The sequence below is a fragment of the Nicotiana tabacum genome, chromosome 21 (genome assembly GCF_000715075.1).
Source record: "Nicotiana tabacum cultivar K326 chromosome 21, ASM71507v2, whole genome shotgun sequence".
In the NCBI taxonomy this organism is placed as follows: Eukaryota; Viridiplantae; Streptophyta; class Magnoliopsida; order Solanales; family Solanaceae; genus Nicotiana; species Nicotiana tabacum.
This window is the reverse complement of record NC_134100.1, coordinates 1543601-1615689: the sequence shown is the minus strand read 5'-3', so window position 1 is coordinate 1615689 and position 72089 is coordinate 1543601. Positions and strand designations below refer to the sequence as shown.

The 72089-nt window shown below is 36.8% G+C and overlaps 2 protein-coding genes across 2 annotated transcripts; one reads left to right on the top strand and one right to left on the bottom strand.

Annotated features, from left to right (window-relative positions):
• Positions 1-37737: 37737 nt before the first annotated feature.
• LOC107807886 (3-ketoacyl-CoA synthase 20-like) lies at positions 37738-40805 on the top strand. Its single transcript, XM_016632338.2, has 2 exons — positions 37738-38691; positions 39891-40805. The coding sequence occupies exons 1-2, from the start codon at positions 37900-37902 to the stop codon at positions 40668-40670; spliced, it is 1572 nt and encodes a 523-aa protein (XP_016487824.1). The 5' UTR covers positions 37738-37899; the 3' UTR covers positions 40671-40805.
• A 5880-nt stretch (positions 40806-46685) lies between these two features.
• LOC107761671 (armadillo repeat-containing protein LFR) lies at positions 46686-55739 on the bottom strand. The gene is made up of 8 exons (XM_016579917.2): positions 55461-55739; positions 49869-50038; positions 49623-49765; positions 49218-49471; positions 48079-48184; positions 47831-47969; positions 47608-47735; positions 46686-47521 (listed from the first exon to the last, which is right to left on the bottom strand). The coding sequence occupies exons 1-8, from the start codon at positions 55648-55650 to the stop codon at positions 47266-47268; spliced, it is 1386 nt and encodes a 461-aa protein (XP_016435403.1). The 5' UTR covers positions 55651-55739; the 3' UTR covers positions 46686-47265.
• Positions 55740-72089: the final 16350 nt, after the last annotated feature.

Genomic DNA, 72089 nt, shown 5'->3' with positions numbered 1-72089 from the left:
CACCGAGCGGGTACTTCGCCAGTTTGTCAAGCCGCAGCTCATACCGCAGAGCCCACTTGGGAGGCCACACATTACCAGCGGGATGATCGTACCAAAGTGGACGACGCATATTTAGCATGGCTACAGGATTAGATATTTACTTGGGACCGGAGATTAGAGTTGATTCTGCCCCCTCCCCTCCACCGACTCGAAAGGATATTGAGCATTATTATATGCCCTGGTACCGCAGTGTTACCCAACTTTCGTCAGGAACCCCATTCACCGAGCTGGCGCTCGGTACGTTCCATACACCGGGAGGCACGAGTATGTTTTTTAGTATTCTTACTTATAACTTTGATATAGCATTTTTTAATTTATATTTTACATATTGTGCAGGCTATTGGTCTACATTTAGTCCACCAGTTGGGACTGCAGATGCAGCAGCATGCCGACGATCATATGGTCGCTTTGCAGGAGTATGGTGGTAGTTTACAGAGCTGGCTGTCCAGACACTGCAGTGAGCCATAGAGGACCAGCTCTTACAGCACGTCCCTGCTTATGTGGCGCCAGAGAACTACCAACGGGGTAGGCATGTCCCACGCGCGAGGGGACGGTCACGAGGAAGGTCTATCCCACTAGAGGTACCCCACGGGGTCGTGGGGGCCGGCGAGGAGGTGGTCCCCAGCAAAGGGGCATTAAGGTACCTATTGAGCCACCTGATGAGGATGTTGGAGCTGATCTGACGGGTTACCTCCCTCAGCTAGACGAGCATCCCAGCATCATGCCATCGTACAGCCTCCAGCTGGCAGCTGCCAGCATCTCAGGTGACCCTGTCAGATCCATTGTTGATCACGAGCACGAGTATTACCGGATATTGGGAGCAGTTCTTTTCAGGCCCATCGACCACTGCTGAGGATCGACTAACCCGAGATGTGGATGGTGGGCGCAGACTGAGTTTTGGCTCATCGTCGACGGGTAATGTGGATCTTTCATAGGCGCATGTATGTTTGTACTACTATTAAATTTAAATTTGTTTTTATCTCATTGATTCGCCATAAATAACTTTATAAATTTCTTATTAAGGCTTCATCGCAGCCCGTCATGGAGGCCACTTTGTGCGATGCTGAGGACCCCACAGATGCTTATATTCAGGAGCCCGACGAAACCATGGCAAGAAATTTTTTTTGACTTAACACGTACATTACTAATATATATTTTCATATACTGAGCTGACCTATTGTTTTGTAGGTTGCTGATGGACCAACGACCCCTTCTACCGATCCTGCTGGCATTACTGAGGATCATGCTGCAGCGCATCCTCATATAAAAAGGTGACGTGATGAGGATGGTCCTGATAGCGTATCCGGGCGGGAAGGGATGCGCCTCAGGTCAGCAGCTGCATTGAAGCACACAGGCTGTGGGACATATTGATTTTCTTTTTTTGTCTTTCTTATGTACACTATGTAAATATTATTTTATGTAAATAATAACAATAATTTTTTATGCTTACATAATAAGCGCATTATATTTTAATTTCCCTGTTTCTTCTTTATTTTAACACTACAACACAAACACAAACATAAAAACTTAACATAATTTAAATGTAGTACAACTAATGAAAACACATGACACGGGAAACATAAAGATAAAGTACTACACTTAACATATACATGTCATACATTAGTCACCACCGTCTAGTATTCTCTGCTCCAATCACTTAAATTTTTCTTCCAGCTTATTTTTTTTCTTCCACCTCTTTGAGCTTCTCCTTCAACTCCGCAACTTCTCGTTTGTATTCTCGTTCATATTCCCATTATTTTTTGGTCAAATCATGAAGAAACTGCAGAGATTGTTTGTAGCATTCCTAGTGATAGGGTTCATCAATCCATACCTCAAAATTGCAAAAAGGTTTGCCAGGAACCCCATAAAACTTGTTCTCACACATCCAGTAGTGGCGTCCAACTTCACCATCATCCCAACAGTCTTTCATGAAGCATTTTTGCCGCACTCGCACCTTGGTACATAAAGGCGTTCAGATATTTGATAAAGCGTAAAAAAAAACCTTGCTTTTACGGAAAGTTTTACTATTGGTTATTGTTAAGCGCAAAAAATAACTAGAATGCGCCCGTTATATATAGGCAAGGCAACACACAAAACGTAGTATTTAACCGCGCTATATATATTCACGCAAAATATATTATTTAACTGCGCTATGCTTGGCATGTTAAAGATTCTTTCTGAAATAAAACAGCTTTTTCGCAGTCGTGCAGCTTTTCAGAACGATTAGACAACACACAAAACATAGTATTTAACCGCGCTATATATATTCACACAAACGTAATATTTAACCGTGCTATGCTTGGCGTGTTAAAGATTCTTTCTAATACAAAACAACCTTTTCGCAGTCGTGCAGCTTTTCAGAACGACAAGACAACACGCAAAACGTAGTATTCAACAGCGCTATATATATTCACACAAAACGTAGTATTTAACTACGCTATGCTATGGCGTGTTAAATATTTTTTCTAAAACAAAACAACTTTTTCACAGTCGGGCAGCTTTTCAGATTGACAAGACAACACACAAAACGTAGTAGTTAACCGCGCTATATATATACACATAACGTAGTATTTAACCGCGCTAGGCTATGCGTGTCTCTATATATGTAGTCACATACTCAAAACATAAAACATACTCACATACTCAAACCCTAAAGACATACAACGCACTCACACACTCAAACCCTAAACTATGCATGTCTCTTCCTCTACCAAACGAGCCCTATCTTACTCTTCTACTATCAGTGATGCCCTATCTTACTCTTCTACTAGTAGTGATAATGAAAAAGAGAATCCTCCAATATTTGAAGTGGTTATGATTGATTCATACATCGACGACAACGATTTTTATTATGTCCATTAAACTTTATTTCTTTAACATAAAATACTTTTGTTTCTTATACCTTAACTTCAGAAAATATATATACATCAGTATTGTATATCTTTATTCAGTTTCATATTTTCCGAAACTTAATAGTAATGCTTTTTGTTTAAAAGTATATTCCAAGAAAAATATACAAGCATCTTCCTCCAACATTAGAACACGCATTTCTTCACTATCGTGGCAAAGAGTGGTATGTAAATGTGAGCGTTGGTGATCAAAGAAGGTTCAAGGTAGGCTGGAGACTTTTTGTGTTGGAGAATTTTATCAGGCGAGGTTTCGTCGTCAAATTTACGTTGGTTGATGTTTCATCACTGAGTGCTATCTTCAATGATATTCAAGTGAAGGGAGATGGATATCCTGTTTGTACTAATCCATTTTTAACTTTCTACTAGGATGTGTTTGTATTGATTTATCTTTTTATTATCTTTTAGTTTCATGTATGTTGCTTTAGTTATGGTTATTGTGCTTTTTTCTCTTGAAGTATTATGTTATGAAATTTCAATCTTCCTATTGGTCTTCTTTACTAACACCAATAAGTTAAATGTTGGAACTATCATATCATCATCCTAATTCAAAATGTCATGTTCCAATCTGTTCAAATCATACTTAACAAACATAATTTTATTTGATACATCTTGCAATATAAACAAAACAGCTACTTACTACAACATATTATATTGTTTGATAGTTGGGTACATTAGACGAACTTGCGCTAGGAGCTAGATTACCACCACCACCCAAATCAGCTGAAGGACATTTACGACGGTCGTGTCCTATTTGCGAGCATATGCCACATTTACCGACATAAACGGTATCACCAATATCCAGTTGGTTCTGTATACGTGTTCTCTTTTGCACTTTCATCTTGCACAAATAGTCCTTGTTACATAGCATTTTAAATGGTTCTAGCGGCCAATAATGCTCAGCACCCACTGGTTGCAACTGCCCTTTATATATTTTTACGTATGCAGCAACACTGTATAGCTTATCAACATAGTTGGTTTCCCCTAAACCAACTTGTTGAAAGCACTTCATGGTATGTGAGCACGGCATGTGGTATATGGTCCATTTCCCACATGAACACAACCTGCTAGCTTTATTTACGGTGTGTAGATTATTCCCCCAATGTTGATGGATAACGGTACGAACTTCAAAAATACCTCGGTCGTGATCATACTATAAATATGAATGTCAATATGCTCGCCTCTTGTATTTCTCAAATCTTCTCATCAGTATTGGCATAAATTCAACACCCATGTATATCAATTTCGATGCACCTCTATGACTTTCAACAAACCTCTTCACCATTTGTTTGAATGTCATCCGGACCATGGCAGTGACAGGCAATCCACGTGCAAACTTCAATAACCCGTTGAATGATTCTGACACATTTGTAGTCAGGGCTCCCCATAGTCTTCCACCATTAGCATGCAATGTCCACTTGTAAAGCTCATGTCGCATCAACCAATTATAGGTTTTTTTGTCTAACTGTTGGATCGATTCCATGTGCCTCCTGAATTTGCATTGTTGGTGATCAGTTGCAGCCATCCACATTAAATCATGCAAGTCCTTGTTGGGATATTTCTTCTGGAAATTGGCCTTCAGGTGCCTCACACAGTAACGATGGTCTGCATAGGGTTCCTGCCATTCAGGAAATGCTGTACAGAACTTAAAATACCACCATGTCGATCAGATATTAGACAAATACCTGAACGTTGTTTGACAACGTGTTGCATCAAGTGGTTCAAAAATAGCGTCCACGTCTCTTCGCTTTCATTGGAACAAATCGCAAAAGCTAGTGGAAATATCGGTCCATTGGCATCTACTGCAATGGCGATTAACATCTTAATATCATACTTTCCATAGACATGAGTACTGTATATGGAAATTACAGGACATCAATGCACAAAACCATTAATTGCTGGTTTAAATGCCCAGAATATGTATTTGAATATATATTTTGGTATTCCTGGACTCCGCTCATGCTTCCATTCAACAACAGTCCCGGGGTTAAATTGTTTTAGTGCATCCATGTACCGGGATAGATATGAAAATGACTTATCCCAGTCACCATAAATAATTTCAAATGCACGTTTGCGCCTGAGATATGCCTTTCTTTTGGTAATAGTACACCCATATTCCTGGTGGACGGATGTAATACACTATTTGATCTTGTACCGAATGGATGAACGAGGCCAACCCTGCAATACTATTGAGTAGCAAGAGAGGTCGAAGCAGTTTTTACCTGATGAGGTCGGGATCGATTTCCACGGGGAGCTAGATATTGGAGTTGAGTGTCTATCTAAAGTGGAGTTGTGTATTTGTTCCAAATTATACTTCTAAACATTTTGGGTTTTGATTTTACTTCTAATTGTATAATACTACGATGCTAAATTATGTTAAATAAAGCTAAGATTATACTATTGAGAATTGATCAAATAGATAAAAGGCACTAGGGTAGTGACTTTCTCCTAGGTGGTTAATTAATGGATTCTTGAGTCTAAGGTTAGATTGTCATATTTGGGGAGTATGATATAACCATTGCACAATTCTACTCACTCTACACCTCTCGGTGGTTCAAGTGATTTTGTCCTAATTGACATTTCTCAAGTCCAATTGGGTATGCAAATTTGTGCAAGCAATTGAGGTTCAAGTCGGGTATTACTATCTCTAGGTTTAACCCTTTAATTGGGGCTATCAATCTCTTGAGTACGCCCCAATTCCTTGTTGGACCAATTTCAGAAACTTAGGCTCCCTTTCTCAAGAAGAGCCAAAGTCAACTAAACAATAACTAGTGTTTGCAACCACTAATTCAACAATTAAACATGAAATTAGTCCAAATATTAAACACTCATAGTCAATCAAGCCCTAAAACACAAGATCCATCAATTACCCACACTAGGGTTGAACCACAACTCTAGCTTATGGGTCTAGCTACTTATAATTAGAGAAGAAAACAAGGCAATAGATGAAGAAAAGCTCATAGTAATTAATTGCTAAATTAAACTTGAAGATTCAATGTTGAAATAAGCTAAAATTACTAAAAATAGGTAAAATAAATGAAGTCACGAGCGCAGCTCTGAGTACAAAACTCTCTGATGACCTAAAAATGGGAAAAGAAGCTATTTATACAAAGCTGAAAATTCTGGACAAAAATACCCATGCGGGGCTAGTGCGTACCGCACAAAATCGAGTGCGGCCGCACTAAGGCTCTAGGCTCCAATAATCTTCTCTCTGAACTTTGGCAATGCGGACCACACAAAATCGAGTGCGGTCGTGGTGGCTTCTAGTGCGGTCCGCATGAAATGGATCGCGGACAACATTGGGCTTCATCCTCCAAAATGCCACCTCTCTGAACCTTGGCTCTGCGGGCCACACGAAATCGAGTGCGGCCGCGGTGAACCTAATGCGGACCGCACAAAACCCTTTGCAGCCGCATTGCCTTATGGCCTAAAAAGCAACCTCTCTAAACTTCACTTTTGCGGACCGCACAAAATGGTGTGCGACTGCACTGGCCCTGTTTTGACTGAGCTTTGTCTTGTCTTGGTACTTGTGCAAGTTTCACTCCTTTTTGATCTGGTTTTTGACACCTTGTCACCTTGTTGATCTAACCTGCAATCAAGCATAACTTGTGAGCCTTTGGGACTATTTTGTACACATTTCTAATCAAAACTTAAGCAAGAAGGAGTGTAAAATGCATCGTAATCCCTAGTTATCAATGGATACTTCCAAGTGTGGAATCAAGACAAGAGAAATCAAGTCAACATCCAAGTTGAAGTGATTCTCATTGAATGTGTCCATTTCACAAACGTGGGTGCTAATATATTTACCCACTTTTCACAACCATGTTTCCTTCTTGCTCGCACGCAACATCTAGTTACAACCCATAAAGTATCTACGGCATACGACCTTGTATACCTCCGGAGTTGACTCCCATATTGTCATCTCATGGCACTCTCTTACGCTGTACATTTTACAAGCCCTGGATAGGCGAGCTTTATCGGGAAAATATATGCCCTTTGCCAGCACCATTGGTCTAGACTCATCCCACATTGGTGATCGAATTTCGTCAATATCCCTTGTGAGGGCATCCATATCCGGCATACTTGGAAAATTATCAAGGTAGGGAATATGCCTTGAATGAAATGGCACGTGGTACTCGTACACCCTTGGTCTAACAGGAGGTGGAGGAGCATGCTCCCTCGTCAACTCAGGTTTGACATCCACTTCCTCCTCATCATCACCCTCGTCAGGGAAGGGTTTGTCACCTCCAGACTCATCGGCATTGTTGTCATAATCACTATTATCTTCTTGACTCTACGCATCTACCAAATCCCAAGTAAATACATCGTCTACCGGCAACTGAGTGAGGTCAGGACCATCAAGTTGCTTGTTTTCACTACACAAACAACAAAATGATAATCTAGTCAAATTGATAAATACTTTACATATAGCTATATCACTTCACTTACAAGGCATACTGTGTTGACATTCTATGATGGACATTTTTCTGTTGGTGATGACTCCCGGATGGACCACCATGATCCAACACGCCAAAACTACTCATATTCCAACTGGACGTGGGGTCATAACTTGTAAAATTTATATCCGGACGGTACCCCCTGTAGAATATATGAATGTTAATACAAATTCAATTCAACAAAAAATAAACATCGTAACACAAAGGAAAATTGAAGTTTACCAGTCGTCTTGTGTATTATGTAAAATATGAGAGAAATTATTTTTTCGCTCCTCGTTCGCCTGCAAAGATAAGTTTAGATCCGGCCAAACCCTTTCAGCCGGAAGCTATTGGGCTAAAACTACTCCAGAATAACCACCCGATGATTGAAGGTTATCCCTACTTTTCGCAACCTCATTATTGCGAGCGTCTTCAGCCTTGACGTACATTTTCAATAATTTTATCACAACAAAATTTTTTGTATTCATCCGGAGTCCCCAAAAAGTCTCTCAGAGTTTCATCATCTTCGATGTTAAACTCAGCATAACAAGCAAACCCTTGCGGAGTCACATAATAAATATATCTTCTGGTTATTCTAAGATTCACCGAACGTTTGCTCAATCTCATTTTATTGCATAACAACCATACCAGTCTGTCGTACTCCACTGTAAGTGGCAACTTAATATGACTTTGTGGAGATAAACTATAGCTCACTAAGTTATTCGTCACCACAATCTCACCCCCCCTCCCCCCAGTATAATGAAACCCTTACTTTTCGCTCTTCAGACATTATGAAAAAAGGTTGAGAATTTAAAAACAAAAAAAATTATCATGAAGTTGGAGTATTTCTGAATGATAATTCTCAAAACCCTTAACACCTTTATATAAGGCAATGCCCAATCCGGAGGGTCAAATTTTTGGAAGTAAAACGCGGTTTAAAAGGGCGTTTTACATATTCGAATTATTGTTATGTCAGTTAAGCGCAGAAGCGTTATTGGTGGGCCCACAAAACATGTAAAACACGGTTCATTATCGCATTTTATATAAAGTGCAGTAATGGACCGCGTTTTATATAGCAGTCTTATCAGCTACTATATAAAATACGGTCTGTTAGAGCGTTTTATATAAAACGCGGTTATGAACTACGTTTTACCTTAACGGTCCAAGCGGACGTTAAGGTAAAGCGCGATTCATAACCGCGTTTTATATAGAAATGTAATTTGTTTTACACTTAAAAAAGTATTTTGAGTCCAAAAGAATCACATTTAGGTTCCGGACGCAGACCTTACCCCTACCCCGAAGGGGTAAAGAGACTGTTTCCTTCAAAAAAAAAAAACTACTCGTGGATTTTAATTTTAAGCAAGTCGCAGTTCTTCTAGGCGACCTACTCTTAATTAAGTTTTGTCGAGGCCTAACTCTTGGACGGGGTCGGAAATCGCTATTAGTGCAATCTATGAATATCGTCCCAATTTAGTCTTGTTCTGCACTTAGGCAACTGCCCATTCTTGAAAGCCTATTAAAAGGAAAGAAATTTGTATACAGTTAAAATCGGGCTTGCTCGATTTTTCTATTAAATCGAGATCAGGGGATCACGTCGAGGATCAGCCTCGCAATGGATCGGCCTATAGCACGAAGACAAGGTGTCAGGTTCAAGAGTTGAGGTGTCCGTCGAGACTGAGGTCAGCAGCAATCGAGACTAAGTATAACTGATCTCGAGTGAAGTGCAATAACGGAAAGGCGAGATATCCGTCACTGGTCGAAGATCGCGGCGAAAATCCCGGAATAGATCAAATCAAGGGCGGTTATTCGTACTAATCATGGGATTCACTTCCTTAATTAGAATTGTATCATAATTAGGATTCCTCCAGTAAATAAAGGAGAGTCCCCGTCATTTGTAAGGACTACATTCATACAGATCAAGGCAATATAATATTCCTCTCTTTTATCATTTTGGTGTTCTTTAATTGTTCTTATTTTATTAAGCTCGAAGGGTTCATCAGCTCGAGGGCACTGTCCAAGCATTGGTTTGCTTTATATCATTGTCAATTTGCATCATTTATCTTTATATTTGTCAATTGATATTAGGTGAAATTACATATCCTTAAAACCACATTATAAATTTAACTGTTATCCGAATTAAGGGTAAACAGAACCACAATTTTGGAAATCGATCCTAGCAATCACCAGAATTTTCTTTAATAGATAGTTATAATGATCATCAGGAATTTCAGCCACAACGCTGCAAAATTTAGGTAATTCGTCGGGCTTTTTTGTAAATTTTGGTGATCGTCATATGAAAATTCTAATGATTGTCAGATTTTTTGCAAATGCTGATGATCACCATATGAAATAATGTGGCGATTACCAGAAATACTCTCCAAAATTCTAGCTGAATGTTGTTTCCTTTCTTAATGTGATCAAACTTAAAACGGGATCCTATTTGTACAAATCACCCTTTGCTCGTCCTGTTCGGTTCGATCTCTTTTGTTTATTGTTCGAAGGAATCTTTACACAAATAGTTGGTCATATTTATTATTTATTTTTCTATTCATATATATTATTTATATATCAATTATATACATATAATACATAAATTATACGTATATTATACCTTCACAGATTATTTTTAGTTTAAGTGATTCAGTGGGCGGCTATTTGGGTTAATTCTTCTTGTTCCTTCGAAAGATAGCTAAACTCAATAGTAGACCCACCTATTGGGCCTTTTACCATCAGACACAATTCACGAGCCCAAAATTATTGAGAGGCAGAAACAACAAGGCCTAACTAAAATTGATAAGTGTTTTGAAAAATATTTACAAAACTGAAAACGAATGGTATAATTTCTTTTTGAGGAAGTTTCAGAAACCACTGTTGTTGAGTAGTTATTAATTTTCTATAGCTACCATATATATAATTACTTCCTATAGTTAATATTCAGTTGTTACGGTAATGTATTCGATGTATTCGCGTTAATACAGCAGCAAAAAGTGCCTAAAAATCAGGGTAGTCCAGCTGTATGTGCATGTATTCACATGTATTAGAGCCATGTATTCATGAATACAACAGTAAAAAATGCATAAAATCAGGGCAGTCCAGCTGTACGCGCATGTATTCACATATATTCACTCTGCTGTATTCATGAATACAGCAGTAAAAAGCGCCTAAAATCATGGCAGTCCAGTTGTATGTGCATGTATTCACATGTATCCGCGCCATGTATTCATGAATACAGTAATGGCAATCACCTTAAAAATATGTATATCCAGCTGTCTAAGAGAGAAAAAAAACATAAATAGCGTATTTCATGCTTCAATGGTAGTATATCCCATAAATACTTATTTTGCTATAAAATATAAAAGGTAGCTATAAAAAATAATATTTTAAAAGGATTTTGATTTATAATAAATAGGGTGTATACCTTTTCTACAGTAGGTAAAATTTCCTTTCTATTTCTTGAAAAACTATGATGTATGGGTCCATTTGCACATACTTCAATTATTCCATTAGGTGTCTATAATCTCTTACCAGTGTAGACACTAGTTAACTATGCTCACTGAGCCATAAGCATATGAGAAGTAATATATATAACATGTATGATCATCCAGCCAACTGCTTAAACTAAAAATAGTCAGCAGATGTATAATTATTATGCATAATTTACGACTATCGGCCAAGAAAAGTAAATAATAGAATCTATCAGGCTATTTGTGTAAAGATCCTTATATATTTTTTGTATCACGAAAGGTTCAAAGCATCTTAAAGAAAGTTCTGCACTAAAAATGGTCATATTTGTCGGTCATGCATGATCATAGTTAGAGATGAAATTCTAGAATCTAAATAGCTTAGTTGAGAGCTTCGTGACTGGTTCGTTTAAATTCTATATACTGATAGTGTAAAATATTTACACAATCAACTCAATTATTAGATAATAACAGGTAAAAATTTCACAAAAAATAATTGATTTCTGGTAAAAATAATAGCAACTAATATGCTATCAGATGTTAAAATTTACACGATCAATGCATATAACCAAACTCTTTAATTTACGTAGCTTTTGTTGTTTTTTCGTCTAGCTTTTGGAAATATTTGAGGTTCATTCTTCTCTGAAATCTCCTTCTCAGCTCTGGACTTGGACATTTCCATCTTCACTTCTAAATATAGAAAGATTTTTTTTCTTTTGGTTTCTTACCCGGTGTATCTGTATTGGGGTCCGACTAATTAAATCTGAATCGCACCGGAAAGTCCCACATTGGGGGTAAAGCACTCCCTAACAAAGGCGACTCTATACTCAGGACTCGAACTCGAGACCTCTGATTAAGGATAAAGGATTACTTATCACTCCACTACAACCCTTGTTGGTCAATAATATAGAAAGTTTTAGATTATTTCTGTAGGTTTTTATCACCAAAAATGCATGTTCTAGAATAAGTTGTGAGAAATAAGCATATGTGAACAGAAAAGAAAGAGCTCATATTGGGACAAAGTGACAAACATGAGTTATTATCAAATCAAGCTTTATCACGTCAAATTATGAGCAATTTAGTTTATTTAAGGAAAATATTAAAGAAATTCCTTATTTCCAAGAGAATCGCCCATTATTTCACAGATTTAAGTATATATATAAACAATATAATTAATAAATAAGTTGCTTAAAAGTACGAATGACCAGAAGATCAAATTTCAAGCGTCGAATTATGACGCCTTACTTGTCACGTGAGTACTTTGCCACTCTATAAATTCCATATCAACATGTCTCACTCGCTTTTAAAAAATACAGTCAAACAACTTTATAATAGCATTGTTTGTCCCGATATTTTTTGAATTTTATAGTGAATGATTGTTATATACCTATAAGAACATTTGGCGTTTAAATATAGTTTGACTATTATAAACAAAAATTATCCAAAAATTAAATTTTTAAATGTTACATATATAAAATAAGAAAATTATTCAAATTTAATATTTAAAAGAAATATAAATTTTACTAATTAAATATTAAAAAAAGTTAACACATTATTAATAAATTCCTAACTAAATGTATAAAGATTTAAAATCTAAAGTATATATTTTAAAGCTACTAGAAGATTAAATTATTTCAAGATTGATGCAAAAACTTCATAATTATAGCTTGTTCTGTAGATTCTAGTCTCTTACTAGCAATATAACGCTTGAATTAACGAAAATTTATGTCCGAACTTTCAGCAAAAGGATATCTAGTAGCTTTCCCTTGAAGACAAATTAAGAGGTTAACAGTTGAACCTTCTATCTTAGTTTAAGTAGCAGTAGGTTGAGGTCAAAATCTTTAAACTTATTATTGGTGATCTTATTAGAGATTCTACATGAATGTTATAGAGGTCGGGGTAATTTTACAAAGATTAACCAAAAAAGATAATTTTACAAAGAGTGTTCATCTATAGAGATGGATGTTGTTTTTATAGATAAAATATAACATAAAAAATTCGTTCCGAAAAAAACTTAACTTTTATAGTAAATAACTATTATCTGAGAATGTTGTTATAGAGAAGTGTGACGCCTGTCCGAATATAGAGGTAATATTGGGGTTAAATGGATAAGAATAGAGTAAAATATGAAATTAAAGAGGGAGAGGAGGCAGATTTCTTGTGGATTTAAATTCTTGGCTACCTCTCCAAACAAACCAAAAAAAGGTCTAAAAAACAAGTCTATCTATTTTGGCAAAGGTCGGCCACCTAAGTTCACCAAAATTAATAATTTTGCCATATATCCATCTTCTCCATAGTCCCAACTACAATTATCGTAAGCAATTCAACATATATTGTCATGGGCTTAAAATGAAGTGTCAAAATATGAAGTGAAATGAGCCAAAATTTGATTGCCAGTTGGGTGGTGATTGTTGTCTAAATCTCATTACTTTTTCACTAAACGATTCATCAATGTTCATTATACCTCCAAAATCCTTGTTAACTATTTCAATTGTCTAAAGGTTAACCATAGGCAGGCGGAGCTAGAATTTCAAGCTAATGGGTTCGAGATTCTAGCCCTTCTAAGTAAATTACTGGGTTCTAAATTAATAATGTATGCATATTCAATGAATTTTTAAAGACAAATATAAAGTTTGGACCAAAACTACTGGGTTCGGCCGAACCCGCGTCCGAAACTAGCTCCACCCCTGCATACTGTGTCCAAAACCTACTTACTTGACTAATTCGGCCAGGCGCGAATGTAATGTATATTTTATGAGTTTATATGAATTAAGTATCCTTAATTCATATAAACTCCTCTTTGAGCCGAGGGTCTCCTCGAAACAGCCTCTTTGCCCCTCGGGTAGAGGTAAGGTCTGCGTACATATTACCCTCCCCAGACCCCACTTGTGAGATTACATTGGGTTGTTGTTGTTGTTGTTGATATGAATTAAGTATCCTTGCTTCAGTCTTAAGACACTGTATATATCTCGATCTCATTAAATCAATTGAGCTGTTGTAGAGTATCGAACTCGACTCTATAAAGTTTAAATGCTGAATCTGTCTCTGAATTCGATGCTCCCTACTTTTGAACCAAAAACAAAAAAAATAGACAAAGAAATGCAGTTGACTTTCCTTGCATTTGATGTGGGGGTTAACAGAAGAAGAATTAGATATAAAATGCTTGTTGGTCAAAGACTGCTGACAACAAGTTCTTCATTTCATACGTATCTTTTGAGGTTGGGTTCTTTAATTCATTTATGGGCGTTCTACAGATATATTTTATAATAATTGGATTCACAATATAAATTTTATAATTTTTTAATAAATTTCTTTATATATATATATATATATATATATACACTAGAGGAGGTAAAGCCCGTGTTGCGCACGGGCCCAATATTAAAAATCTAAAATTGTTTTGAGGTGTTCGAACATTTTTAAATAATCTTTTAAAGTATTTTAGGGAAAATTTATAAAATATTTAAGTATTTAACTGATTAAAATATGTATATTGGTCGAAGAATAAATAAATAAAATATATATTGCATGGATTAGTAATAGAAATTGTTCCAAGTGCATACAAGCACTGAACTTCACAAATAAAAGTATAGATGGCATTCATACTTAAAGAAACTCAATAATCATTATTCGGATGTATTCACCAATAACTTCAAATAGCTTCTGAATATTAAAATGCCTAATAGCCAAGTTAATATACATAAAGTAAGATATGTAAGGTTCCAAAATAGGTTGTGCATTGATTAATTTTTCATGTATCAATTATTATTAGCTCGCTAATAAATTAACAAAAAACTGCCCAATTTATTTCATCCTTATGAATAACCAAGGAGGTTGAATTTTTCTTCGTTGACATTTGATTAGTTAATAATATTAAATAAAATGATATTTCTTTTTTTTTTTAACAAAAGGAAAAATAATCATAAAATGGAAATGATAAAGATATTAACCTTTGGACAGTACCATGAGTTCTAATTGGATCCCATGATATTAACCTTAATTTCTCTTGCCAAAAGAAATGCAAAATTCACAGAAGATATAAAAGCATAATTAATTTACCACTAATATTTAAACTAAATTGGAGCTAGTGTTTTTTTTCTAAATGGGATGGTGCAATATCATTTAAGAATTTAGCCTTATGTAAATAATTTGTGGCTTGGTTATAATAGTTAATATTCTCCTTGTTCTTATTTTAAAATCGAAAAAGAAATTAAGAGAAAAATTGTTTACACACTTCTAAAAATATTAAAACAAAAAATTGATTACAAACTTTTAAACATTATTGTTAGTTTGTATGGGTCCACCAAACCGTAGAGTACCTGGTCCTCTACAAGATTTTGCTGAGAGTGCTAATAAAACAGTATGTAAATAAGGCAGGGGATTTTTACGTGGAAAAATCCCACACAAGGAGATCAAAAAACCACGACCTACACCTGTAGGCTTTTAACTTTACTAACTTGCAATATACCTATTACAAGCCACTTTGCAACGATTCCTATTGCAAAGGATTTACTCAACTAACTTGTGGTACTCTTACCACAAGCCACTTTGTGACTTCCTAGTTACAAAGGCTTTTTCTAACTTGTGATGCTCTCACCACAAGCCACTTTGTAATTCTACAATTACAAAGACTTTTCCTTATGACTAAATTTGGTCACAACATAAACTCAAGGAGTTTACGGATTTACAACAGGATTCCTAATCAAATGCTTCTAGGTAAGCAGTTTAGGAGATACAATAAGTACAATAACAAGGTTACAACTCAACTAGGACAACAACAGACTATCTTTTAGGAACTAGTCCGTAGTTGCGTTCAACCTTGTTCTTCAAGCTTGTAAGGATTGATTTCTCTGTTTTTGCATGAGGCTTGAATGAGAAACAGAAACCTTCTAGTGATGTTTTGTATAAAGCTCATTGTGGGTAGATCTTGATCACATCACTTGAAATGATGTGAGCACTTTGTTTGGTTAGAGAATGAGTGGGTGGACAGTGCAGTGCGGCAGAAACAGTGTCGTCAGTCACTTCATTTCCAGCTGTGTCCAATTGACTCTGTATTGCTATGAGGAAACCACAAGAGCATTAGGTCCTTGTGTGGGTTCCTATCTCCTGAAGCTGTAGTAGTTCACCTAGCTGGAATCCGTTAAAGCTTGCAGCAGTCCAAGTAGGTCAGGTTCCCTATCTGGTTCTTAACAGTAAGTTTGTTAGATCATCAAAACATAAGGCAAGATTATTTAAAGTCTATCAATTATATATTTAGAAAAATATAGAGCTTTTATTTAATGTAAATTGTTGGATTATTTAATTTTTGTAAAAATCTTAGTAGCTTTAGTTTTCTCTACCATTTTATTTGATATTTTATTTTTTATATTTTGAAATATCTTATAATACATCTTGCGATGTAATTAAATACAAAGCTCCTCTCATCCCCAAATAAAATTTGATTGATAAAAAATATATAGTAACAAATAAATGATATTATCAAAGTACATAAATAGTCAAAAGTTACATAAAATAAAACTATAAAATATAACTTGTAAGAGCTGAAAAATAGAGCGTTGTACCACGTACATACAATGATATCATCACTTTAGTAGCAGTGGAGTCTAATAAGTAAAGCAATAAGAATTTAGTTGTGATGATCACTTGTTTTAAAACAAAATTCCGTGTTCTAAGGCCTTGAAAACCTCATTTAGAGTCATCTCAATTTGTGTGCGCAGTCCGGGCACGTAGCCGGAAAGTTTAAATATGATAATCTATGAAAAATGATAAGTTTTGATTATAAAATGAGCTAATTTGACTTCGGTCAATGTTTTGGGTAAACGGACCTGGACTTGTGATTTGACGATCCCGGAGGGTCCGTAAGAAAATATGGGAATTGGGCGTATGCCCGGAATCGCATTCCGAGGTCCCAAGCCCGAGGAATGAATTTTCAAAGGAAATTATTTTCTAAAATTGTTTAAAGAAATTTGAAATGAAATTTGATTAGAACATGATGGTATCGGGCTCGTATTTTGATTCCGGCGCCCGATACACTTCTTATATATGATTTAAGACATTTCTGTGGAATTTGGTGAAAACGGATGTCATATGACGTGATTCGGACTTAAATTGTAAAATTTATGTTTAAAGAAGTTTTGAGAAAATTTCATTGACCTCGAGATTTAATTTGAAGTTCATGATGTTATTTGATGATTTGATTGCACGAATAAGTCCGTAGGATGCTTTTGAGGTTTTGTGTGCGCTTGAGTTGGAGTTCCGAGGGCTCGGGCGAGTTTCGAGTAGGTTCCGGGGTGTCTTAGGCTTAAAAACTGAGTTGTTGCAGGCTCAGAGAGGTGGAGGACCTCTGAACAGGGCAGTGTGGTCGGCACTAGTTTTGGTGCGGTCCGCGGTGAAGAGCAATTCACTAGTCCGATTTAGGAAGCCTATATCTTTTGATCTAAAAGGAATTTTGAGATGATTCAAAGGCTAAAATTGTAGTCATTCGTGTCTAGTTTCCAGAAAGGTAATGAAATCACAATTTGGATATCTGTAGAGAAAGTTATGGCCAAAATACTAAGACCTGTCACTGCAGAGCATAAGAAGCCTGTGCGACCGCGGTTGATTTTGTGTGGTCCGCACATGGCATCTGAGGGCAGTATATTTAGACGGGATTTTCAGTTATTTTTTATTTTTTAAGACCCCAAAAACATAAGAGGTGATTTTTCAAACAACCTTTCTTCTCCAAATCAATTGTAAGTCGTTTATAACTAGTTTTCTTCAATCATTAACACCTTTCAACATGGATTCAACTTAAAATCAAAGACTTTCATGGGAAAAATTGGGAGTTTTGGGTAGAATCTAGGTTTTCCAAAAATTGGGGATTTGGACCTTGATTTGAGGTCCAATTTAAAAAAAAATACATATTTGAGCTCGTGGGGGAATGGGTAATCGAGTTTTGGTTCGAACCTGAGGTTTTGACCACGTGGGCCCGGGGGCGATTTTGACTTTTTAGGTAAAACTTTGGAAAACTCATTTTCATGCATTCAAATTGATTCATTTAGCGTTTATTGATACAATTAAGTAAATTGTGACTAGATACGAGCGAATTGGTGGCGGAATCAAGGGGTAAAGCTATAGTTGAACCTTGAGTTGTGTTCGTGGCATCGAGGTAAGTGTTTGGTTTAACCTTAGCTTGAGGGATTAGGAGTTGAGTCTTATTTGCTACGTGATAATTGTTGAGTACGACGCATAGGCATGGTGACGAGTATCTATACGTTGGTGTCTATCATGACCGCGAGTCTTTAAATTTTGAAGATCTTGATTTCGTTGTTTCTTTCATACCTTGGTGATGATTTCTAATTGTTGTGGAATATTTGTGGAAGGAATTGTAACCTTTGAAAATCGAGGAGCATTGGCTCAAGTTATATTATGAATTGTGAAAGTATATGAGATGATTGAACCCTTTGGAGCATTGGCTCAAGTGGTAAAGAGAGTTATGAAATAAAAGTGAAAGAAAGAGAAAGAGTTATTAAATTGTCTCTTTGTCGGGATATTGTTGCTTTCTTGATTATCTCCCTTGTCGGGATGTTGAGATTATTGATGTTGTTCCTTTGCTGGGATTTAATCGTTTAACTGTTGTTCCCTTGCCGGGATCTCTATTACTATTTTGTTTATTCCCTTGCCCATTTGCTTGTGATTGTTGTTTGGGTGAGAAAGAGTGTTAAAGCACTAAGGGTGATGTCGTGCATTATTTGCTATTGTGAGGAAAGAGTGTAAAACACGAAGGGTGATACCGTGTCGTACGATGTACCATTCTGTACTGATTTTCATTGATTATATGATGAGGAAAGAGAGTAAAAGCATGAAGGGTGGTGTCGTGCACATCTTTATTATATGATTAATTTGGTGAGGACGAAAGTAAAAGCACGAAGGGTGATGTCGTGCACACTTTTATTATAAAATTGCTTTGGAGAGGACGAGAGTAAAAGCACGAAGGGTGATGCCGTGCAAATTGTTGATTTCTGATTCTTTGTTGATATTCGAGTTATGTTGTTTCTTTCCTTACTTGATGCTTTCTAGTCGGAACTGTTATCTCCCCCACAACATGTTTCCCCCTCCCACATTGACTGGTTATTTTTTGTATTTCTTTTCTGTTGTATATACATTTGAACTACATAGGTTTATTTGGTAGTCTGGTCCTAGCCTCGTCACTACTTCGCCGAGGTTAGGCTAGACACTTACCAGCATATGGGGTCGGTTGTGCTGATACTACACTCTGTACTGTGTGCAGATCCAAGAGCAGCTTTCGGACAGTAGTTGGAGTGCTTCTTTCAGTCCACCTAGAGACCCAAGGTAGACTGCAGGCATACGCAGTCCTTGGCGTCTCCCTCTATCTCTACTTCCTGTTTCATTTTCTTTTATTCAGAAATAGCGTACTATTATTTCTTCAGACCTTGTATGTAGAAATCTTAGATCGTCTGTGACACTGTGAAACCAGGTTTTGGGTATTTGAGGTTTTAAAAGTTGTAATATATATAGACTTAAGATATTTATTTGTTGATTTTTGCTTAATTATTTAAAGTTCTGTTGTTATCACGTTATCGCCTTGTGTTTGTTAAAGTGAAGCAATATGGAAGCGTAGCAAGTAGTTAAGGTTTGGCTTGCCTAGATCCCATTAGTAGGCGTCATCACGACCCTTGAGGTTGGAAAATACGATTCGTGACAAGTTGGTATCAGAGCTCTAGGTTGCATGGGTCTCACAGTTCACAGACAAGCTTAGTAGAGTCTGAGGGATCGGTACGGAGACGTCTGTATTTATCCCCCAGAGGCTACAGAGTTAGGAAAAACTTCACATTTGTTCTTTCTCGTCGTGCGGTTTTGTTTCTCAATGCTAATTGAACTTCTACTATGTTCTTTTGCAGATGGCGAGAACACGCGCTTCCTCATCCTCCGCTCAGCAGCCCAAGCCCCCAGCAGCAACTCCCATGAGAGGCAGAGGGCGAGGGAGAGGCCGTGCTAGAGGCAGATCTCAGCGCCGAGAAGCATCCCTAGTGACGAAGCCTCAGGTTGATTTTGATGAGGAGGTTCCGGCTCCAGCAGTTCCTATGGGCCCAGTCAGGTCCCAGAGGGGTTTATTGCTACCCCAGTTCTTCAGGACGCCTTGGTCCGACTAGTGGGCCTCATGGAGAGTGTAACCCGAGCAGGCTTGGTTCCTGTAGCACCAGCCGTCTCTCAGGCTGGAGGAGGGCCCCAGACTCCTACTACTCGCACCTAGGAGCAGGTAGCTCCTCAGATTCAGACTCCAACGGTTCAGCCAGTTGGAGTAGTGAAGCCGGGTATGGTAGCTCAAACCGATGATGGAGTGGCTATGTCTGCCGATGCTTTGTGGAGACTGGATAGGTTCACCAAGCTCTTCACTTCTACTTTTAGCGGTGCATCTACTGAGGATCCCCAGGATTATCTAGACAGCTTCCACGAGGTTCTCAGGAACATGGGCATTGTTGAGACCAATGGGGTCAATTTTGCTACATTTCGCTTGTCTGGATCTGCCAAGACTTGGTGGAGGGATTATTGCTTAGCGAGACCAGCCAGATCGCCAGCCTTGACTTGGGAGCAGTTTATAGTGTTATTCCTGGAGAAGTTTCTCCCTGTTACTCAGAGAAAGGCTTATCGGAGGCAGTTTGAGCGCCTCTAGTAGGGTTCCATAACTGTTACCCAGTATGAGACAAGGTTCATCGATTTGGCTCGCCATGCTCTCATCATACTCCCCACCGAGAGAGAGAGAGGGTGAGGAGGTTTATTGACGGTCTTATGCAGCCGATTCGTCTTCAAATGGCTAGAGAGGCTAGGAGTGAGATTACTTTTCAGGAGGCGGCCAATGTGGCCCATAGAGTTGAGATGGTTCTGTCATAGGGAGGCGGTCATGGGTCAAACAAGAGGCCCCGTCATTCAGGCCGATTCAGTGGTACCTCATCCGAAGGTCGAGATTTGTATGGTAGAGGCTATCCTCCTAGGCCCTTTCAGTCAGCGCTCCAGGTTTCTCACGGTACTTCAGGTGGTCGTGGTCCCCAGATGCAGTATCCTGATCAGCAGTCCTACAGTGCACCACCTGCTCCTATCAGTGCACCGCCGCTTCAAAGTTTTCGGGGTGGTCATTCAGGTCATCAGGGCCAACAGTCTCAGCAGCCGAGGGATTGTTACATGTGTGGTGATCCGGGTTACATTGCCAAGTTTTGCCCTCGAGCACCGAGTAGCTCTCAGCATCAAGGTTCTCGTGCTATGGTACAGGCACCAGGTGTTCCACAGCCCGCCCAGCCAGCTGTCACACCTCTTTTTTTACCTACACCCCGTAAAGGTGTATATAAGGGAGTTTTTTTCTAATTTAAGTGACAATCGAAACGGGATTAATTATTTCAATTAAAATTCAGAGTCGCCACCTGGGATAATTTATGGTGTCCCAAGTCACCGGTTAAAATCCCGAATTGAGGAAGTTGACTCTTATTTAATGGTCTGCGAACACAGAAATCCGGGTAAGGAATTCTGTTAACCCGGGAGAAGGTGTTAGGCATTCCCGAGTTTCGTGGTTCTAGCACGGTCGCTTAGTAATTTATACTTGGCTAAAATTGTCAAATTACTTATTTTAAAACCGATGTGCATTTACCTTTTATAGCTTTTAATTACTTGATTTGTTTGTAATTAAAGAATTGAGTTACGCGCACGTATACTCTTTTCTTTTGGCGCGTCAAAAAATCATGTGACGCAAATATGTCCACAATTAATAACGCTTGATTTATTTATATTAAGAAAGGTTTGGTTGAAGTTGCGCGAACGCATCCCTCGAGTTACTTTTTAGAATTAAATTCGCAATTATGTTACGCGAACGTATACATAATCACAATACTAGTTTAAATCAAGCCTAAAGCAAACTACGATGTTCTTGAATTATTATTATTCCTAAATTGGATAGCCACATGGACAAATCAACCAACGATCTTCATGACTAATCAACCATCTATTGCGTTAATCTTCTTTTTCTTACGTTGAATTACAAGCAGCAGTAACAGTGGTATCAATTAGGTAAGTAATTAAGAATGACTATTTTTCTTTTCTTTTTCTTGAGATCATACAAATATACATCCCCACATATGAATTACTATAAAATAATGAACAAGTACGGATCAACATAGTGCAGATGCTTTTGTACCAAAGTCTCAATGTGAAATTAATTAACAAAAAGGCTACTAAATCAAAAATATGAGATGAATTATTGGGATTAAATTAAAATCTTATTCTAATATTTTTTCATTTAGTGATCTTTCAAAATGGTCCTAATGTGAAAATGGATCATATAGACCCATAATTGGTACTAAAAGCAAAAAGCAAAAAGCAAAAAAGCAAAAAAAAAACAAAAAGCAAAAAAACAATGTTTTAGCCGCTTTTAATATTTCGGGAAAAATTCAAAGTTATTTAAAACACATCATAAGACACACTACATGAAATGCACCCGTGATTCACGACACATTTTATATAACATTGTTGAAATTTGGATTTGGGTCACATAAATGCGCACCCGAGTTTAGGGAAGTAATTTTAAATAGCGCGCCTAAAACAACTAGGCACTTTCAAGTTTGCAAGGGCTATGGAAAATTCAACTGATGGCACACCTCGATTCTAATTTCAAAAGATTGTACCCAACTAATATCATATAGCATCAATGAAGTTATACAATCTAGACTGTCAAAGCAACTAAAAGAGAGTAACATCTTTGGCGCACAATTTATTTACTTAACATTGACCAGCAAGCACCTTTTTTATATTTATTTCTTGACGTGAGTACTTTTTTTTTATCAATTGGAAGGGTCTTTCTTAATTACCTAAAGAAAAGAAAAAAAATCAGACTTATGTGCAGCATTTCCAAGTAGACCCGATATTGAAAACCCATATAACAACAAATACACCCAACTCCTCACAACTTTCAGATCACTAAAGCGGATCTCGACAAATAATAAAAGGGTCGTATAACATACCACTCTAATCACAAAGAACTAAAACAAGACAAAAGGTGAAAGAGTTTTAGTTTTTACATCTGCCCGGTTTGTCAATGTTAATAATCCAAGAAGAATTGCTAAATGACTTTAGCGCATTCTTAGTCAGTAGTAACAGTCATCCATTGAAGTCAACAATTAGAACGCCTCACAATTCCATCCGACGGCAATAAAACAAATTGGCCAGCAGTTAATTAAGCACATCACATACTCCGTCATTTCATCATACTCAGTTGATACTAGTTTGACAATCAAATTAACTGGTAGACAACAGAATCATGTTGCGAAGACAGTGATTCAAAGTAGATTGACATAAAACTTAAATCACATTTTTATGAATAACAGGTTCAATTGCTTCACAAATTTAATAATTAACATTTTTGACCATTCCGAATCGAGTTGAAACAGCAGCTTAAAGACGAACAAACATATTCGAAAATGAAGCTCTGCAAATCAACAATACACCTGCAAAATCAGCAGAATCGAGCAAATATCAACAGAGTTTCGAATCTAGAAATGTTAAACTAAGGAGCAGAAAATAAATCCTTGCAAATATCCCTTGCACTCCTATTTTCTTCCTTCTTTTTTTTTGAAGTTTTTCAGTATTTCAAATCCTAAATGAACCTTTTGAGTTTTCAGAACTCTTCTCAGTTGCTTCTAACAATTTTAGCATGCTTTCGCATGAGTGAGGATGTGTATAAGATGAATGAAAGTGCTATTGTGTGAGGGGTTCGATGGGGAATTGGAGAGGAGTGAATATGCTGAAGGGTTTTGGGACTGATTTTTTAATAGATTCACAGCAGATTTTTAGTGGTTTCAGAATGGCTTCACGACTCAGTTTTACAGCTGTTGCAGACAGAGATTTCAGCTACGTTTTGGAGTTGATTTAAACTGGAAAGAAGCTAGTTTCAAGGCTATTTTTATGCCAATTGCAGCAGGCTTGTGCAGCCCTTTACTGAGGAGGATGGCTGTTGCGATTTGATGGAGATAAAGGGATTCTCATGGCTGCTCGAGCGCTTGTTTTTCATCTGGAGTCAGGGGCTGGTTTGGAGTCAATTTTAAGCTTGTTTTGGGCGTGCTCAAGATCCGGGTGAAGAAGAAGAAGCAACGACTGTTGCATGTTGGAGAAGATGGGCTTAAGGGTCGTTGGTTTTGGTCTGATTGTTGGCTGATTTCTTCAGCCCTTAGATCTTAAGGTTTCTTTAGAGAAGAAGGGTCTCCTTGGGTATAACGGCTGATTTTAGGTGAGGTCTTGGAGCTTCTACATGGCTGTCCAGAATTCTTAAGCAAACTCAGGCATGATTCATTTTTGTTCAAGAAGAAAGGGAGTCTAAGGATGTTCTTTTGGTGTTCTAACTCTATTGCGGTTGATCTCCTCTAGTGCATTTCTACTACTCTCCTAAACCCATATATCTCTATTTCTTAGCTCTCTCCAGCTTTCTTTCTCTATATCTTATATAAATGTGATGCCCAAAACCAATTGTTTTTTGCAAAGTTCACACCAAATATGGCCTTTAGAAGTATTTTCCCATGAAACTAATAGGTTCTACTTAATATTAGAACAAACTCACATTTAACTAAATTTCCATTAGTAACTACAAATAGCATATGGAAATATCATGTCAAAACGTATCAAACAAACAGTGCTACAAGAAATTGGTCAATGAGAAGAAAAAGGGTTAAAATGGAGTACAATTCATAGCTCAGATAGCAGGAACACAACATCTTATTCACTGCCTCCATTCAACTCATACATCACCACAATCACAAGGCAGTATGCATACGACTAAAAATTCAATCCAAATCCAACTCAAACATACCTAAAAGAAAGAGAAACAATTAAACAAGGGTAATGGACAATAAGCAATTCTTTTTAACAAGTAAACTAAACTACAAACACAACTACTACTCAAAGCTCCATATTTCCATTTGATTCCAAACCAAGTTTTACATTAGGTGGAATATAGAAGCGTGTACCTGAATAATGACAAGAGAGAGAACCAAAATCAATCTAAGAATCAGGAGAAGCAGTGACCGCAGATCAAACGGCAAAGAACTAAACCATAGCCCTTGACTTAAAATACTTGCAAACCCAGATGAACCAGAATAGGTTCAATAACTCTCGAGCCTCAGAAATTGAAATCAGATACCAATAGCACAGTGACTCTGAGCAGAACTTGAACCAAAAAGATTTTCCAACTACCAAACATCAATCCATTTTTTTCAAATATCAGAATAGGAAACCTTTATCTTAAGAAATTAAAGAAAATCAGAAAGTCTTGAAGAAAGATCAATAAAACAGTAAATGCCAGTGGTTTTTTTTATGGATTTTATCTCTTAAGAATCTCTCTATTTCTTTTCTTCTTCTTTGGACTCTCTCCCCCTCTGTACGAACTCAGTGTATGTGTCTTAAATAGGCAAATGAAAATGCCCTTTTTGATTCACAAAATGGCCTTTTAACATTTTAAAAATTGATTCCACTCAACCCTTATTGAATTAAATTTTTCAATAGTGAAATCTAATCCCTACCACTACTAGAAGCTTCTTTAGTTGGTTAGGTAGATAATCCCTTTTATTAAACAATTCTTAGGCTAATTCAATTAAATGGGTTCAGGTCTATATAATCGAAGGGCCATGACTATCTTAACTCAACCCCAACGAATCAAGTGCTCAAAAATTTAAACCATAAAAGAATCAGATTAAAATAACAAAACTCACACAAACAATCCGCAACAGAATATATCAAGAACATAACTAATTGGAACATGTGAAGTAATTTCAACCAAAGAGCAAATAAAGAGTTTAAGCACTAATGAAAATCTGAAATAATATCTAACCTTTACAATTGTAAAAATTCCTGAAAATACTGACCAGATGATGTCCTCGAACTGTAGAACTAGAGTTTCACCGGAAACCTCGAACGGAACCATGACTTGATCTCGAAACTCGTCGGAACAGCCACAAAATTCAAAAACGGACCTCGAATCGGCACAATCAATTTTAAATCCACATACAAACTCTACTGACCTCCATTTTGGAACAAAAATCGAAAGACAACGCCTCTGATTTTGAGACGAAAGTCGGAAAAATGAAAGAAGAAAACCAGAATATTTTTTCATTTTTTTTAAAGGGATGGTCTCTTGAGTGAGGAAGTTGAAAAAAGACACGACTGGGAATTGTTGGAAGCTGTGACGGGTCTGTTGGAGGTGGGATGGGGTCATCCGGTTGTGATGTGAAGAAGACGATAGGTGTGTGTGTGCGCATTGCTGAGAAGTAACTGAATCGGACCTCGAACCATTCCCTGAATCGGCGGCTAGGACTTCGACTCGAAAAATCAAATACCTTGCCAGAAAACTCAGACGATTAACAAAGGTTTCAGTCACGTCCATGGCCTTTCGTCACTGCTGATTTCCATTTCCGGCGAGACTTGGTGAACGGAGGAGCAGGTGAGGTTGGTCTCGTCATAGAAGACGAGCTTCAGGGGTCATCGAGTTTGAGTGTAGAGGGAGCGGTTGTCGACGGGGTCTGGGCTTGTTTGGTCGCCAGTCTGATGAGAGGTGGAATCGAAGAGTGGTCTGGTTCGTCAGTTGTTGAAGAGAGCAGGCGTCGATGGAGGGACAGTCGTTTGGGGATGGGGTGGTTCGAAGAAGATGATCTGAGGGGGTGGGGTGATGGGTCTATTGCGGCTGCTCCTCTCTTTAGTGTATTCTAGGTTAATTTAAGAGATGGATCCGGGTCGGGTCTGGGGAAAACGGGTTACAGGTTTTGGATGGGTATGGGAGAATTTGACTTGGGCTTGAAGAATTAAATTAAAACTTGGCCCAATTCCGATTTTCTTATCTTTTATTAATTCTTTCTCTTTTCTTTTCTTCCTTTTTTGTTCAAAAAATAAAAACTAAAATCCTAAATTAAATTGTAAAAACCCAAATTAACTTAAAATATACTAATTAACTCTATATAATAATTATCACCAATAATTAAATACCAAATCACAAAATTTTGACATTAAACACTAAAATGCAGAATACGTTATTTTTGTGATTTTTGTAAAACAATAATTTACTAAAATAACGAAAAAAATGTAAAATCAAATCCTAAATGCAAATGCTATATTTTTGTATTTTTTTAATGCATTAATAAAATTAAATATGTACACAAAAATATGCAAACAATCAGGAAAATCACACATTAATTCCTAAAATAACACATAATTAAAGAAAAGACCTACTTTTGGGAATTCTTTTAAATTAATTCGTGTGAGGCAAAAAATCACGTGCTCACACCAGCTAGAGGTGGGGGTAGAGGTGCTAGAGGTGGAGGTAGAGGTACTAGAGGTGGAGCTCAGGCCGCCAGAGGTGGAGGCCAACCAGCTGCAGGTTGTCCTAGAGATATAGTTTAGGGTGGTGGGGCCCAACCCCGATGTTACGCCCTTCCATCCAAGCCCGAGGCTGAGGCTTCAGATGTAGTCATTACAGGTACTATTCTGGTTTGTAATAGATATGCTTCAGTGTTATTTGATCCAAGGTCTACCTACTCGTATGTGTCATCTTATTTTGCACTGTATCTGGTCATGCCTAGTGATTCATTGAGTATTCATGTTTATATGTCTACACCGGTGGGTGATTCTATTGTGGTAGATCGAGTCCATCATTCTTGTATTGTGGTGATTGGGGGTCTTGAGACTCGTGTGGATTTGTTGCTTCTAGACATGGTCGATTTCGATGTTATATTGGGGATGGGCTGGTTATCACCTTACCACGCTATCTTGGACTGTCATGCCAAGACTGTGACCTTAGCCTTACTGGATTTGCCCCGTTTAGAGTGGATAGGGACTCCTGGTCATTCTACCCGTAGTGTTATCTCGTATGTGAAGGTTCGGCGTATGGTCGAGAAGGGGTGTTTGGCCTATTTGGCATATGTTCGTGATTCTAGTGTTGAGGTCCCTTCTATTGATTTTGTGCCCGTTGTTCGAGAGTTTCCTGATGTTTTCTGTTCAGACCTATCGGGTATGCCACCCGATAGGGATATTGACTTTTGCATTGATTTGGCTCCGGGCACTTAGCCCATTTCTATACCGCCGTATCGTATGGCCTCGCCGGAGTTGAAAGAGTTGAAGGAATAGTTGCAAGACTTGCTTGAGAAGGGTTTCATTAGACCCAGTATTTCTCCTTGGGGTGCGTCGGTGTTGTTTGTTAAGAAGAAGGACGGATCGATGAGAATGTTATTGATTACCGGCAGTTGAACAAGGTTACAATAAAGAATAAGTATCCATTGCCGAGGATCGATGATTTGTTTGATTAGCTTCAGGCTGCCAAGGTGTTTTCAAAGATTGATTTGAGATCTGGCTACTATCAATTGAGGATTAGGGCATCCGATGTCCCTAAGACAGCTTTCCGCACTCGGTACGGGCATTATGAGTTCCTGGTCATGTCATTTGGATTGACCAATGCCCCAGCAACTTTTATGGATTTGATGAACCGAGTGTTCAGGCCTTATTTGGACTCGTTCGTGATAGTCTCATTGATGATATTTTGATATATTCCCGCAGCCGGGTGGAGCACGAGCAACATCTTAGAGTGGTTCTTTAGACCTTGAGGGATAGTCAGTTATATGCTAAGTTCTCGAAGTATGAGTTCTGGTTGAGTTCAGTGGCATTTTTGGGTCATATTGTATCAACAAAGGGTATTTAGGTTGATCCGAAGAAGATTGAGGCAGTCAAGAACTGGCCTAGATCAGCATCAGCTACAGAGATTCGGAGTTTCTTGGGATTGGCAGGCTACTACCGTTGGTTCGTGTAGGGGTTCTCATCTATCGCAGCCTCGATAACTAGGGTGACCCAGAAGGGTGCCTAGTTCAGATGGTCAAACGAGTGTGAGGCGAGCTTTTAGAAGCTCAAGACAACTCTGACTACGACACCGGTGTTGGTTTTGCCCACAGGTTCAGGGCCTTATACAGTTTATTGTAATCCATCTCGTATTGGGTTTGGTGCAGTGTTGATGCAGGATGGCAAGGGCATTGCCTATACTTTGCAGCAGTTGAAGATTCATGAGAAGAACTATCTGATTCATGACTTGGAGTTGGCATCCATTGTTCACGTATTGAAGATTTGAAGGCATTATCTGTATGCCGTGGCATGTGAGGTGTTCACGGATCACAAGAGTCTTCAGTATTTGTTCAAGCAAAGGAGTTGAATTTGAGACAGAGGAGGTGGTTGGAGTTGTTGAAAGATTATGATATAACTATCTTGTATCATCCGGGAAAGGCCAATATGGTGGCCGATGCGTTGAGTAGGAAGTCAGTTAGTATGGGCAGTCTTGCTTATATTCCGGTCGGTGAGAGACCGCTTGCTTTGGACGTTCAGGCAACGTTTTGGGTAAATGTTAATTTGACCCGAACCTGTGATTTGAGTAAATGTTAATGAGAGTTAATGAGCTAATTTGACTCCGGTCAACGTTTTGGGTAAATGGACTCGGACCTGTGATTTGACAGTCCCGGAGGGTCCGTAGGAAAATATGGGACTTGGGCATATGCCCGGAATCGAATTCCCAGGTCCTAAGCCCGAGGAATGAATTTTCAAAGGAAATTATTTTCTGGAATTGTTTAAAGAAATTTGAAATGAAATTTGATTAGAACATGATGGTATCGGGCCCGTATTTTGGTTCCGACACCTAGTACAGGTCTTGTATATGATTTAAGATATTTTTGTGTAATTTGATGAAAAACGGATATTATATGACGTGATTCGAACTTAAATTGCAAAAATTATGTTTAAAGAAGTTTTGAGAAAATTTCATTGATCTCGAGATTTAATTTGATGTTTATGATGTTATTTTGATGATATGATTACACGAATAAGTCCGTAGGATGCTTTTGAGGTTTTGTGGGTGAGTTTCGGGTAGGTTCTGGGGTGTCTTAGGCTTAAAAACTGAGCTGTTGCAGGCTCAGAAAGGTGGAGGACCTCTGAACAGGGCAGTGCGGTCCGCACGATATGAACTGCGGTCGCGGAGAGACATGTACTTCTGCACTAGTTTTGGTGCGGTCTGCAGTGAAGAGCAATTTACTGGTCCGACTTCGGAAGCCTATAGCTTTTGATCTACAAGGAATTTTGAGATGACTCAAAAACTAAAGTAGTCCTTCGTGTTTAGTTTCCAGAAAGATAAAGAAATCACAATTTGGATATCTGTAGAGAAAGTTATGGCCAAAATACTAAGCCTATCACTGCAGAGCACAGGAAGCCTGTGCGGCCGCGGTTGATTTTGTGCGGTCCGCACAGGGCATCCGAGGGCAGTATATATTGACGGGATTTTCAGTTATTTTTCATTTTTTAAGACCCCAAAAATATAAGAGGAGGTTTTTCAAACAACCTTTCTTCTCCAAATCAATTGTAAGTCGTTTTTAACTAGTTTTCATCAATCATTAACACCTTTCAACATGGATTCAACTTAAAATCAAAGATTTTCATAGGGAAAATTGGGAGTTTTGGGTAGAACCTAGGTTTTTCAAAAATTGGAGATTTGGACCTCGATTTGAGGTCCGATTTCAAAACAAATTACATATTTGAGCTCGTGGGGGAATGGGTAATCGGATTTTGGTTCGAACCTCGGGTTTTTACCACGTGGGCCCGGGGGCGATTTTGACTTTTTGGGTAAAACTTTGGAAAACTCATTTTCATGCATTTAAATTGATTTATTTAGCGTTTATTGATGTAATTAAGTAAATTGTGACTAGATACGAGCGAATTGGCAGTGGAATCAAGGGGTAAAGCTATAATTGAACCTTGAGTTGTGTTCGTGGCATCGAGGTAAGTGTTTGGTCTAACCTTAGCTTGAGGGATTAGGAGTTGAGTCTTATTTGCTACGTAATAATTGTTGAGTACGACGCATAGGCATGGTGATGAGTATCTATACATTGGTGTCTAGCATGACCGTGAGTCTTTAAATTTTGAAGATCTTGATTTCGTTGTATCTTTCATGCCTTGGTGATGATTTCTAATTGTTGTGGAAAGTTTGTGGAATGAAGTGTAACCTTTGAACATCGAGGAGCATTGGCTCAAGTTATATTATGAATTGTGAAAGTATATGAGATGATTGAACCCTTTGGAGCATTGGCTCAAGTGGTAAAGTGAGTTATGAAATAAAAGTGAAAGAAAGAGAAAGAGTTATTAAATTGTCCTCTTGCCGGGATATTGTTGCTTTGTTGATTATTTTCCTTGTCGGGATGTTGAGATTATTGATGTTGTTCCTTTGCCGGAATTTAATTTTTTAACTGTTGTTCCCTTGCTGGGATCTCTATTACTATTTTGTTTATTCCCTTTGCCCCTTTGCTTGTGATTGTTGTTTGGGTGAGGAAGAGTGTTAAACACGAAGGGTGATGTCGTTCATTGTTTGCTATTGTGAGGAAAGAGTGTAAAGCACGAAGAGTGATGTCGTATCGTACAATGCACCATTCCGTACCGATTTTCATTGATTATATGGTGAGGAAAGAGAGTAAAAGCACGAAGGGTGGTACCGTGCACATCTTTATTATATGATTGATTTGGTGAGGACGAAAGTAAAAGCACGAAGGGTGATGCCGTGCACACTTTTATTATAAAATTGCTTTGGAGAGGACGAGAGTAAAAGCACGAAGGGTGATGCTGTGCGAATTGTTGATTTCTGATTCTTTGTTGATATTCGAGTTATGTTGTTTCTTTCCTTACTTGATGCTTTCTATTCGGAACTGTTATCTCCCCCACAATATGTTTCCCCCTCCCACATTAATTGGTTATTTTCTGTATTTCTTTTCTGCTGTATATACATTTGAACTACATAGGTTTATTTGGTAGTCTGGTCCTAGCCTCGTCACTACTTCGCCGAGGTTAGGCTAGACACTTACCAGCATATGGGGTCGGTTGTGCTGATACTACACTCTGCATTGTGTGCAGATCTAGGAGCAGCTTTCGGACAGTAGTTGGAGTGCTTCCTTCAGTCCAACCGAAGACCCAAGGTAGACTGCAGGCGTCCGCAGTCCCTGGCGTCTCCCTCTATCTCTACTTCCTGTTTTATTTTCTTTTATTTAGAAACAGCGTACTGCTATTTCTTCAGACCTTGTATGTAGAAATCTTAGATCGTCTGTGACACTGTGACACCAGATTTTGGGTATTTGAGATTTTAAAAGTTGTAATAGACGTAGACTTAAGATATTTAATTGTTGACTTCCGCTTAATTATTTAAAGTTCCGTTGTTATCATGTTATCACCTTGTGTTTGTTAAAATGAAGCAATATGGAAGCGTAGCAAGTAGTTAAGGTTAGGCTTGCCTAGCTCCCATTAGTAGGCGCCATCACGACCCCCGAGGTTGGGAAATCCGGGTCGTGACATTAGTGGGCCTACAATAATCAATGTAGAAGTTTAAAACAAAGAAGCAAAAGTTGTTTCACGTGGCAACCTGCATTTTGGGCCTTAAAATGCCTCAAAATTTCGCTTATTTATATCAATATGTGATGGCAATTGATATAATAATGTACAAAACAGGGGCAAATAGATGTTCCATTAAAGCAGTTTGGTTTGGCAATTTGGGCCTCGAGAATGCCTCAAAAGTGTCCTTTATTTACCAAATTGTGTGATGGTAATTGACGTAATAATATGGAAAAACATGGCAAATATATTGTTGGTGAATTTGGCATTTCAGCGAAGTAGAAACTCAAAGGGTATTGTTATCAATTCACTGGACGACCCTAAGCTCCTCTCTTAGGCTCTTCTATAATAGTAGTAATATATATATATATATATATATATATATATATATATATATATATATATATATATATATATATATATAAGCAAAAACTGTTGAGTTCTGGTAAACCCCTACATTAAGGGTGTACTAGGTCGGGTTGGTTCGGATTTTTCAATTACCAAACCTGACCAATTTTCTCGGATTTTTAAATCTATAAACCAAACCAAACCAACAAAAGTTGGGTTTCTCAATCGCGATTTTTCTCGGGTTTTTCTATTTTCTCGGAATTTTCGGATTTTTTTTCCAATAAAATCTTCATAGCATAAAATTTATAACTTGTGCTTTAATATTTCTTAGTTCCTAGTAGGATAAAGCTATATAAGATATTACTCAATAAAATATTACAAAATAATGTGAGATGAGTCATGATAATACTAAAATACTCAACAAATCGCATAGTTCATAATAAAAATAAATATAATCTAAAAGTATTAAGTCATGTTAAAATGAGATTGACTAATAATAAGTATTAATTATATGACTAAATAATATTAAAAGTAAGGTATGCATTTTCACTATCAAATCAATGCAAAACTTAAAAATAAATATCGAATACTATTGTCGTTCCTAGTATTGAATTGAATATTATTTGTTGGCATTAATATTGATTTGATTTTGCTTTGGGCTTTATTTGGGTTACTAACTTTATGGGCTATAAAACATATTTGACCATTCAAAAGTTTTAAGTCCAAGTTTGAAATAATACATTAAAATAGAGAACTATTAGAGAGTTTAAAAAATATTTATAAATTACATTACAATAATTATTTTAATGTATAGAATATTTTTAAAACTTGTATACATGTAATATCGAGTTGGTTTGATTTCGGTTTGACTTTTTTTTAGTTAAAACCAAACCAAACCAATTATGGTCTAGTTTTTTTTTTCAATACCAAATCAAACCAAACCAAACCATAGTCGAATTTTTTTTCTCAGTTTGACTCGGATTATCGATTCCAATTTTTCTGATTCGGCGGTTCGATCTATGATTTATTATTCATGGACGTTGATAAGATCCATCTATTTAGCACCACCTTAGGATGGCAAAGGGTGAGGTTCAAACGAGGAAAGGCTTACGGTGGATACCTAGGCGTCCAGAGACGAGGAAGGACGTAGTAATCGACAAAATGCTTCGGGAAGTTGAAAATAAGTATAGATCCGGGGATTCCCGAATAGGGCAACCTTTCGAACTGCTGATGAATCTATGGGCAGGCAAGAGACAACCTGGCGAACTGAAACATCTTAGTAGCCAGAGAAAAAGAAAGCAAAAGCGATTCCCGTAATAGCGGCGAGCGAAATGGCAGCAGCCTAAACCGTGAAAACGAGGTTGTGGGAGAGCAATACAAGCGTCGTGTTGTGTGTGGTTTGTCGGTTACCTTTGTACACCCCTACTGTACATAACGATTTGGATCCGCCCCTGTAAACATGGACGAAGCTATATACATAATTTGAATTAAAGGAATTTAATCGAATTCTTTTTGTTAAAAATTATATCGCGTATGTAAGTTAAAAAATTTATTTATGTGTATGTATATTATATATGTAGTTTGAATTTCTTTGACACAAATTAAGAAACTCCTAAAGTACTGTAGTTCAAAACTGCTTTTAGGTTTAAAATTTGAATATCATATGTAGTACTCTAATCCCTATAAACAAAAAAAAAATATCATATGAGAAAATCTCAAAAGGGAATATTCAATTACCAAAAATTTATAAAATCCTCTTATCTTAAACTCCTAATTCAGGCAAAATTCTTTATCTAAACCCAAAACATGACCATACAAAATTAAAACAAGATAGTAATGTTTGAAAAAAATAGAAAATGTACGAGTTACCTCCTCAACCATATAAATATATATATATATATAGATAGATAGATAGATAGATTGTCATAAAACAAATCTGGAAAATTCCAAAAGGCACTGGCCTCTTTACAAATATTACGCACGATTCCATTGGAGTATTTTATAGAAATGTCGAAAAGTTAGATAGGTTATCTGCTATACAACATACAAGGGGGAACGATGGTATAAAAATTTCTTACACTGAGAATATATATAAACTTAAACTCAGATAGATAAAATGCCAGACATTAATTCGTTGTCTCGTATAATTTTTTGGATTAAAATTAAAGTCACATGTCCTACATTCTCAAAATTTTCGGGTTGGCAATTCAAATATCAAGTGAAATAATTATTTCAAGTTAATATTTGAATTTGTAATTCAAGTGAAAATTCTCGAATTTTTAATTTTCACTAAAAGCTTTTAACTTTCACAAAAAATATTTCCAAATATAAATTCATTTTAACTCAATATTTAACTATCATAATTTTTTTTTTCAACTCCAACTTAAATTCTGCGAAACGCATGATTCATGTTTCGTTGAACAAAAATATTGAGTAAATGGAAAGAAAAATATGTGGTGAAGGCTCATTGCAACGCCTGCCACGTGTCTTCAAAACTCTAAAATATCAAAGTTGCTAACAATAGAATGATTTCCTGTAATTCATGTATAGTTTGAGTAGATGAAAATTATCCTACCAAAGCTTTTTGTGTTTTATTTGTCAATCTCTTATAGAAAGAGTCTTGTAACTAAAATTGATTTAAAATAATTTTTTATGATCAGTTACAATTACCGACGGAGGCTTTGGAGCAACGGTAAAGTTGTTTTCTTTTGACCTATTGGTCATCAATTCGAGCCGTGGAATCAGTCATTCATGCTTGCATCAGGGTAGGCTGTCTACATCACACCTCTTGGAGTGCGACCCTTCCCCTGACCCTGCGTGAATGCAGGATGCTTCGTGCACCGAACTGCTCTTTGTTCAGTTACAATTACCAGTTATAATTTGAGGGAAAAATGCTATACAAATATCTCTTATATTATATTTACCAGTTTGGTGTGTTATTTTTTTAACTAATTTTTCATAAAATTACAAGTTTATGAAAAGTTTATTTTTACAAGATATTTGAATTTATAGTTCAAGTGAAAATTCTCAAATCTTTAATTTTCATTACAAGTTTTAACTTTAACAAAAAAATTTCCAAATAAAATTCATTTCAACTCAATATTTAACTATCAGAATTTTGTTTACCAACTTCATATATTTTTTCAACTCCAACTTAAATTCTGCAAAACGCATGCTTCATGTTTCGTTAAACTAAGATATTGAGTTAATGGAAAGAAAAATATGTGATGTAAGCTAATTGCTAAGCCTGCCACGTGTCTTCAAATTCTAAAATAGCTAAGTTGGAAACAATAGAATGGTTTCCTATAATCCATGTATAGGAAAATTATCCTACAAAAGTTTTTTATGTTTTATTTATCAATCTCTTATAGAAAGAGTCTTGTAACTAAAATTGACTTCAAATAATTTCTTATTATCAGTAACAATTACTGAAGGGAAGCTTTAGAGCAACGGTAAAATTATTTTCGTGTGACCTATAAGTCACAAGTTCGAGCCTTGGAATCAGTCACTCATGCTTGCATGAGGGGAGACTGCCTACATCACACTTCTTGGAGTGCGGTCCTTCCCCAGATACTGCGTGAATGAAAAATGCACTTGTAGAAAGAGTATTGTAACTAAAATTGATTTAAAATAATTTCTTCTGATCAGTTACAATTACCGAAGGGAAGCTTTGGAGCAACGGTAAAGTTGTTTCCTTGTGGCCTATAAGTCACGAGTTCGAGCTGTGGAATCAGCTACTGTGCTCACATCAGGGTAGGCTACCTACATCATACCCCTTGGAGTTAGGGGTGTCAATGGATCGGTTCGGCTGGTTATTTTATAAAATTTATACCATACCAATTTTTCGATCATTCTATTATGTATAATCAAAATTGGACTTTTCGAAACCGTCCCAATCATATCGGTTTCTCTTCGGTATCGGTACAATTCGGTAAATTTTTCGGTAATTTTTTTAATGTCATGTAAAAGTTACTAGTAGAAGTAGAATGCAATAACATACATACTTTTTTAGGACTTAGCAAAACTCTCTAGATATTTTTACAGTTTAAAAGGTGATGAATTAAGAAAATATGAAAGGTGGCTACAGTATAGATCAATCAACTATTCTACATCATCATAAAAGAAACTACGCAAATACAAAAATAATATAAATCACACGAGTGAAAAAATATTAACTAAGTTGGGATTCAAGAATAAAGTTTATAGAAGATTAAATATTCAAGAAGATAGATCAAAATTATACGAAAGAAAACATGTTTAATACATTATAGATTGCTACTCATACCCGCTACAATACCTTGTGTCTTGCTAGTAAACATGCTAGAAATAATTTAGTGTCACTATGAGTATTAAAATAGGTTTGGAGGATTTTAAGTTTAATTACGTGTTGCCTTGTAACTGTTTCATAATTCAAAGGCCCAAGAAAAATTTAATGTTTTATTAATTTTAAACTTAATATATAAATATATTATTCACATTGTAAATTTATTCGGTACAGTTCGGTATTTTTTTGGTTTATTTTCTTAAAATAAAAAACCTACCCTAATTATCGGTACGGTTATAGATTTATATAAAAACCTACGGTTTCATTAAAAGAAACCTTAAATTTGGTACGGTACGGTACGGTTCGGTCGGTTTAGTCGGTTTTTAAATATCCATTGACACCCCTACTTGGAGTGTGTGCCTTCCGCAGACCCTGCATGAATGCGGGATGCTTCTTGCATCGGCTGCCCTTTTGTTCAGTTACAATTACCCGTTATAATTTGAACATAAAAAAATTCTATAAAAATATCTCTTATATTATATTTACCTGTTTCGTGTGTTATTTTTCTTATTAATTTTTCATAAAAACAATTACATATAACTAAAATAATATTTGTAACGGATCATAAAATCGATCTCCCGGTTGGAAACCGAGTCGATCAAAACATATATCGAAGAAAAACTTATACACGGAATCTTAATATATAATATATATAATATAGTAGTAATAATATATAATATTTCCCCATCTGGCAAATTAAATGCCACAATATAGCATACAATTAAAAGTTCGTTGGGGTAGTTGCACCCGCCCTCCCCCTCTTTTCCTGCTCATGCACCCTTTAAGTTAACGTACCATTTCACCATTTTCCTTCTCAACACATCTAAAACTCTTTCTTATTCAACATTTTTCTCACTTGGATATCTTTTATTTTCATCTAAAAAACCAAAAAAAAAAAAAATACTTCTCTTCTCTAAGTGTATTGATTTGAGGGTACGTCTCTATTTCGATTCTTGATTATTTTAACGATGGGGGATGAGAAAAACAGGAATCTTGTTCATTCTGAAGCAGGACGAGTTTCGGTTGAGGCTAAAAGTGAAAGAAAAAATAACAATCTTCCTAATTTTCTTCTATCAGTTAGGCTCAAATATGTGAAACTAGGTTATCATTATTTGATTACCAATGCTATGTATGTGTGTTTGGTTCCAATTTTAGGGGCACTTTTAGTTCAACTTATGACTATTTCAGTGGAAGATTTAGTCCAATTATGGGATAAGTTGAAATTCAATCTTGTCACAGTAATTTTTTGCTCTGCTCTAGTGGTATTTTTAGGTACACTTTATTTTATGACAAGGCCTAGGAAAGTGTACTTAGTGGATTTTTCATGTTACAAACCTAAGCCAAATGTTATGTGTCCTAAGGAAATTTTTATGGAGAGGTCAAAACAAGCCGGGATTTTCACTGAGGAGAATTTAGCGTTTCAAAAGAAGATATTAGAGAGATCAGGATTGGGACAAAAGACATATTTCCCCGAGGCGCTTTTGAGAGTGCCTGCAGAGCCTAGTATGGTCGAGGCGAGGAAAGAAGCTGAAATGGTGATGTTTGGTGCTATTGATGAATTGTTGGCGAAAACCGGAGTGAAGGCTAAGGATATTGGGATTCTTGTTGTGAATTGCAGCTTGTTTAATCCAACTCCTTCACTTTCTGCTATGATTGTTAACCATTACAAGATGAGGGGAAATGTTATGAGCTATAATCTTGGTGGTATGGGCTGTAGTGCTGGACTTATTTCTATTGACCTTGCCAAACAACTATTACAGGTTTGTTCCTTCCTTAGTTAATCATTTATCTTGCTATTGCTTGTCGTTACTGTTTCCTTTTCATCTTTCCTTGATCCGAGAGTCTATCGGAAACAGTCTCTCTACCTTCACAAAGTAGGGTAAGGTCTGTGTACACACTATCCTCCCAGTTCTATTATCATGGGATTATACTGAGTTTGTTATTGTCGTTGTTATTCAGCCCATAATAGTAGGTTAGTTACCATTTTAGTGAGTGCATAGAGCTTAAACTCGTCTTTTTTTGGTCTCGCAATTTATTGTACTTTTTGAGTTTGATAATGGTTATTCTACATCCTTTTCTTCACTCCTTTCTCCTGGATAACCATTATAGGGAGGGAGATGTGATATTGTATCCGGTCTCAAATATTAGTTGTTTTTGACAAACTCAATTAGTTTCAAAATATTTGACTTTTTTTAAATTAAAAAAAAAAAACAAGTCATTTGTTTCTTTCTTTCAAAATCTACCCTTAATTTTTCAGTTTGGTGTTGTTTAAGTGAGAGCTAATAAGAAATAAAGTGTAGTTAGAAATACTTTTATGATTATGGCTATTAAATATTTTTCTTAAGAGGTATTGAAAAAATTTAAAAGATTAATAATATATGCAGGTGGAAACAGAGGCAGATGTTGCCTAAGATCTATGAGTTCAACTGAATTCATAATTTTCGGTACAGAGTATGTTAAATCTGAACCCATAATTTTAACAGTATAACGAGTTCACTACAAGTTTGAACCCATTAAACTTAAATTCTGAATCCGCTCAAGTAAAAAGTAGTATAATCTATAGTGGAAATTGCTTTCCAAGAATTAATGTACTAGTATAGGTAGTTCAAGTGGAATGAACACAATAATGTTCAATGTCTGCTAACTGCCAGTTTTTTATGCTTGTTCCACTCCTCAAAAAGTTTCATTAACTTTCTCCTTCCACGTCGTACAGTCAAATTTCTCTATAAAAACCTCGTTTGTTCTTATATTTTTTGGTTGTTATAGTGACATGTTGTTATAGAAGACATATATTATAATGTAACATAAAAATCGGTGCCGAAAAAAACTTAGCTTTATAGTGAATGACTGTTATATAGAGATATTGCTATAGAGAGATCTGACTGTACTCTATTTATCCATATCAAATATTAATATTTTCTAAGACTAACTGTCTGATTTTATCAATGTTGTATATCAGGTCAATCCTAATTCTTATGCATTGGTAGTGAGCATGGAAAACATAACACTCAATTGGTACTTTGGCAACAATAGATCAATGCTTGTCTCAAATTGCATATTCAGAATGGGAGGAGCTGCAATTCTGCTATCAAACAGATCATCAGATCGTCGTCGTTCAAAATACCAACTCATTCACACAGTACGTACACACAAAGGCGCGGATGACAGGAGCTATGGCTGCGTTTTCCAGGAGGAGGACGAGAATAAGGAGATCGGTGTTGCCCTATCGAAGGACCTAATGGCCGTTGCAGGGGAAGCGTTAAAAACCAACATCACTACCCTCGGGCCATTAGTCTTACCTATGTCCGAGCAACTTCTATTTTTCATGACATTAGTCGCGAGAAAAATCTTCAAGATGAAAATCAAGCCTTATATACCGGATTTCAAGTTGGCATTCGAGCATTTCTGTATTCATGCTGGTGGAAGGGCCGTGTTGGATGAGCTCGAGAAGAATCTCGAGCTCAGCCAGTGGCATATGGAACCATCAAGAATGACACTATATAGGTTTGGAAACACTTCAAGTAGCTCTTTGTGGTATGAATTGGCTTATTCTGAAGCTAAAGGGAGAATAAGAAAAGGAGATAGAACATGGCAAATAGCATTTGGCTCAGGATTTAAGTGTAACAGTGCTGTTTGGCAAGCTTTGAGGACTATTAATCCTGCTAAAGAGAAGAATCCATGGATGGATGAAATTGATGATTTCCCAGTTGAAGTTCCAAGAATTGTGACAATTGGTTGATTCTTGAAAATGGTTTTTATATTTTTTTCCAAGCAAAAGTTATCTATTACTATCATTCTTTGTTACCTAAAAGATTTTCTTGTACAATGTTGTTAATTATTTATAAAAGTAATACCACAGTTTCTGTTTTATCAATATTTCTTCCTGATGAGTCTTTCTGTTTTAAGCTATGTATTCCATATTTTGTTTAAACCTACTCTTATTTTCTTGTTGTTGTTATTGTTTCTTGGCTTCTCCACTATCATTTTTCCTTTCTATGATTGTTGGGATTATGCTTTCCTTGAGCTAAACGTGTATCGAAAATAACTTCTCTATCTTCACAAAGGTATGGATCATGTAAGGGTGGCAAGTGGGCCGGTCCGAGCCCGGAACCGCGGGCCAAGTGGCTAAGTGGGCCGGAACCGGTAGAACCGCTAGAGGTGGGCTTGGGCCGGTCTTGTGGGCCGGTTCTTGCCCTTGAACCATTAGGACCGGGACCGGATCGGTCCCTTGGCGGGCCCAACAGTTAATTTTTTTAAAAAAAAGTAGTCGTTTGGCTATTTGAAAAAACAGCCGTTGGGCTTTAAAAAATAGTCGTTGACTATTTAGAAAATAGCCATTTAACCACTCCCCCCTCCCCAACTTTGTTTTAACCCCAAACTTTTTATAATTACACTTTTTCCCTATTTTCAACTATAAATACCCCCTCATTCTTTTATTTTTCTTATAAAATCAATATCAATCTATCACAATCTCACTAATTTTCTTCTATACTTGCTACTATTGCTTACTTTATTCCAAAAAATAGTAAAACAATATTGAGATTTTTACAATTTGTGAAAAAATTGTGAAGTTGGTGAATTGAAGTCTTCAAGTCTTCAATGATGATCAATTTTCAACAAGTTGTTCGTCAATTCGGAAAAATTCATTCCAACTCTTAAGTCTTAATATTATTGTTTTATTTGTTTTATTTATTTGCTATTACTTGTAATTAAGATGTCTTCCTTAAAAAATTAAGAATAAGGGAAAATCCAAGAGTGCCGAATCTAGTGGTCATGTTGTTCCTCCTCCCCTGCCCCCGGCTCCCCGAACCAAACCCCATATCCGTCCTACACCTCCTATTCTTGATAGCGATAATAGTTTATTATAATTTACCGAGAGTTAATTTTGCGATAATATTGCAGCCGGTGAACAATTAGACCATGAATTAATGAATACTCTTTATTCTAATAATTATAATATTATTGATGCAAATTATGATGAGAATTGATCTTGATGAAACTCAACCGAATGATGATACACCCACTAGTAATAACGCTGCTAATCCAAATGATGACTCATCTGATACTCTTGTTATTGCCCCTACTTTTTATAGATAACCTACCAAACGGACGGAAACATCTCATGTTTGGCCATTTTTTACTCAACTAGTTCCACAAAATAAGGCTAAGTGTAAAACTTGTGGTATGGAGTTGGCTTTTAAATATTTTGGATCGCGAGGGGGGGGGAGGGGGACTTTGACTAGACACATAAAAAAATACCCTAAAAATGGAGTAAGATATGAACGTCTGAAAGCTTTGGCCGAGGGGAAAAGTGTACCTAGTCCTACTTAGGCTGACCCTAGGATCGGTTCAAATCAATTTCAACCGGAAATTAACACTGTTACAGGTGATATTTTATATTATGATCCAAAAAAAGATCGAGAAGAATTAGCAAAAATGGTAACTATTATGTGCTTACCATATAGTTTTCCTTCTGACCTTCTTTTGTGCATTATATTAGAAATTTTTTAAATCTTACTTATAAAGCTTTTCCTCGCACAACCGTAAAGAACGATATTTATAAATATAAGCATGAATATGAACAATATTTGCGCTATTTATTTACTCATGTAAATTGGTGTGTTGCTATTACAATTGATATTGGTAGAAGTAGTAACGACTGCGATTACCTTACAGTTACCAGTCATTGGATTGATGAGGATTGGATAATACAAAAGCACATAATTGCTTATAGAATAATTGCTTCACGTCACACCGGGCAATTTATTGCTAGCACAGTTACAGATATTTGCAGATATTTTTACATTAGTGATAAAATAATGTCGGTTTCAATGGATAATGCTACTAATAACACAAATGCTATAGACTTGCTTACCACTACGCTAAATCCTGCATTTAGCAACATTTTTCATGTTAGATGTATTTGTCATATTTACCATTTAATTGTGGGTGATGGTATGAAAATTTTAAATTCAAATTGAAAAGGTTAAAATGGCTCTTAACTGGCTTTTTCATTCAAACCGTAGAAATAGACTTAGGGAATATTTTAAAAGATGCGATGAATGTGGCCTAAGAGAAAGAAAGATTACTAAACCTTGTCCAACTAGATGTAATTACATGTATGAAAGTTTGGTTGTTGCATATGAATATAGAAACCCCATAAACTCAACATTTAATGCACATGTAAGTGATGATGATGAGCACCTTACGAATGGAGATTGGGCTAATGTTAAAATGCTTCTTGATTTTTTTGAAAAATTTTATATTGCTAAAAATGAATTTTCTGGGCAATATTATCCTGCTATTTCTAACTGTTTAGTTTATATTGCAGAATTTGTAAATTTGTTTGCTCATTTTTAAAGGGGTGGGGAAATTTATAAACTTGCTATTGATTCTATGAGAAAGAAGTTTAAAAAATATTTTTCATATTCCCCCTATTTATGGTGTTGCTGCTTTGTTAAATCCTTGTATGAAATTAGGAGGTCCTCAATTTTGGTATGAAACTGTTTATAATAGTTTAGCACTTGAAGATGATGAGTTACCTAAACTTCCGAAAGCAATAACCTCAATTAGAATAAATGTTCAAACTATTTATAATGCTTATCAAGTTGCATTAAATAATGCTAGACCAAATGTTCCAACTCCTTCTTATTCTGATTCTCAATCTTCTAAAAGAATTGTGGGAGTAAGAACACTTAGTGCTTGGGTGGGGTTTAGGGGTTCTTTTGGTTCTAGTAGTAATGATTTTTCACAACTAAATGAGTTTGAAGTTTATTTACCACAGCAAATTGAGCATGTGAATCCTGATGGCTCCTTGAATCTTTTGCAATGGTGGAAGGACAAAGAAAAACATTTTCTGGTTCTTTCAAGGATGTCCGAGACATTTTAACTATTCAAGCTTCAACAGTGACATCAGAGAGCGCTTTCAGTCAAGCAAGACTTCAAACCGTGATTATAGAGCGTCTATGATGGAGAGCTTGGAAAAATTAGTACTTTTCATATATTGGATCTGTTCGGATAGAAGAAATTTTGGACTTGCTCAATCACAACCAGAGGAAGACGAAGCTTACGAAGAAATGCTAGCTGAACTTGCGAAGGATGCTGCTTCGCCCGACAATGGAAGCGGCGATGACCAAGCTAATTTTCCGCCACCACCAACGGAAATTCCTCCGAACCTTGAAGGATTTATGAAGTTTGTAAGAGATACCATGTAACTTGTATGATAAAAAATTAGTATGTATTATGTAACTTGTATTTTGGCACATCTTGATTAGTTTCTTTTTCTTCTCAATGGTGGTATTAGCACCTTATTGTGCTCATTCCATAGGGGGAGGAAGACTAAGAAAGATATTGCCATATTTTTTTAATGCTATAATAAAATTACAAGGCATTGTTTTGAATATCTCTTTACAATATTTTTGTCTATAAATTTGAATTAAAAAATTTAGGTCACAATTCTATAATAAATTTACAAGGCATTGCCTTAGATATTTTTTTAACATCTTTTTGTCTCTAATTTCTATTTAATTTTTTTATTAAAAAATCAATATTTAGCCGTTGGGCCCACTTAGCCCGCGGGACCGGCCCATATATCTCGAGACAATGAGTTAGTGAGCCCCGTCCCGAACCGGTTCCTACAAAAGATTGTTTAGCCCGGGACCGCTAAGCCCATTTAATTAGGGACCGGCCCGGGATCGGGACCGCGGCCCACGAGACCGGCCGACTTGGCCCGTTTAGGGCCCTAACCGGCCCACATGCCAACCTTAAGGTAATATTTACGTACACACTACCCCAGACCCACTTGTAAAATTTCATATTTTCGCAAACCCAGCCACATGACTTCAAGAGTGGATAAGACCATAGTTACAAAACTTGCATCATTGAAACGTACCCAATTTTACACTACATGCTTTCCCATTAATGACATGACTTGTGAGACTTATCGATATAAAAGTTCATGCTTTTATAAGGAGGGAGAATATAAAAAACACATGAAACTTTCACTACACTCGTTTAAAATGATAATTTTGTTAGTTCGCATATATTTGACTTACATGTCAAAAATCTTATTTAATTTCTTAAACATCGTGACCAGTCTAACACCTATGCATAAAATAGGGAAGGAATGTCATTTTTCATAGGATGTGATTGTTCAACAATATCACAACAAGGTGGGAAGTTCTTGGAGGGAAGAATGATGGGGATCTATTTGGAAACAGCCTCTCTACCCCAGCGTAGGGGTAAGGTCTGCGTACACACTACTCTCCCCAGACCCCACTAAGTAGGATTATACTGGGTGGTTGTTGTTGTTGTATATGTGGTTTACTGCCAAGTGACCCTAGAACTTGTATTAAATCTCAAGTAATAAATGCATCAAGTGGAGGTGACGTGCAAATAGCTAAGCAATATGGAACCAGCTGTTTGTACGAAAGATGACAAGAAGGGGTGGGCGGCTCCAGCATCAGAAATATAGCCATCCCTGCCCCTCATGTTAATCCCACGAGCCTCTTATCTATTCTTATTGAACGACGGCGGGGAGCAAATCCAACTAGAAAAAACTCACACTGGGCTTAGGGATAATTGATGACTTTCACCACGTCAAGGTGACACTCTACTGCTAAGTTATATTCCTTTCCCGCCCCATCGAGAAATAGAACTGACTAATCCTAAGTCAAAGGGTCGAGAATCGGTTCATCTATATCTAGTATTTTCTTCGCGGAGCATAGATTTCTATGTGAAAACTCACAAAAATCTCAAGTGAAGGTAAGGACGAACATGCAAATAGCTGAGCAAAATGGAACCAACTGTTTGAATGGCTGAGATGAGAAGGGGAAGGTAACAAGAAGGTAGCCATAAACAGGGACAGATCCAGCACCGAGTTCATCGGAATTTATGTGAAAATTCACAGAAAAATTCATCATGTATTAAATCTAAACTCATAAATCTTGAAACTATAATGACTACCGTGCTAAGAACCTTAAAGATCGCACCAATCAAGTAAAAATCCTGAATTCGCCTTTTAAGGACATAAAAAGCTGGAAATAGCTGCAGTAAGAGTTGGGGGTTTTTTTTTTTTTTTGGGGGGGGGGGGGTGAGGGGGGAAGTTTATCTGAAGGGACAGGTAGTGTAACCCACGTTGTAAACTTGCTGTAGTCAGATAATTTGCTACATATTCACAGGCAACTTCATTATCACACTTTAGGGAGTAACTCTCAGGTATACCTGTATTTTATTTTATTTTTGATTTATCAATCTTTTAGCAATTTCTCGCGGGGAAAATTCAAAAATAGCCAAATTTACAAGTGGTAATTGAAAAATAGCCACAGTTTCAAAAGTAGTCGAAAATTAACCAATTTTCATGTAAAGATAAATTTGAACGAAAACACTGTTCAAAATCCGTATAATATTCCAGCATAATATATTGGAGTTCCAGCATAATATGTTGGAGGTTCATACACAGGTGCTCCAATCTCCAATATATTATGCAGGAATTTTTCATGTGTTGGAGTTCCAGCATAATATGGTGAAAGTTTATACACAGGTACACCAATCTCCAATATATTATGCTGGTACTTTCCGTGTTGCAGCAAAATAGTGGCTACTTTTCAATGACTTTGCAAAAGTTGGCTATTTTTCAATGACTTTGCAAAAGCCACCGTGCTATTTTCACGTGGCTTGTGGGCTGGCATACTTGAAATAAGTCATCAGAGACAGCAGACAAGGGTATAGTGTAGATACATTTAGTGGTAAGCAATTTAATCGAAAAAATTTAAGTTATGCATATATAGGGCAAGGGAAATATAGTCTCACAAATTCTTTACAGTACCAAAGAGACTACTTCAGTTTTATTCAGTCCTAACATGGCGTCTTGAACTTCATATCACAACATTTAGCCCCTAACTCGTGCAACTGTTTTATTTTCACATCGGAGAATCCCCTGCATGTTTCTCGTTACAATTTCAGCTGAAGAAATTCAAAACTCGGGTGTATAAGCTCACACTTGTACTATCGTTCCAACTTAAATACCGCGACAAGGATCAAGCCATAACAAGTGGCTAACCAACACACCATGTGTAACGTCCTTAGTACAGAACCAAAGGACTAGCCTATAATTTGTGCACTTGCTTTAAGGAGAAAGAACTACCGCCAAGAACTATAGTTCTACAATGCTAAAGGGTTTTGCATTTAAGAACTAACTAGTGGGAGACATGCAATACAACGCGTTAATTAGTGCTTAGAGAAATAAAAAGGCATGTTTACCTAATAAATATTCAAGTTGAACAATATTTACAGCAGGATGTCAGCAGAAATCCACCCACGATAGCACTCCGGGTTTACATGCCCCAGATTCCACAAGCTGATGCGACTTTGTTGCTTGGCCGTGATGTTAGTTCATATAATATCCTTGCAAATATGTCCGAGTATCTTGCATCCCCAAAGAGCATCTCTGCAAAAGCATTTTCATACACCAGTAAGAGGGGCTTGTTCTGTGGCTCCAACACGAGGCTTTCCAAAATAGTTGCTGCTTTCCTGCAAACTTCTGGTGTTGGATGTGGTGTCTTAATCACTTTCAACAGTCGATCAATTGCCCTGAAGTTATATGCGGTGAGTAAGTCATTCAGATAGACAGTAACCGTAATATATGGCCTATTAATAGGTCAAAAAGTTTCTCTCACCATCGTTCACTGGCGAGCTTCAAACGACTGTCCATATTTATTTCTGTAAGGTTATATAATGCACCTACAGCAGCTGCTTGAGCATCAGTAGGTGGTAGGCTCATTATATCGACTAAACGTTTATATATCTGCATGTCTCATGAATTGTGTTTAGTGAGTTTACTGAGCATTCATAAGGTACAGAAGGACATATAGTATTTCAGTTGTCAAAAGGAATATCAACCTGTGAAGCAAAAGGAAGTAGGAAAGGTTCATTGTCGGGATTTATTATAAGACGACCAATTAATTCAGCAGCGCCAGCGTGCCAGGCCTTCACGGCAGATCCCAGCATTCCCATGAGAGCCTGGACTGCACGTTTCTCCCTGGATCAGGAACAAACAACTCAATTTAGAAAATACCATTACAGAAAAGAGTCTACTTGTATTAGACCTAATAATACCAAAGCAAACAACTGACAAGCCAAATGCTTACGTCATTTTGATAAAAGAAGGTTTTGAGGAGCTAAAGATCCGAAGATTCAGCAACAGCGCCAAATTCACTACAGTCTCGAGGGCATTTGTGACAAGTTCCTCATCCTCTGTCAAATAAGAAGTCCAAAATCAGAATAGGTAGAACAGAAAATGTTTTAAATGGAAATGAGTCAAGAAAATATTTTAAGCAAGAGCATCTGACATTTCAGGCATAACAAATCACATATTCATTCTCCTATCTTCTTCATGAAATAGGACCAAATAATTTGTTTGTTTTCTATTTTAAAGGTTTATTTATTTTTTCCATTTTTTGGCAGAAGGGAAACAACAACAACCCAGTGAAATCTCATCCCACAAGTGGGGTCTAGGGAGAGTAGTGTGACGCAGACCTTACCCCTACCTTGTGACGATAGGAAGGCTGTTTTCAATAGACCCTCGGCTCAAGGAACGATGCAAAAGGAAACAGTAACACAACTAGTAACAACAGCAAGGTAAGATAACAAAAAGACGAAAGACACACTAGGAATAAGATGGTAAGATAACCAAAGACTAAAGAGTTCTGGTGGAAGGGCATGCCATGCAAATTCATAACCAACACTATAAAAAATATAGAATAGGGCAAGACGGTATTTTAAGACTAAGAAACAACTAAATGGCCAGACTAAGTCAATGTATTCGACACTCCAACAGAGTTCAAGCAATTTCTTTAAGATTATGCCAAGCAATCACATGAATCTCAAATTGATGCTTTTCATCACAAAGGATAAGAGTGAAGCCACATAAGTCATAAACTTTCAATAGGTTAACAAGCAACAACAGTAAAAGGGTGACTAAACAGCTAGGGAATTTGACTATGAGAACTTTGGAATGTGCTGAATTATTAGGGAGGTTTCCGAGGAATAAACAGGAGACTTTCCCTCTTCAATGAGAGGAACTTTCTCAACAGTATTTATTGGTCTAAAAAGTCAATTACAGACATCATTAACGATCAACATTCTTCTCAATTATAACCAGGAAGATAGTTTGAGAAGATATAGTAAATACCTTAGATAAGGAGAACATAATACAAAACGCCACATGATAGATGACAACCAAACACAGAAAAAACTTAAAACATTAAGTCTAAATCTATTTCCCCACCTGTAACATAATCTTCAAGACATTGAAATATGGTTTCCAAGCAATGCCTATGCTGCGCCATGATGACTTCATTATCTGGCATGTTAGAGAAGTTGCGGATAATGTTTGAAGCAGCAACAGCACACAGCTGCTTCTCAGCCCGCCCCTCCTCATCCAAATTAAATAGGCCATCTTCTTCAAAACTCCAGGCTCCAGGGCGAGTCTTGGAAGTACTCTTATGAACAGATGCCTCTTTGGAAGATCCAGATCCAGCACTGTGGTCAAGGATAAATGGACAAAGTAATGCAGGCAATTAGATATAGGCTAGGAATTCTGCAATGCAGATCTCGTGCATCGGAAAACTAAGATTTACAACCAAAGGAAACCAGAAGAAGATGGAGGGGGCGAAGGCGCATGCTGAATTACCTAGGATGGGGTAAGGGATTATTTGAGTTCAAGGCCTCATATTCATTTCCAAATCCAGTAACAGCTGAATTTGCACCCAAAAGCCGAACACGTGGTGCCTTCACAAGCACCCTTGGTAAGGCTATATCACGCCAGTCATCTATCTGTTGAACAGATCATTCCTATCACTAAGACATTAAATAGGAATAAACTAATGAAAAGTTATTTATGAACCGCAGGTTGCACGGCAGACATTCAGAAACATACAACTTGAAGTAGAGCATCAAGCAGCCCAGGAATTTTTGCAAGAGGGGTTGCATCTTTCCGGACTTCATCTTTCTCTTTAAATGATAGCAAAGTGAGAGTGTTTAATGCCCACGTCAGCTCACTCTTCAATCCACTTTGAAGTGCCAGGACAATCCTTTTATTATTCTGTTCTGTAAAGAAAAACAAAAGATTGGTAACCAAATGAGAATCATAAGTAGCTGAAAAGTGCAACAGTTTACCCACATCATCTTCTACAAATGCCTGTATTATTTCCTCAAATTCAACAGGTCAATTAATTTTTCCGAAACGCCTTCAATTTACATGAATCATGTTTCATCTTACCTTGGGTTGACCAAATTGTTGGATTGTTACTGTTAGAATACTATTTCTTTTTTTTTATGGGTAAATAATATATTATATAAATATTTGCACTAAGCCAGTGCAACAGGCGTAATTACAGGTTGAGTAAATCAACAATTGCGTCTAAAATATCATCTACATCTGGTGCAAAAGCCAGTTTGCACCAAAAAGCGATCAACAAAATGCAATTAAGTTTAAGGCACTGTAAATTTTTTCTTTTGCCTTCAAAAATTCTATTGTTTCTTTCAAGCCAGACGGACCACCAGATAACTTGAGGAACAGTGTTCCAAGTCTTTTGAGCTTTCTTGCATAGACCCTCCCTCGTCCAGCAGTTCAGCATTTCTGAAATGGAGTTAGGCATGGTCCAAGACATACCAAATATTGAAAAGAACATGTTTCATAACTGGCTTGTAACCTTGCAATGCAAAAAAAGATGGGTAACATCTTCAAATTGTTCTTCACATAAAGGACATCTGCCGCACAGCTTGAAACCCCTCTTCTGGAGATTGTTTTCTGTGAGGCATGCCTCCTTAGCCACAATCCAAGAGAAGCAAGAAACCTTTAAAGGTGCCATGTTGTACCATATTTTTTTCCAAGGCCATAACTCACTGTTGCAAAACCCCAGCATATTGTAACAGCTTTTAACTGAAAAAATGTCCTTGGGGTGACCCTTCCAACTGATAAAGTCCATTTTGTTGTGATCCAAAACAGTGTTGCTTAGCATTTGTAGCAAGAGGCCTACCCTCTCCATTTCCCAATCATTAATATTCCTTGTAAGACTCAAATTCCAGCCTTGCGATATACAGAAATCTGCAATTGCCCCATTGTGACGCAAGGATAGATTATAAAAATCTGAAAATTGGTCTTTTAGTGGCGTATGACCCAACCATGCATCTTCCCAAAACCTGATTTTCCTTCCATTGCCAAGAATAAAACCCATGTTTGACTCAAACTTGTTCCAATGCCCTCTAATATGTTTCCATAAACCGGTGCTATGAGGCACTCTAGACTCTTTGGTGTGCCATGAATTGTCCAATGAAAACTTTTCCATCAAAGTTCTCGTCCAAAGTGCATTTTTCTCCATGTTGAATCTCCAATGCCACTTCATCAGAAGACTTTCATTATGATTCTTAAGGCTTTTAATTCCCAGACCCCCCTTCCTTTTGTCTTTGATGACTGTTTTCCAATTTACAAGGCAAATAGGCTTTGATAGTTTATTGTCATTCCAAAGAAAATCTCTCCTTAATTTGTCCATGCGTTTCAACACTGAAGAAGGAGCCGGAAATAGAGACATGGTGTAAGTGGGTAGTGCGTCAAGCACACTGTTGATTAAAGTTATTTTACCACCCAGGGAGAGATATTGTCTCTTCCAATTCGCCAACCCCACATTCAACAGGTCAATTAATTTTTCCGAAACGCCTTCAATTTACATGAATCATGTTTCATCTTACCTTGGGTTGACCAAATTGTTGGATTTTTACTATTAGAATACTATTTCTTTTTTTTATGGGTAAATAATATATTATATAAATATTTGCACTAAGCCAGTGCAACAGGCGTAATTACAGGTTGAGCAAATCAGCAATTGCGTCTAAAATATCATCTACATCTGGTGCAAAAGCCAGTTTGCACCAAAAAGCGATCAACAAAATGCAATTAAGTTTAAGGCACTGTAAATTTTTTCTTTTGCCTTCAAAAATTCTATTGTTTCTTTCAAGCCAGACGGACCACCAGATAACTTGAGGAACAGTGTTCCAAGTCTTTTGAGCTTTCTTGCATAGACCCTCCCTCGTCCAGCAGTTCAGCATTTCTGAAATGGAGTTAGGCATGGTCCAAGACATACCAAATATTGAAAAGAACATGTTTCATAACTGGCTTGTAACCTTGCAATGCAAAAAAAGATGGGTAACATCTTCAAATTGTTCTTCACATAAAGGACATCTGCCGCACAGCTGGAAACCCCTCTTCTGGAGATTGTTTTCTGTGAGGCATGTCTCCTTAGCCACAATCCAAGAGAAGCAAGAAACCTTTAAAGGTGCCATGTTGTACCATATTTTTTTCCAAGGCCATAACTCACTGTTGCAAAACCCCAGCATATTGTAACAGCTTTTAACTGAAAAAATGTCCTTGGGGTGACCCTTCCAACTGATAAAGTCCATTTTGTTGTGACCCAAAACAGTGTTGCTTAGCATTTGTAGCAAGAGGCCTACCCTCTCCATTTCCCAATCATTAATATTCCTTGTAAGACTCAAATTCCAGCCTTGCGATATACAGAAATCTGCAATTGCCCCATTGTGACGCAAGGATAGATTATAAAAATCTGAAAATTGGTCTTTTAGTGGCGTATGACCCAACCATGCATCTTCCCAAAACCTGATTTTCCTTCCATTGCCAAGAATAAAACCCATGTTTGACTCAAACTTGTTCCAATGCCCTCTAATATGTTTCCATAAACCGGTGCTATGAGGCACTCTAGACTCTTTGGTGTGCCATGAATTGTCCAATGAAAACTTTTCCATCAAAGTTCTCGTCCAAAGTGCATTTTTCTCCATGTTGAATCTCCAATGCCACTTCATCAGAAGACTTTCATTATGATTCTTAAGGCTTTTAATTCCCAGACCCCCCTTCCTTTTGTTTTTGATGATTGTTTTCCAATTTACAAGGCAAATAGGCTTTGATAGTTTATTGTCATTCCAAAGAAAATCTCTCCTTAATTTGTCCATGCGTTTCAACACTGAAGAAGGAGCCGGAAATAGAGACATGGTGTAAGTGGGTAGTGCGTCAAGCACACTGTTGATTAAAGTTATTCTACCACCCAGGGAGAGATATTGTCTCTTCCAATTCGCCAACCTTTTTTCCATCTTCTCAAGGACCTCATTCCAAATTGACACTAATTTGTATTTGACTCCTAAAGGTAACCCCAGATATTTTGTAGGAAACGAACCGTGGTTGCATTGCAATAATGTTGCAAGTTGACTGATATTTGGCACAGTATTCACCGGAAACATGGAACTTTTTGAAAAGTTTATGTGCAAGCCCGACACCGATTCAAACAAAGACAAAATCATCCTCAAGAATAAGACCCGATGTTCCTCCGCATCACATAAAATTAAGGTGTCATCAATGTATAAAACGTGAGAAATTTTAATATTCCCCAAGCCTCTACTGTATGCGTGGAAGCCCGAAATCTAGTTTACTTGTGAAGCTTTGTGTAACATGTTGCTAAGCCCCTCCATGACTAGAATAAAGAGAAACGGAGAAAGCGGATCTCCTTGCCTAAGTCCTCTTTGTGAAGAGAAAAAACCCCCGTGGAGTACCATTTATTAGAACAGAAAATTTTACCGAAGAAATGCAAATCTCATCCAGTTAATCCATTTCTAGCTAAAACTCATTTGACTCAGCATACCCGGTAAAAACTTCCAATTAACATGGTCGAAAGCTTTCTCTATGTCAAGCTTACAAATGATCCCCGACTTTCCTAACTTAACCCTCGAATCTAAGCATTCATTAGCGATCAAAGCAGCATCAGTAATGTTCCTGTCACTAAGAAAAGCCATCTGAAAAGAGCCGATTAACTTCAGAATCACTACTTTAAGTCTATTCGCCAAAGCTTTGGAGAGAATCTTGTAGAAACTGCCTATCAAAGTGATAGGTCTATAATCTTTAAGTTCCTTTGCACCAATTTTCTTAGGGATGAGAGCAATGTAAGAACAGTTCAAACTTCTCTCAAATACCTCATGGTTATGGAAATAGTTGAGAGCATTCGACAAATCATCTTTAAGAATCGGCCAACACCTTTTGTAGAACCCCATAGAAAAACCATCCGGTCCTGGAGCTTTGTCGCTTTCACAACTGTTAATGATGCATAAGATCTCCTCTTCTATAAAAGCTCTATGCAGCCTCTCCTTTTCATCACTAGAGATACAAGGGGCATTATGATGATACTATTTCCTTTGGTCCATTTTATTTGTCGTGGTTGCTAAAAACAATTGGTCCAAAATATTTGTTATTTAAGAAAATCAAGATATAATTAATTACTCCATTTTCTCCATTTTTGCCCTTAAATAATTGTTCTTGAAAGTACAAAAAACATTTGATTAAAGATATAAATAAGGGTGTAGTAGTCGAAAAGCCCTTCTTATTAATAGTTTTTTAAAAGGTGTGTAAGATAACCATGACAACTAAAATAGACCGGAGGGAGTAGAATAGTTAAGTTCTTTTCCCGAAGGGATCTCCTAGAGCAGTAACAACCTGAAGAACCAGCTCTGAATTCCATCTACAACACTTGGTATTAAATGTGTTACTAAAGGCGAGAGGCGTATAAAAGCTTTAAGATTTATCATAGCAGGTTACTCAGGGACGGAGCTAGAAGCCCGGCTACAGGTTCGGCGGTATCCAGTAGCTTTTGCTCAACAATGTATATTTGTAAGAAATTCTCCATATATTAAGTTTAGAACCTAGTTATTAACTCGTCATTCTAAACTCTAGAACCCATAAAGTTGAAATCTTGGCTTCGTCTATGAGGTTACTTACCATTTATTATTGGTTCAATTCCCACTAGCTACAATTTTTTTTGACTTTTTTTCTTTTTTGAACCCCTTTAGCGGAAATCTTGCCTCCGTCATTGCACTAGAACCCCCTTTGCCGAAAAATAACACTGTATATATAAGGCAAAATCTGTTTTTTTACCTCTATATATTATGTTTTGAATCCGCTTGACACAACCCAAAAGCATAGCTTAGTGGTCAAGGGGGTTCAAAACTTTTGTGAGGTCACTGGTTCAATTCTCATTCGTCACAATTTCTTTCAATTTTTTAACTTTTTTCTTTTTTGAACCCCTTTATATTTCCTGCCTCCGCCACTGCTCGCAGTACAAAAGCTCAAAAATTTTACTCCCTCCATCCTATTTTAATTGTCGTTTTAGTTATTTTCACGCTCATTAAGAAAACAATAAAATACAAGATATATTTACTAAGTTACCCCTATTAAATGTACATTGCGTATTGAGCAGTATTAAACAGAACTACTATACAAAAATTAACAAATTTAGTCTTGAATTCCTAGAGTGACAATTATTTCGGATAATTTTTTTGAGTTTAAGTGCTTGTTAATTTGGGACGGAGGGAGTAATAATTTACTTCAAAATTACACTAGTAAAATCATTCTAAAGCTATCAATTTAAGGAACATATTAATATTTCAGTAAAATACACATATGATAAAGGCAACTAACCAGCGAAGGCATAGGGAACATGAAGGGAAGGGCCGAGGAGTGTTGGAGGAGCTACCGAGTCGGCGGCAGCACTAGAGGCAGCAGATGCAGCGGCAGCGTTGCTGCCTCCACTGCCGACCGGACGGCCTCTCTTTGCTACCGGAGTGGCGGAGCCACCGGCTGCTCCGCCTCCGCTCTGTCTCTTCTGCATCTTTTCCCGCTTCTTTCTCTCCTCTTTGCTATGCACAAAAATCACAGTGAAGGGAATTAGAGAGTGTCGGAGAATAAATGCTGAAATAATGAGTGGGGTTTTCAGATAGAGATGTTTGCACAAATAGCCCTTTCTACTTGCTATTTACTTTTTCTAAAGACCTTTAGCTTGGTTTTTATAGCGAAGTATTGTTATATAGGAATATTGTTATAAAGAGGTCTAACTCCATATTGATTATGTACTGATTACATCTATTTATACATATATTATAACATATGACAGTTATTTTTAATTTAAGCAATTGGGTTAGCAGCTATTTTGATTATTCTTTCATAGAACACAATATTGACCCTCGACCATTTGATTTTATATCGATCAAGAAATGAAAAGGTGGGACGGTCAGGAGCTATGCTGAATTCTTTTTCTTAGATAGAATAAATGGAAAAAGAGTGCTTGTGTTGTAGTTTTCGTAGTTGCAAGAATTTTTTTTAATTGAACCCACGGATGTAGGGGGATAGTGCACAAATAGCCGTTTTTAGGACCTTATTTAAAGAATATTCGAAATTCATAAAGTGTTTAAAGTTTAATCACCTAAAAGTCAACTTCAGCTTGTCGAATATGAAGTTAAGCTCTGTCAAAGCCTAACTTCAAACTTGAAGTTATGAGAAGTCTAAAGTTTGTAAAGCTGACTGAACTTTAAATAGTTTTTAAAATCTGGACATATTTTCTATTATATAGAAGAGAGAAGAGGAGGTCGATCAAGGGCATCATAGTCATTTCAAAAATTTAACTGCATCGTTTGCTTGTACAATAGGCTAAAAAGCTTGATTGTGGGTTCTTAATGACTGAAAAAACTTGGCCTAAGCTATTGAATTCTTGAGATGGACCCCACTTCCTATTCAACCTTCATTATTTTCTTTAAAGGCAAAATACATAATTTGGCACCCGAACAATGGACCAAATCCTTGTTACACACTTTCTGTGGACACAAATAATATTGCACACTCAACCTTTTAAAAGTGTGTCTAATACACCCCACTTTTTTCTTGACCACTTTACCTAAATATGGTTAATGTAACGCACCAATAAGGTCGTGACACGTGTCATTAACATAAATAAATAAAACAAAAAATATAAAATTACACATATACCCTCATCTTCTCCAACCCCATCTCTTTCACCTCCATCTCCTCCTCCATGAACCACCCGAAAAATTAGAACACACAATTCAACCTAAAAATTAGGAGCCCAAGTGATTTAATCCCAGAAAGAAATAAAAATATCAAAAGTCAATATGTCATGGCTCACATCACCGTATCATCACTACAACAAGGCCATTGTTAAAAAAAAATGCAGCAATGGCAAAGGTAGATCGAAAATTACAACTGTTTGGGTACCATATCTATTGAAGCTTATCTACATCAACAAAGACATAAACGTACTATTTTCATTTATAGCTCTCTTCCAAATTTTGTTTGTCATTTCCATGGCTGTCATTGCCACCACCAACTTTCAGAATAAAAAATTCAGCCTCCTCTTCAACGTGAGAAGCTAAGAATCTTAAATCTGAGATAGATAACCGCAAAATTTAAAGAAAAGGCAGATGCACGCGATAGATGTAGCCGAAATTACTCATAAAGGAAAAAAACGCTATATTAATTGAAAAATTGGCGATGATGACAAAATTTTATTAAATATGAATGAAATCAAACATATAAAAAAGGAGGCTGGAGACGGAAATAGATTGGAAGCTTGAGATTAATGCAAATATGTATATTTAAGAGGAAATCAGAAAGAAAAAGAAAAAGAAGGAATTTGGTGGGGGGTGTTGGCTGGCGGAAGAGAGAGAGAGGAAGGGTGGGGAAGATGAGGAAATTGCAAACACATGACATAAAATAAATAATTAGACAATATTTTTATTAGTAGACGCGCTTCTATCGTGGTGTTTTACACATGCTGAGTCATGGTCAAAAGCGGTGTGTATTAGACACATTTTTAAAAGGTTGAGTGTGTAATATTATTTGTGTCCACAGAAAGTGTGTAACAGGGATTTGGTCCATTGTTCGGGTGCTAACTTATGTATTTTGCCTTCTTTAAATGCACTACTTGATGGGATGAGATCTGCTCTACTCCAGTAATATAGTGTCCAGTACTTTCCGATAATGTACTTGATACATGCCACGTGTGTGTTAAGAAATTAAAGGCTTGAATTCAACAAGTGTGTAACATTATTCAACTATTTTTAAACGGAAAAGGGTCTGATATATCCCTATACTATGGTATTATTTAAAGTTGTCCCCCGTTATACTATTGGGCCATAAAAGTCCGTGCCGTCCAACTATCCTAACAAATCTGCCCTTAGTTAGACGGAGGTGCCACGTGGCATCCATCCTTGCCTTTTTTAAATCTGGGCACATAAGAGACGACCCACTCCATGAAACCCACCAACCCATAACCCGCGACCCGTCATTTATAAACTAAATAATACCCATTTCGTCCATTTCATTTTCCCCGTTTCGTTTTCTTCTCTCACTAACTATCTAGAACATGAAAATACTCTCACAACTTTGTTGATAGCCGATTTGAAGTGAAGAAATTCCATAAAGGTTATACCTTCCTCCGTGAAAATGATTCGTCTTTGCTATATTATTCATATTAGTATTGCAATTTTTTAGTTTTCTTTTCGTATTTTAGGGTTATGTTAGGGTTTCGATTTCTTAGATTTCATCTACATCTAACTAAAGTTTCTGAAATTTCATTGATATATCCTTATTCTTGTGTTTGCATGCATGGTTTACACCTTTGTTCTTTATTTATTGCTGGGGCTTTGTGGGATTAAGTCCTGACTCTTTGTTTTGTGGGATTTTGTGGAGTTATGTGGGGTTTGTTTGTTTGTCCTTTTCCCTAAAGTATATTTATGTTTTCTGAAGATTCTGAACTTTCCTTTGTTTATTAACAACGATGGTCTCCAATTGTGTGGCCATTTGATTAAAGTATTCTGGTATATTGGATTCTTCCTTGGGGGGAGGGGGCTCTTGTCATAAAATATTATTGCTTTTTGGCACTAATTATTCATTCTCACTACTGACTTTTACATTAATTATATTTTTTTCTGTTGTGTTTTATAGGTTGTTGGAGATAGTGCTAGTTGACTTAATATTCAATTATGATGGTGATTGGGTTACTGAGCCTTAAGTTGTCTACACAGAAAAATTGGTGAAGACTTGGACAGGTTATGACTCCGACTTACTTTCACACATAGACATAGTCAATGAATTCATAAATGAGCTAGGATTTTTAGGGGTTCAACAACTTATAGTTGATGCCCCATCTAGTAAAGTTTATGTGATTGAGGGGGATAATGGTATTAGACATTTACAAAGGTTATTATGCAATGAATTCAATGTAGTGAACCTATATGGTGTAGATGAATGTGAGCCCCCTATTTACTTTATTCTCAATATTGAACAATATGAAGAAGAATCTAATAAAATTGTGGATGATGTTGGTACTGATTGTAGCTAAAGCGATGTAGGATATGACTCTAATACTAATTCTGAAGGATACAATTCTGAAAAATTAGAAGCACTTAAAGCACAAAAGAAAAGGGAAATAAATGAAAAACTTAGTGACTTAGTGAAAAGGAAGTGTATGAAGTTATATTCTCTGGCTAAGAAGAAAAGATTGAAATTAGATAAGAGTGACCTATAAAGGCTTAGGTATACTTGTGATATTGTTGGTTGTCCCTTTGTGTGCTTAATATCAAAAGAAAAGTTTGGTGGGGTTAAAATCAAGACTTTATCTTTTGAACATGATTGTGGCACTGCATTTGATAATAAGACTGTTGATTTTAGTACCATTGCACAATATTTCAAGAGGAAGTTACAGGATAATCCTAAGTACAAGGTTAGGAAGATGATGTTAGATTTGAAGAGAAACTTTGAGCTAAATATTAGTCATGGGAAGTGAAAGAGGGCACAGAGGATAGTATTGGAGTCACTAGATGGTAGTTTTCAGATGAGTACAATAAACTAGAGGCGTATACCAATAAATTGAGGGAAAGTAACCCTGGCAGTGATGTGGTTGTTACACTTTCAAAGAGTGCACTTGAAGAAGGAAGAAGAAGGTTCTTGAGAATGTATGTGTGTTTTCATGCTTTGAAGATGGGTTTCAATCTAGGATTGAGACCTTTTATTGGTTCGGATGGTACCTTTTTGAAGGGCAAAGCCAAAGGCCAATTGTTAGCGGCAGTTGGACAGGATTCACAGATATTTTTACCCTTTGGCATGGGCAGTTGTTGATAAGGATAACAAAAATACTTGGAATTGGTTCCTACAGCTGCTACAATCTTCTTTGGACCTCAAGGAAGGGGAAGGAATCACCTGCATGTCAGATATGCAAATGGTGAAGTTTTCTGAAATTTCTGATCTGTTATTCAATCTTCCAATTACTTTTTACTTGATAATCAATTCTGAACATCTTTGTTTGTTCTGTAGGGACTGCTTGATGCAGTCAAAACAGTCATTCCCCAAGCACATCACAAGTACTGTGTTAGACATATTGAATCTAACTGGTGCAAACAGTACAAAACTGGGGAAAACAAGAAGCTTTTATGGTGGTGTGCATGGTGCACATATGCAGAAGATTTCAAGGATCAGCTAGGAAAATTAGGTGAATTGAACAAAGATGCTGCAGAGGCTTTGTTGAGGTACCCACCCCAGTCCTGGTGTAGAGCATATATAGACATTGTATGCAAGAATCAGTCGGTTGATAATAACTTGACTGAATCATTCAACAAGTGGATTGTGGATGCAAGGCATAAGCCTATAATCAAGATGCTATAGGACATCAGAATCAAGACCATGAACTTGTTAAGAGAACATGAAGAAGAAGTTAGGAGCTGGACATATGATTTCAGTCCAAAATGTATGGACTTGTATAATGAGTGTGAAGTAATTGCAAATGGTCAAAAATGGCTATAAAGTAACAGAAGGATCTGACAAGCATTGTGTTAACTTGGCTGTGAAGAAGTGCACTTGCAGAGCATGGGACCTTACAAGAATCCCATGTCCATATGCTATTAGAGATATACTTCATGACTCTGGTGATCCAATGAATAAAATCAACTAGTGGTATAGCAAGGAGGCATTTCTGCTGACTTATAGGCACAAAATACAGCCTGTCAGGGGAGAAAAGTTTTGGAAGATTGAACCATCTCAAGCAATGGAGCCTCCAGAGCTTATGAAATTGGCTGGTAGACCTAAGGTTAAGATAGATAAGCAGAAGGATGAGGCAATTAAAAGACAAGGAGTGTGGTCACAGTCCAGAAAAGGAAGAATCATGACTTATAGCAAATGTGGAGAAACAACTCATAATGCAAGAACTTGTGGTCAGGTAATTATTTTACATTAACTTCAAAGTATTAAATACTAGACATGAATATTTAAAACTTGTCTTTTTTAAATATTTTAATCAAGGGAAAGAAGCAAAGTAAGAGAGGAAGAGTTGAGCAGGCTGCTGCCACACCTGAGCAGGCTGTTGCCACAACTACTGGAGTTACTGTCTTCTTTGGTGATGTAATTACAGTTATTTGGTGTTGTTTTAGTGATGTAATTACAGTTATTTGGTATTGTTTTACATTAACTTCAAAGTATTAAATACTAGACATGAATATTTTTAACTTGTCTTTTTTAACTATTTTAATCAAGGGAAAGAAGTAAAGTAAGAGGGAAGAGTTGAGCAGGCTGCTGCCACAACTACTGGAGTTATTATCTTCTTTGGTGATGTAATTACAATTATTTGGTGCTGTTTTTGGTGTTGTTTTAGTGATGTAGTTACAGTTATTTGGTGCTATTTTAGTGATATAACTACTGGAATTACTGTATTTTTGCTGATGTAATTATAGTTTCTTGGTGTTGTTCCAAAAAATTACTACTGGAATTATTATGTTTTGGTGATGTAATTTTAGTTTTTTTGTGCTGTTTTTGGTGATGTACTGTGTTGTAAGCATTTGTGTTTGGAAAATAGTATTGACTTGTTGTCTAGCGTCATCTTGTATATATAATATTAAATCCAGAAGTGAGACTATTTGTTTCTTATCCAAAGCTCCAGGTTCATATATTAGTCCCATATGATCATCACCAAAGTTTATGTTTTGGTGATCTATGTTTTCAAACTAAGTTCTAGTACTTAAAAAAGGACCATATGCCATAAAACAATTCAAAATAATTTCAAACAATTGACAAGTCAGTAGATTGAACATCAAAACACTAGTACTTGGGAATATAGAACATCAATACACTATTACTTGGAAACATACATTAACAATTGATGTAATTGTTTTACAATGGCAAAAAAAACTCTAGTACTTAGGAACATACATTAACAAGTGATATATGGACCATAGGTCATCTTCAACAAACACAATTTACTTCATCCACATTGTCGCAACAAAACCAACAATAAGTGCAACTGAAATCCAAATAAACGTCTTCATCTTAACCACTTTATCTTCGATTTCCCTGACTTTGTTTACTTCAACATTTTTTGCAACTTCCAAATCTTCAACTGTTTCCAACAGCTTGTCTCTTTCTATCTTGCACGACTCCAATAATTGCTTCAACATATTGATTGTAACATTAGCAGCATCCAATTTACACTGGAACTTATTGATTTCTACCAAAGTTTGGTCCGAAAAAGGTTCGTCTTGCCATTCCCAATATCCACACGACTCATTCTAACGAAAATGAACAATAATTAGGTTAGAAGGAATAAAAATTTAATTTTTGTACAAACAATTAACAAACTTACTTTAAGTTTTGCACATTTATAGAATCTTCTTCCGGGATTTTGAGGTGTGGTCGATCGGATATGGTTGGAAATCTCTCCACAATGGTACCTCCTCTTTGATATAGCACTAGACTCCGATATTTATCATAAAATTTGTTGAAATGGGTTGTCTTGATGGAGCTAATAGCATAGAGGGTTTGATGGAGATGGCAGTAGGATTATAAATTAGGGTTGGGGCTTAATTTGGGTTATAAATCGTTGGGCAGTGGCTTTGGGGTATTATTTGGTCTATAAATGGGTTATGGGTTGGTGGATTTCATGGAGCGGGTCGTCTCTTATGTGCCCAGATTTAAAAGAGGCAAGGATGGATGTCACGTGGCACCTCTGTCTAACTAAGGACAATTTGTTAGGATAGTTGGACGACAGGGACTTTTATGGCCCAATAGTATAACAGGGGACAATTTTAAACAATTTATCATAATACAGGAATATATCAGACCCTTTTTCGAATTTTAAATTCTTTATGCATAAATAAAATTTATTTAATTTTAAAAAAACATTAAGATTTTGTTTGGACCAAACAAATTCACCCCTTTCAAGTTCAAACTATTAAGTGGTGCTATTGCTACCCCTCAGTTTTGCAGAGCCATTGCCGTTGCCGAAGGACAAAATATGTTCAGGCCACTGCTCTTTTCAAACAAACACCAATTTTCCGTATATAATCTACAAATATACCTAAATTTACATAAAGTGACCAATCCATTAATCTTATATTTAGTGAAAAAAAATTTCTTGAAAATCTCGTGAAAACCTTTTTCTTGAAGTATCCAAGGAGTTTTAGTACGTCTATGCATGAAGAAAGATATAGGCTTTGAAAAAGAAGATAAAGTCCATGAAAGTGAGGCTGGAGGTTGAAGAAGGTGAAGCAATTGCAGTTTAATGGTCTTCCAATTTTTCTTTTCTTTTTATTATATATTCCTAATCATTATTCATTTACTGATACTCTACAATTGCAGTACGTTATTGGAAAGTATTGGGCACTATATTATTAGACCGGACCTCATCCTTTACTTGATTACTTTACTCCACAATTTGTTTGAAAGCAAACTGTTTCTCACCTTAAAAAAATTCGATAAGTATTTTTAACTAGAAAAGTTATCTATTTGGTAATTTATAATTCAAACATTCAGTTGACTAAAAATATACTATGGTAACATACATTTATATATAATTCTATTATTTCCTTAAGAATCATATTTCACTTTGTTTTATTTATTGATCATTCTAGGTGAAGAAGATTTTTTTTAAGAAAGAAAACAAAGTGGCAGTAATTTGTGTAGATTTATATTTAGACGTTCTTATATTATTATTCTCATTAAATTGCAATTTCAATTGGAATACTTTATAAAATTAGGAAAGAATATTTAAGATAAAATATATTTTCAAGTCCCTTTTTAATATAAAATTTTGATATTTATTCAAATTGTATAAAAAGGATCCCTCTCTAAAACATGATTTTGAGATAATTAAATTGGAAAAACTTTTTCTCTTAAAAATTATGATATATTAGGTAGCATAAGAAGTATCATTATGCAGATTTATACTTCTCCCTTTATGATCAAAGTTAGTTGGGTACTTTCTCTATGATCAATAAAGAATTCAATATTATATAAATTTTAAAATATTGTGATAAAATAATAAAAGTAGAAGAACAATATTGCAGACAGAGAGAGAGGAAATTCTTATTGAATTTTGGGATGATTTACAATGGGGTAAAACCCCTCTATTTATAGGGGGAAGATGACTTAGCCACAAAGTAAAACTCTCTACAAGATAGACATTCACTCTAAATAGAATTTTATTCATAACACTCCCCCTTGAATGTCTACTCGATAAGTAATGTGCCTCATTAAAACCTTAACTAAAATAAAACCCAATGGGAAAAAAATTCTAGAAAAGGAAAAAGAGTACACATGTTTAATAATACGCCTTTTGGTTGCCTCGTTAAAAACCTTGCAAGGAAAACCCAGTGGGACAAAACCTTGTAAGGGAAAAGGAGTGCAACGCGCATTAACTCCCCCTGATGAGAGCATCAATTCACATCTTTGAGCCTTTGCATCCCTATTTTGTACAATAGCTTCTTGAAGGTTGACGTTGGTAGAGATTTTGTGAACAAATCAGCCATATTATCACTTGAACGAATCTATTGCACATTGATATCACCATTCTTTTGAAGATCATGTGTGAAAAATAACTTTGGTGAAATGTGCTTTGTCCTATCTCGTTTTATGAATCCTCCCTTCAATTGAGCTATACATGCTGTATTATCTTCATACAAAATTATGGGTAACTTGTCACATTTCAAACCATATTTGTCTCGAATAAGATGTATTATAGACCTCAACCACACACACTCTCGACTTGCTTCATAAATAGCAATTATCTCAGCATGATTAGGTGAAGTAGCCACAATTGATTGCTTAGTTGATCGCCAAGATATGGTAGTGCCTCCACAGGTAAATACATAACCTGTTTGAGACCGAGCCTTGTGTGGGTCAGATAAATACCCAGCATCAGCATAACCAACCAGATCGGGACTGCAATTGTTGTCATAAAATAAGCCCATATCGGTAGTCCCTTTTAGATACCACAATATGTGTTTGATTCCATTCCAATATCTCCTTGTAGGAGCAGAGCTATATCTTGCTAAGACATTAACTGAAAAAGTTATGTCAGGCCCTGTAGTATTAGCAAGATACATTAGTGCATCAATTGCACTAAGATATGGTACTTCAGGACCAAGTAGCTCTTCATTCTCTTCTTGAGGCCTGAATGGACCCTTATTCACATCAAGTGATCGAACAACCATCAGATTACTTAATGGATGTGCTCCATCCATGTAAAACTGTTTCAATACCTTTTCTATGTAGGTAGATTGATGAATAAAAATTCCGTTTGCCAAATGTTCAATTTGCAAACTAAGACATAATTTTGTCTTTCCGAGATCTTTCATCTCGAATTCCTTCTTTAAATAATCAATTGCCTTTTGGAGTTCTATAGGAGTTCCAATAAGGTTTATGTCATTAACATATACGGCAAGTACAACAAATTCCGATGTTGTTTTCTTTATAAAAACACATGGGCAAATGACATCATTTATATAGCCTTCCTTTAATAAATACTCACTAAGATGATTATACCACATTCGTCCTGATTGCTTTAGACCATACAATGATCTTTGCAATTTGATTGAAAATATTTCCCAGGACTTTGAATTATTTGCGTTTGGTATTTTAAAATCCATCGGGAATTTTCATTTATATCTCATTATCAAGTGAGCCATAAAGGTAGGCGGTAACCACATCCATTAAATGCATGTCATGCTTTTCATGGACAACAAAACTAATAAGATAGCGGAAGTTATAACATCCATAATGGGTGAATATGTCTCTTCATAATCGACACCATACCTTTGTGAAAATCCTTGTGCAACAAGGCGTGCCTTATATCTTTGTACCTCGTTTTTCTCACTTCTCTTGCGTACAAAACCCATTTATAGCCAACAGGCTTAACACCATTAGGTGTTTGGACTACAGGCCCAAAAACTTCACATTTTGCAAGTGAGTTCAACTCTGATTGGATTGCTTCTTGCCATTTTGGCCAATCAAGTCTTTGTCGACATTCTCCAACAGATTGAGGTTCAAGATCCTCACTTTCTTGCATAATGCTAGATGCAACATTATATGCAAAGACATAATCCACCACTATATCCACTCGATTCAACTTTGTCTCAATATCGATTGGATTTATTGATAGTTCCTTATTTTCTTGAGCCTCGGGCTTAGTGGATTCCTCATGAATCTCAGAATTTATTAAATCGTGGATTTCTTCATGAGGTTCTTTCTTAGTGTCATTTTGATCATTTGTTTTCCTTTTTCTAGGATTTCGATCTTTGGAACCTAATAGTCTGCCACATTTTAGGCGTGCTTTTGACTCATTAGCTATGACACTAGAAGATTGTCCAATAGGGACATCAATACAGATTGGAACATTCTCTGCAGGGATATGTGATTTTGTTATCCTTTTCAAATCCGTAAATGCGTCTGGCATTTGATTTGCGATTCTTTGCAAATGGATAATTTTTTGTACCTCTTTTTTCACAAATAGAGGCACGTGGATCAAGATGAGATAATGATGGGTTTTTCCACAAAATTTCCCGTTTGGTTTCACCAACTTCTCCCCCTAATTTTGGGAAAAGTATCTCATTAATCGACAGTCTGCAAATCGTGCAGTAAACAAATCCCTCGTCAATGTTTCTAGGTAGTGAATGATGGAGGGCGATTCAAACCCAACATATATTCCTAACCTTCTTTGCGGACCCATTTTGGTGCGATATGGCGGTGCTACAGGCACATTTACTACACATCCAAAAATTCTTAAATGGGATATATTAGGTTCATGACCCAAAACTAGTTGCAACGAGGAATATTTATGATAATTTGTTGGTCTGAGACGAACTACCATTGCTGCATGCAAAATGTCATGACCCCAAATAGAAGTGGGCATCCTCGTTTTCATGAGTAACGGTCTTGCTATCGATTGCAGACGTTTAATTAAAGACTCTGCAAGACCATTTTGAGTGTAAACATGAGCTACAAGATGTTCCACTTTTATCCCAATTGATAAGCAATAATCATTAAATGCTTGGGATAAAAACTCAGCAGCATTATCAAGTCTAATAGACTTAATTGGATTATCAGAAAATTGTGCCCATAATTGAATTATTTGTGCCATTAATTTTGCAAATGCGAGTTTGCGAGATGACAATAGGCACACATAGGACCATCGAGAAGATGCATCTATTAAGACCATAAAATATATAAACGACCCACTAGGTGGGTGAATAGGTCCACAAATATCCCCTTGTATACGTTCCAAAAACGCAGGGGACTCAATTCCAATCTTTATTGGTGATGGTCTAATAATTAACTTGCCTTGATAACAAGAAGTGCAAGAAAATTCATCATTTAAAAGAATCTTTAAATTCTTTAATGGATGCCCATTTGAGTTTTCTATAATTCATCTCATCATAATCGATCCAGGGTGTCCCAATCGATCATGCCAAAGTATAAAAGTATTGGAATCAGTAACCTTTTGGTTTACAATAGAATGTGCCTCAATTGCACTAATTCTTGTCCAATACAGGCCACAAGATAAAGATGAGAACTTCTCAATAACCCTCTTTTGGCCAGAGACATTCTTGGTAATGATGAGATATTCAAGATTATTCTCATCTATTATCTCAATATGATATCCATTTCGACGGATAAGTTTAAAACTCAACAAGTTCCTCTTGGACTTGGAGGAGAACATTGCATTCTCTATGATAAGTATTGTTCCCTTAGGCAGAGTTATAGTAGCTCTTCCAGAGCCTTCAATTAATTTACTACTACCATAAATTGTAGTAACATCTGCCTTACACATATTTAAATGAGAGAAATATTTCTTCTCTTTGAACATTGTATGTGTCGTACATGAATCAATTAAACAAATATTTTTACAATTGAACTTTGATCCAAGTTTGCGATGTGAGATATCCATATTTGCTTTCTAAATAATCAATGCAATTAGTGTATGCCAAAGTTATAATGTAAAGGATATTGATATAAGAAAATCGACTTTTACAGTTGAACTATTATTTGTCTTATTAAGTTTCTGTAACTTATTATTCCTTAGTACTCAAATTATAACTTGAGTATTAAATAAGCCACTAATTAATGTATTATGGGTTTTTCCCATAAAGAAACGTATGCATGACAAATTCTTTTGAAATCACGCCAGTATATTGATAGCTCTAAAGAAAACGTACTAACCTCTGCTATACTCTCAATAGTGCCAATTGGATCCATTTAGATTCATAGACTTTCTTTCATCAACTTTTCTTAAGTAGGACATATTTGTAGACGGGTGGAACTCAGTTGATTAGAGTTCGTGCTGATAACGTGTGATAAAACAATAAAAGTAGAAGAACAATATTGCAGAGAAAGAGAGAGAGAGAGAGAGAGAGAGAGAGAGAGAGAGAGAGAATTCTTATTGAATTTTGGGATGATTTATAATGGGTAAGACCCCTCTATTTATAGGAGAGAAATGACTTAGCCACAAAGTAAAACTCTCTACAAGATATACATTCACTCTAAATAGAATTATATTCATAACAAATACATAAATATAAACTTAACTATTGTTATAATTATGGTGAAGAAAGTTGTATTACACCCTAATAGTGTCTCAATCATATCAAATGAAACCAAAAACAAACTGTAATGCTTCAATTTAAGGTCAATTTGATTAGTATTTAGATCGATCGATAGATTAATTTATTTTGAATAAATTATTAATTTATTTCATTAAACTAGAATAAAATACAATTTTTTTGTTAAAAAATTATGATTATTATTTCAAAGAACCCAAAAATAACATACCTTATCATCAACTATTTGGAAATAAAGATTGGTTTATTATTCAATTTTGTTTATACAACAACAACAACAACAATCACCCAGCATAATAGGAGTAAACAAGCTATCTGGTGGTCGCAACAAGTATGAGCATTCTGAAATTTGTCAAAACTAGCTAAAATTTAAATAGTATTTAAAAACAGGATGTGTTTAAATAGGAGTGCTCAAAGAAGCTACCTATTGTCAATTCTATGTGGATGTAAAATGAGGATATTGTATTGGTCAAAATTTGACCGTCACGACCGAGCTGACCAACGTCCCGCCTAAGTGACCGGGCAGCAAAAGATAGTATAGCCCGCTCCATATCCCTTTCCCGACATCCAACGAGTCGGAAAGAGTGGCACCTAAAAGCATGACTAAGTCACATTGCAGGCAAGAGGACGTCAGGCTAAGCAAAGGGCAAGGGTGTCACGACTATATATAGCAAGGGAAAGCTTTCAATGTAGGGGGATTGGCCCTCCTATCTCTTTCTAAAGCTAAAAAAGCTCTCTTCTTATATTCTTGAAAGGCAAGAATTAATATGGAGGAAAATATGTAAAGTTGTCTCCTCATCGATTGATGGGAGACGCAATATTGAATCTCAATAAGATCATTTACATTTCTTTCATCCTACATATGATTCATACTGCTAGCTCTTTGATCTGGAATATATTATGTCTGACTAAGATTTACCCCTTCATTTTCTTTGATTGATTTGTTCAAAAAGGTTTCAATATCTTTTGAGTTAAATATTTTGGCGCTGTTTGTGGGGATTTCTTAGTGAAATTTCCTAGTCTCTCCCAGATCAAAGACAAGAAATACGATTACTCACCAAAAGGAGCGCGAAGGAAAAATCCAACCCATGCAAGACAAAAGAGCAGTGCAGTAGGGGGAGGAGAGCCAAACAAAATTATCAAGCTTAGAAACCTTTGCCCCATCAACCATCGATATGCCAAACAAGGAGAACGACGTTATCAATCAGTTCTCCCACATCAGACCACCAGACGAGGGCAAGGAAAGTTTCATTCTAACTTGCCTCCTAATCTCTGCTCAAGTAGGAATACACTGGCCGCGCAGGCGAACGAATAAAGAAACACCTCAATTTAAGGACGAAAAACTACTACAAAACAACTGTGATACTACCCACTGGTGATACCTCCGAGCCGGAAGATAGGAGCCAGACAAGGAAACTACAATTTGTGCACAGAGTGAACCTAAGCGAAACAACAACGTTTCACATTCTCCGACGTTGTACCCCACATTGCGAGCAATGCCAAATGGACTGGGACTCTCCCAAAAGATATCTGGCTCTCCAAAAACTAGGACTGGCGACGGGTTACAATTTTAATAAGTTCGAAATAACACCCTTTAAGGCTAAGGGCCTTCACCAAAATGAAAAGAGTTCGACCTCGATCGAACAACGACGGGCTGTTATTTCGATAAGTTCGAAATAACACCCTTGAAGTCCAAGGGCCTTCGATAAGAGAAGAGTTCGACCTCAATCGAACGACGATGAGCTGTTATTTTGATAAGTTCGAAATAACACCCTTCAAGGCCAAGGGCCTTCGCCAAGAGACAAGTTCGACCACGATCGAATGAAGACGGGCTGTTATTTCGATAAGTTTGAAATAACACCCTTTGAGGCCAAGGGCCTTCGCCAAGAGAAGAGTTCGGCCTCGATCGAATAATGACGGGCTGTTATTTCTATAAGTTCGAAATAACACCCTTTAAGGCTAAGGGCCTTCGCCAAAAAGAGAAGAGTTCGACCTCGATCGAATGACGACGGGCTGTTATTTCGATAAGTTCGAAATAATACCCTTTGAGGCCAAGGGCCTTCGCCCAAGAGAAAAGTTCGACCTCGATAGAATGACGACGGGCTGTTATTTCGATAAGTTTGAAATAACACCCTTTAAGGCTAAGGGCCTTCGCCAAAAAGAGAAGAGTTCGACCTCGATCGAATGACGATGGGCTGTTATTTCGATAAGTTTGAAATAACACCCTTTAAGGCTAAGGGCCTTCACCAAAAAGAAGAGTTTGACCTCGATCGAACGACGACGGGCTGTTATTTCGATAAGTTCAAAATAACACCCTTTAAGGCCAAGGGCCTTCGCCAAGAGAAGAGTTCGACCTCGTTCGAACGACGACATGTTGTTATCTCGATAAGTTTGAAATAACACCCTTCAAGGCCAAGGGCCTTTGCCAAGAGAAGAGTTCGACCTCGATCGAATGACGACGTGTTATTATTTTGATAAGTTCGCAATAACACCCTTTGAGGCCAAAGGCCTTCGCCAAGAGAAGAGTTCGACCTCGATCGAATAACGACGGACTGTTATTTCGATAAGTTCGAAATAACACCCTTCAAGGCCAAAGGCCTTCACCAAGAGAAGAGTTCCTCGATCGAATGACGACGGACTATTATTTCGATAAGTTCGAAGTAACACCCTTTAAGGCTAAGGGCCTTCGCCAAAAAGAGAAGAGTTTGACCTCGATCGAACGACAACATGCTGTTATTTCGATAAGTTCAAAATAATACCCTTTAAGGCCAAGGGCCTTCATAAAGAGAAGACTTCGACCTCGATCGAACGACAATGGGCTGTTATTTCGATAAGTTCAAAATAACACCCTTTAAGGATAAGGGCCTTCGCCAAGAGAAGAGTTCGACCTCAATCGAATGACGCCGGGCTGTTATTTCGATAAGTTCAAAATAACACCCTTTAAGGCCAAGGGCCTTCGCCAAGAGAAGAGTTCGACCTCGATCGAACGACAATGGGCTGTTTTTCCGATAAGTTCAAAATAACACCCTTTAAGACTAAGGGCCTTCGCCAAGAGAAGAGTTCGACCTCGATCTAACGACGATGGGCTGTTATTTCGATAAGTTTGAAATAACACCCTTTAAGGCTAAGGGCCTTCGCCACGAGAAGAGTTCGACCTCGATCGAATGACGACGAGCTATTATTTCGATAAGTTCGAAATAACACCCTTTAAGGCTAAGGGCTTTCGCCAAAAAGAGAAGAGTTAGACCTTGATCGAACGACAACGGGTTGTTATTTCGACACCCTTTAAGGCCAAGGGCTTTCTCCAAGAGAAGAGTTCGACCTCGATCGAACGACGACGGGCTGTTATTTCGATAAGTTCGAAATACCACCCTTTAAG

Excerpts from the sequence above, each read along its gene's own strand:
- LOC107807886 (XM_016632338.2), top strand. The coding sequence starts at position 37,900 with ATGGGGGATGAGAAAAACAGGAATCTTGTTCATTCTGAAGCAGGACGA. Across the intron at positions 38,692-39,890 it reads TTGCCAAACAACTATTACAG|GTCAATCCTAATTCTTATGC; the intron begins GTTTGTTCCTTC and ends GTTGTATATCAG.
- LOC107761671 (XM_016579917.2), bottom strand. The coding sequence starts at position 55,650 with ATGCAGAAGAGACAGAGCGGAGGCGGAGCAGCCGGTGGCTCCGCCACT. Across the intron at positions 49,766-49,868 it reads TTGATGCTCTACTTCAAGTT|ATAGATGACTGGCGTGATAT; the intron begins GTATGTTTCTGA and ends TCTGTTCAACAG. Across the intron at positions 47,522-47,607 it reads AAGCTCGCCAGTGAACGATG|GGCAATTGATCGACTGTTGA; the intron begins GTGAGAGAAACT and ends ATATAACTTCAG.